General features: G+C 38.8%; 2 protein-coding genes across 2 annotated transcripts; one reads left to right on the top strand and one right to left on the bottom strand.

Annotated features, from left to right (window-relative positions):
* Positions 1 to 48,127: 48,127 nt before the first annotated feature.
* LOC148039052 (uncharacterized) lies at positions 48,128 to 50,384 on the bottom strand. The gene is made up of 2 exons (XM_087674932.1): positions 49,768 to 50,384; positions 48,128 to 49,656 (listed from the first exon to the last, which is right to left on the bottom strand). Exons 1-2 carry the CDS (start codon positions 50,242 to 50,244, stop codon positions 48,244 to 48,246), a joined length of 1,890 nt encoding a protein of 629 aa, XP_087531058.1. The 5' UTR covers positions 50,245 to 50,384; the 3' UTR covers positions 48,128 to 48,243.
* On the top strand, positions 50,337 to 54,708 carry LOC148039051 (uncharacterized). The gene is made up of 2 exons (XM_087674933.1): positions 50,337 to 51,093; positions 53,961 to 54,708. The coding sequence occupies exons 1-2, from the start codon at positions 51,035 to 51,037 to the stop codon at positions 54,343 to 54,345; spliced, it is 444 nt and encodes a 147-aa protein (XP_087531059.1). The 5' UTR covers positions 50,337 to 51,034; the 3' UTR covers positions 54,346 to 54,708.
* The last annotated feature ends 17,381 nt before the right edge of the window (positions 54,709 to 72,089 follow it).

Below are 72,089 nucleotides of genomic sequence, written 5' to 3'. Positions count from 1 at the left end.
GGAAAGACATTGGATGATAAGCGGTGGATATTGTTATATTGACACAAGCCGTCTTGCCTTCCTTCAAACCAATTTGAAGAGGATCAAATGGATGAAAAACCTTAAAGTCGAGAAGGCTTATTTATTCCATAAAGCTAGAGTGAATTCAACTTTATTCACCAAAGGCTCGGAGGTTAAACTAAATTGATATATTTATGAGAAAGCGACAAAGGTCATCCCAGCATACCAAATTATAGTTGTTGGTCACTCTAATTGCCACAACTACGTCAAATTATAGTTGTTGGTCGCTCTAATTGCCACAACTACATCAAAGATGGACTTCCTGATCTTCCTTTGAAGTACCAATTTTTAGATCCATTCTTCAAAGCTCAATTATTACCCAATGGATGTATCCAAATGTCATGCTTAGATTGTATTAGGGAAATATTCTCTCCCAAATAACAAACCATCCCAAAATAAACCATGTATTTTTTCCCTACAACAAAAGAAATTATTTTTTCTATCCATTGAATATGAAATTAGTTTCCATTCTAGCAATTAAGAATTACGAGTCACTAGATATATCTGAAATCCATGGTTAAATTCCTTAAGTTAATTCGAAAAACTCTATCATGATGTAACCTTCTTTGAAAATTTAATGTAAAGTATTTCTATCCTTTTGAAATGATTTCTCTTTTTGAAAAGATACAAGCAAATTGTATGATAACATTCGTAAAGCTAACTAGAGAAAATCTTATGATCCCACAAGAAGTTGTTCCTACTCTTAATGATGTTGAGATCCAAGAAAAGAAGTTCCTGCCTAAGCAAATCAAACCACCTGAGTTTGATGGCCAAGGCCAAAATGTCAAGGTTGAAGCAGAAATATTCTTAGTTATTTCATTGCTATTGGAATTACCCCAGCTAATCAAGCAATGATCGGCAAGTTAAAGCTAATAGGAGAAGCCCGAATTTGGTGGAAACAATGGTGTAAAGACGAAGGAATCTCCGAAGCATCTGTTAGTTGGGATGTATTAAAGGATGCAGTGTGAGGCTGATATCTCCTGCCAGCATACCAAGAACGCAAAAGATGAATGAATTCTTTGGTCTAAAGCAACTTGGAATGACACTAGAAGCCTATTAGTCAAAGTTTGTAACACTTCTCAAGTATGCACCATCTATAAATATTGCACAACAAGTATCCAAGTTTTGCCACAGATTGGATGATACCCTGAACACATGGCTTGAAGCAATGCATCCATCCAACCTCCAAGACGCGTTGATAAGAGTAAGACCGATTGTATAGGAACTTTAGAGCAAACCAAGAAATAATAAGCCCTGGAATAATAAGTTCCAAAATAGAAATATAACTAGGGGCTATGCAAAAAGAGCCCAAGGTCAATTCCAATCTGCTAATAGCAAGAAGGCTAAGACATCGATAATGGAGAACTTTACTGGTGGTAATAAGGATACTTTCAGGTGCTATTATTGTAACAAACTTGGCCACATCCAAAGAGGCAATGCCCCAAAACTCAGAAAAAATGAACATCAAATCAAGTTCCGTAATGACCAGAGCCGGCAAACAGCCACAGCTAGAGGAAACCAAGTAGAAGATGATGAAGGTCCCACCTTGAAAACCAACATGGAGAAAGTGAGAATTCATGCCTTTCAACAAGAAGGGACCAAATCGATGGTTCTCAATGATTCAAACACCATCAACCTATAATGGTAAATCCTTTAAAATTTTGATTGATTGTGGAAGCACACATTCATTCATATCACCAAGGTGTGCTAGAAACTAGGCATAGACACAATGCATGCACCTGGGTTGATAGTTGAGTTAGCTCATGGAAAAGAAGTTTCCTCAACACAATAGACAAGTAAGGTGGAGTTTAATTTGAATGGCAATCAGACCAACATGCAATGAACTTGGGAACCTATGAGTGCATGTTAGGAATGGACTGGTTAATTCCCAATGATGCTCATATTCATTATGAAGACGAAAAAGTCACATTCTTGAATCTTGTAGGACAACAAGTGACCACACAAGGAGAAGCAAGAAAACCAAATATTCAATTATCGAAAGATTCTCAAATCGCTAAAGGTTTAAGAAAAGGATCACCTGTATATCTAATCAAATTAAATAAGATTGAAGAGGATAAAGAAGCCGAAGATGGACCATCGTGGCTTAGGAAATACGTTGAGTATTTCTTGAAGAATTAACTAAACTTCCACCACACAGAGAGAAGTCGACCACGAAATCAAGCTAGTACTAGGAGTTGCACCAGTTGCAAAGCGACCATATCGAATGTCCATTCTGAAAGCCATATACCTAAAGGAAAAACTCAAAGAGCTCTTAGATTAGACCTAGTAACTCACCCTAGGGAGCTTCGGTGTTATTTCAGAAAAAGAAAGATGGGACTCTCCATCTCTACATTGATTATCGAGGGCTAAATCACATGTAACGAGATCAAGAATAAGTATCTGATTCCAAGGATCGACGAACTACTTGATCGACTACAAGGAGCGAAGATTTTCTCCAAGATTGATCTCAAATTAGGGTATTACCATATCAGAACCAAGCAAGAAGATATCCCAAAAATCACTTTTAGCACAAGGTACTATCATTACAAGTTTATCGTAATGTCATTTGGATTAACAAATGCCCCTGCTACCTTCAACAGATTAATGCAAGATATATTCAGACCTTATCTTGACGATTTTGTCCTTGTATTCCATGATGACATCTTAACATATTCCAAGGATGAAGGAAGTCACAAGTCACAACTATGGATAGTTCTTGAGACAATGCGGACTCACATGCTATATGCTAAGAAGAAGTGCGCATTCTTCAAGAAGCAAATCGAGTATTTAGGGTTTATATTTTTAGCAGTGGGAATTTTATTAGATCTCGTCCAAGGTCAAGGATGTACAAGGTTGGTCGCCTCCAACCACCGTAAGCGAACTTCATAGATTTTTGGACTTAACAGGATGGTATCGGGTCTTTATCAAGAATTATGCCTTGATTGCGGCACCCCTCACTGACCTACTCAAGAAGCAGGTTGCCATTAAATGGACCCAAGTTGAACAATCTAGCTTTCATAGGCTCAAGCTAAGCTTAGTCACGACTCTGTTCCTCAAACTACCCAATCTTAGCAAAGAATTCGAAGTGGTGACCGATGTGAGCTCTCTTACTTTGGGATGTGTACTCATGTAAGAAGGACATCCAGTAGCATATTCCTCTAGAAAATTGAAGACTCACAAGAGAAATTATGCTACTCATGACCTGGAATTATTGCAATTATCCACTCTCTTAAGTTATGGAGACATTATCTACTCGAGAAGAAATTCTCACTAGTAACCGACCATAAATGTCTTAAATGAATCTTCACTCAACCAGATCTAAATATGAGTCAACGTTGATGGATCAAAGTCTTGCAAGTGTATGATTTTGAGATCAAATATAGACTGGGCAAAGAGAATGTAATTGCAGATTCTTTAAGCCACAAATCATTTCTCAATGCACTTATCTCAGAAGAAGAACCTCTTAGAGCTCAAACACTAGCTACATGATGGACCTAAAAACGGGCCGGCACTGGCTCATGCACTAGCCGGACCTCGTCACTATGCGCAAGACAACCCCCTCGGCCTCGCGGCCAGGAGCGTCTATTAAAATCTCTGCCTTCCTAAACATTGCGTTTGTAATACGTTGTAGTCCAACTGATCCTAACCCAATATTGCTCCTCAGAGGGAGTCCCTTTCACATAGCCAAAAGGCTCGAATCACATACACATGGGGTTCCTCCTACGGCTGAATGCCGTCAACCCTCTGCGACTCTCCTACACCTTGGGGATTGGCCCCTCGATGCGCCGCTCAACATTTAAACATTTCGCACAAACGTCGCTCAAGGTACCAAATAAACGTATCCAGGAATGTACCATTTCCTCACTTGCTGTCCCCTATAACCCTCGTCTATCCTACAGCATAGGAACCTCACGCTCTCAACGGTGGGTCACAGGCCTACTGAAAACAATTGCTATGCATATCCAGGAGCTGACTCTGATACTTTTAATTTCCTCTAAATGATCATGCAAAGAGGTGGATGTCTAGTGCTCAAACATTTTAAAAACCACCAGCGTGCAAGTGCAAAACATCTCTTTCATGCTTTTCTTTCTAACCGCTTTGTGCTTCGCTGCAACACCTAGCACCGAAGTGATCTTCGTGCTACTAGGTTTTAATTTTTATCATTATTATTCCGTCCTAGTTGCAATGCATATAAAATCAGCAAATTATTCCTCATGCTCAACGGCATTTAACCATTTTTCCACAACTCTACCCTTCCCCGTTGATAGTGCATCATTGCATTCATTTCTTTTAGGGTTTCCTTGTCATTTTATGTGGAGAAAGGAAGGAAACACGCACTAAAACATATAAACAAGGCTGAACTGAAGCATAACTTCATGCCCCAGCCTTGCTATACATCAACAAACATAAATCCTATTTTTCTGTATTTTTCGTAGCCCCAAATGTATTTTTCCCCTATTTTCCATGGTGTTTTTATCATTTTCCCGCCATTTTTCCATTTTCTTGTAATTTTTAAATTGCTGAAAATTGAAACCAGTTTGTGGGCTGTGGCCCTTAGTTCATTTGCAACAAAATTGAAAGATTAGTTGATGTGTATCGACGGTTTTCCCCATTTATATGCCCAAAACCCTTGTTTTTCCCCATTTTTCATGCATTTTCGGGTTTCTTGACATTATTTCGGGCCATGAAATGCATGTTTTTCATAATTTCTGGTTATAAACAGTAAGAACTCAGAAGAATCAGCAGCATAATCAAATCTTAGTCCATATGAACGGCATTCCATCAATCAAAAGCATAAAACACTAAATTTTCTTTGTAATTTTTTGGTTTACCGCTTAAACGCGTGTTTCGGGTTTTGTGTCCATGGCTGTAGATTTGGAAAACAGCAACCCTTCATGTCCAGCAACATCACAAATCACCATTCTCAGCCCGTGTAGCAATCCGGTCCATGCCGGACAAGTCTCCATCATTCTTTCTTCTTCCTTCTTCTCCCCACATGAACTGCCTCTTAGAAGAGAGAGAGGGAGGAGAGAGAAAGACTAGAATCAGAAATTTCAAACCAGGCCATCATTCCACGGGCGAAGGGCGGCGATAGAGTCCACAGACAGAGGGGAATGAAGCCCCATAATCCATTGGGGGGGTTGTTTGCAGCAGCCATGATGCCTCTCATCCATTCATGGCGCATTTTTCGGGCGCCATCTTCTTTCACGTTTTTTCATGCCTCTTCATTCTCTCTCCACGTTTTTTGCTTCATAAGGTGCATAAATTTTTTGGGGGGGGTCCAAACTCAAAAGGCATGCTCAAATTTGGCCTCCCAAGTGTCCACCTTTTCATATCTTGACCGTTTCCTTGGCCATTTTCCTGTCCGGACTCCGAATTGAGCTCTGAAAAATCCTGGGCGTCCGGCTTAGCATCCCGCATTGGCCAGTAGCTTGTGTCAACCCGCACAACTGTCTGAAAAATTATGAAAAATCAACAAGTGTCGCTCGGGCACCTTTAAAGCACTTTGGCGCTTAAAATCGTCCTAGATCGAGCCGCCGCCTTTGACAGTGAATATTTTTCCCTTGATATTCATAATTTTTAGCTATTTTTAAGCACTTGCCGTCTCCTAAATTCCGCTCTCATTGGCGACCACGGGATAGGGCGACTCAGCCCGTCGAATCCACGAACATATCTGCACATAAACAACCAAAGAAGCATCAAACTGATACAAAACAATTATCATCATAAAACTCAGCACAATGCTCCCCCTACCCCTGGACAGAACCAAGGCATGACATCCACAAGGAATAGGCCTAGCATCATCTAATAGAAGATCCGAAGTGAGTCACTAACCAGCTGCTCCAACACAGCCAAACAAAAAAGAACTGCCAAAGAGGTTGCCCTAAGTGGTAGTCTGAACTACTGACCAACTAAAGACAACGCAACTAGGAGCTCCTACAAGGCGAGGACTCCTATAGCCTGAGCAAAGGATATTTTCTTTCAGTATATCTCTTCTTTGAGGGTTTTGATTGGATGAACATACTTGGGCATGTAAAAAGGAGGGAGCTGAGCGTAGTGACCCAAGGAGAACAGGGCATCGGTCTCAGGACTTGTCTCGGCACCCAAGAACCTACCAAGCCCTCGCAAGGCGACACTTAATCCTTTTCTAACGCTCACTTTTATTTTCGCTCCAACCTTCCTTGTTTTGATATTATTTTTCCAGCAAGAAGCCACCCCGAGGAAGACAAGGTATCGGCCCCGGGTCTGACTCGTCCCCAGGAACCTACCAGGCCTTCGCAAGGCGATGATCAACTGCTTATATATTTTCATTTCTTTTCTTTTCATTGATAGGGGTTAGAACCCCTTTTTACACACCTTCGCATTTATATTCATCTTTTAGGATATTCAGGATTTCTTGGCATCATTATTATTATCTTCTAGCAGGCTTCTCTAACTGCCTCACTACTAACAAGAACTCCTAGAACGGCTGCCTAGCAGGTTAGCAGAACAGAGCCACTAGGACTTCCTTCTAAAACAGATCTTTCAATGTCTAACAATGTCTTTACAGGAGGCAATGACTACTCCGACCTCCCTCAAACATACGTAGCCTAAACCTGGGACTTCATGCCTTGGTCGCCGGTCCCCAACAAAAAGTATCCCCTCAACAAGTACAAATACACATATAACAGGAAAGAAAGGTACTCGTAAAGGAGAAATATCACCTGGAGTGGCCACAAGAAGCTTCCATCGCAGCAAAGGCTCCTCCAGGCTCCACCAAATTCCACGCACCACGAAACCTGTCCAGCACAACACTAAACAAAAACCCAATTAAACGCACCCGCACTAGACAGGGAAATGGCCCTCTTGGCCTAATGAAATCAGACATGACTTTGCCACAAAACTGAATCGGCCCTCTTGGCCTAATGAAATCAAACAATACTATGCAGAACATCCACCTGGAAACAACCATGATAGACATCAAAGCATACTATTCCCAGGGGAACAGAGGCTCGTAGCCCTAAACTAGGTGCATTAAATTATGACCTATCCCTCCTGCGTACATCGCAAGAGGTGTGCGCATCACATGTCGTCGAATCAGTCTGTGGGTCTGAGATAATAAAGGTAGATGAGTCTCGCTTACCCTCTGCATCACCCAAATCAACCATCGTCTGCCAAAGAGGGCATGTTCAGAAAGCATACCCCACAAACGACCAGGTCCTGTCTCACCATCAATAGATATATCGGGACAAGGGCCACAATTAAAGAAGAGGTCCTCTTCATACGCAAGATTAGCCAATGAATCGGCAAACTGATTCCAATTCCGTGGAATCAGCTGAAAAGACACTCTATCGAATTCGTCTAGCAGGGCTATGGCAGTATGATGGTACATACAAAGGATCGGGTTCCGCACCACGTACGTCCCATTGAGTTGATTTAAAACCAACTGAGAGTCCCCTTTCACCAACAACTGGCAGATACCACCCTTCTTTGCAATATTCAAACCCATAATCAGGGCTTTGTATTCTGCCATATTATTGGTAAAATTCACCCCAAGATAAGCAGCTAACTTCATGACAATGCGTCGTCGGGGGTCTCGGATGACAACTCCTACACTTCCTTTTTTGCATGCACCCCTGGACGCCCCATCAAAGTACAAGGTGTACGTCCATAAAGGGTTTACATACCCTGCCATCCTGAACTCTACTCGTAATTATGGTAATCGAAATTCAGCATATTCAACGGGTGGACTGTAGGCTCCATCCCTCCATCATCATTGAATTCAACAGGGATGCTCGTCAAAATTTGTAGGCAGTGATGGCAGAAGACCTTGATTTCCCAAATAAATGTCCCGCCTTCTTGCTCAATCACCTTGTATCCTTTGCTCCACCAAATGAGCTTCCCCTGATGATACCTCTATTCTAAATATGGGTGTTCTAAATAAGGGATCAGACGACCCATCAACCTCTATCACGATTTCCTTGCAGATGTTTGATCAATCTTGCCTAGACCTGCAAGGCAGTCATAGCATTAGTACAATCAGAAGTAATAAGGTTTAATCTTATTAAGATTAACCTTATTTTTAAATTCTATCCCCTCAAGGTCAGCTAACAATACTGTAGATTTATTCTTTCCTATCCTAACGATCCTATAAGGCCCATCCCATTTGGGCTCTAGCTTGCATGGGAATAATTCTCGTCGTGCGTCATAATACAGAACAAGCTGTCCTTTCTTGAAGGTGTATTTCTTGGCTTTGAGGTCGTGTAGCTTCTTCATTCGGCGCTTCGCCACTTCTTGGTGCAATAAGCTCTGCAACTTAAGCTCATCTAAATGTGCCAGTGTCGTCAAGCGCTCAAAAAGAGCGTCTTCATCGCTCAAAGAATGATTGATGGCAAACCGAATAGTCGGCAGCTCAATTTCTAGAGGCAAGACACACTCCTCCCCATATACTAACTTGAACGGGGTATGGCCAGTGGCTCGTTTGAAAGTCGTATTATAAGCCCACACTGCCACGTATAACTTTTTATCCCAATCCCGTTTCTTTTCCGACACAATTTTGGACAGGATGCCCACAAGCTGCTTGTTGGTGCTCTCAACTTGCCCATTGGCTTGCGGATTATATGGGGTTGTCTTGTTATGCTTGATGTTCCACAACTCTGTCAAACCTTTGATCACCTTATTCAGGAAATGAGTTCCGCGGTCCGACACTAATTCTTTCGGTGGACCAAACCGGCATATTATCTGCTCTAAAAGGAAACTAGCAGTTTCTTTAGCATCATCTTTCCTTGTTGCACGTGCTTCTGACCACTTTGTGAAGTAGTCAGTTGCGACAATGATGTACCTCTTTTGCGTAGTCGATGACGGAGTAATAGGACCCACAAAGTCTATTCCCCACTTCTCAAATGGAAGTATCGCCATAATAGGGGTGAGTGGTCGTTTCCTATTCTCTCGACTATCATGTCGTTGGCAAATATCGCATCGCTTAACATACGCAAACGCATCCTGGAAGATGGCAGGCCACCAATAACCTGCTCTTAAAGCCTTTTGTGCTGTAAGCCGTCCAGCAAAATGGCCACCGCAAGCAGAATCATGGCACTCTTCCAAAATGAATGGCACCTCGTCAGGCGTCACACATCGGCGATAGATATCATCAACCCCTTGCCGATATAATGTACCTGCGATCAAGGCAAACTTTAACGCTTGCTGCTTAATTTTCCTTTTCTCAGCCTTAGATAATTCGGATCCCGCCTCTCCTGTTGATAAATAATGCGTTATTGCAGCATACCAGGAGGGAATAGATGCCGTATCTATTTTAAATATCATCTCCATGTCACTACCTTCAGCCACAGATTCTTTCGGCTCCCCAAAGTCCACTAGACATTCCACGATGCCTTGCAACCTTGGTGGCTTACTCTTGATTTCATAATCAAATTCCTGCAAAGTGATCAACCACTTCGCTAAACGATCAGGCGGCTGTAACTTATTCATCAATAGTCGAAGTCCCTCCGCCTTCGTATAAAGTACGACTTTCTCATAGAGAATGTAATGCCTGAATTTCTTGGTCCCAAAGACCATCGCTAGACACAGCTTCTCCATGTAGGTGTAATTGATTTCGGATACCCCCAGCTTCCGACTAGCAAAAGCAATCGGGTGGTACCACTTCTCTTCCCAAATTTGGGCTAAACAGCAGCTGATACTATACATGGTGGCTGCTGAGAATATATAGAACACCTCACCTCTTTTAGGTGCTTTTAAAACGGGCGCTCTTGCTAGCTCTTGTTTCACATCCTCGAATGCTACCTTACAAGGGTCACCCCATACAAACGAACAGCTAAAGGACAATAAATTTGTAAGTGGCAACGTTCTTTCTGCTAAGGTGTTAATGAATCTACGGTAGTAACCAACCGAAGACAGAAAGCTATGAACCTCTTTCGGAGTGCGTGGTGGACCCATGGCAACTATAACTTTCACCTTCTCGGGGTCTGTCGCAATTCCTACCGAACTGACCACATGGCCTAGCAATAGCCCATAAGGTACTCCAAAAGCACACTTCCGTGGGTTTAGGGCGATGCAAAATTGTCTACAGCGCTCAAAGCATTTTCTCAAAATGATCAACTGCCTTTCTCTCACGGTGGCGGCCCCTAAGTCATCAATAAACACCCTCAACTCTTCAGGGGATATGTCACCGAATGTCTTATCGGCTGTTCGTTGCCACGAACCAGGCACATTGCATAAACCAAAAGCCATCACGTGGTAAGCAAAAGTGCCAAATACAGTGATAAAAGTTGTTTTCAACTTGTCCTCTTCTGCAATTGCCATTTGGTTGTATCCTGCAAAGCAATCCATAAACGAATATATCTCCCTACCCGCTAATTGATCCAAAATCTGGTCAATAAATGGTAATGGGTAGTAGTCCTTAACTGTCTGCTTATTCAGCTCCCTAAAGTCTACACATAAACGGATCTGATTATTCTTCTTCTTTCTAATCACAACTGGCGAACACCATTCTGTGTGTTGCACAGGAAAAATCAAACCCGCTTTTCGAAGCTTCTGTAACTCTTCAAACAGCCCGTCCCTCAATTCGAAAGGCATACGCCTTACTTTCTGCCGTACAGGACGACTGCCCTCTTTCAACGGAATTGTATGAACAGCAAGACTGGGAGGGATGCCTCTCAACTCATCATAACTCCAGGCAAAGATATCACGGAATTCCTGGATCAAGGCCACATAGTCCTCCCTTTCTGCTGTGCTGAGCATGGACCCTAATTTGATTGGCCGCGAATCATCAAGCATACCAAGGTCTAGCTCGATAACATCTGCATCTCTTATACGATCTTGGGCCTCTATCGGCTCGTTCAAAGTGATCTGATAGATGTCCTCCGTGGTGGATCCCTCTTTGGACTCATCACTCGATGATGCCTCACTAACAGATGAATCTTCTAATGTCTCCAATTCTGTAGAAGATAGAGGAGCCCTCTCACTCTGCGGGGACTCACGATAAGCATCAACCACCACACGCTGGGCACCTCTGCCGAATATTAATCGACCGGCAGGTATATCCACTTGGCAATCCGCTTGCAAGATCCAAGGTCGTCCAAGTAATACTTGGTAACTTGGCCGCCCTGCAAAACGAATCACCCTAAAGTCCAACAGGCATTCTACATTTGCAACAGTGACATGGACCTTAGTAATGCAGCCTTCCGGCTGTCTCAAACTGTCATCTGCCATTCTGAGAATTGTGGAGGTATCTTTTTGGATCGCAAGGCCCAACCTTTCCATCAGTTCAGAACTCATAATGTTAACAGATGATCCTGTGTCGACAATGGCATAATCTACTAATATCCCATCGACATAGGCTGCAACCCTTGGGCAATGCTTCTCAGCATGCTCGAACCAGTCATCACCAACTCGCGCAATACCCAAAGGTTCTACGATATACCCGGTACGTAGGATCTTTCTAAATTCCTTGCGTACTCCTGGGGAAAGCTTAATAAGCTGTAAGAGGTTCACATCCGGCTTGACTTCGCAAAGAGAGCTTGCCAAATCGAATTCATGATAGTTCGATAGAGCTCGCTTTTCACGCCAAACCATCCGCTCTTTAGGTCGCTGAACTGGCTTTATTGCCTCTTTCTTAACTTTCACCTTCTTCTTTGGTGGTTCCTTATCGGCTTTACTCTCTATGGGCTTCAAAGGTCCCCCTTCTAGGGCAGGATCCAAAACTTGCGTTCCTTTGTCGCCTTGTTTAGGGTTTCCGTCGACAGGCTTATCCTTGTCGGCTTCTCTACCCTTTTGACCTCTTGTAAGAACAGCTCGTAAATTAGAGGTTTCAGCATCATTAACGCGTACAGCCTCAATCAAACTAACCCCACTACCACTTGGTAGCTCCTCTACTGTAGTCTTTGGCCGTTGAAGTATTTGTTTAGGCCCGTTTTCTGGCTGGGAGTCATTTCCTTGGGCACGATGATTGACAGGCCCTGGTTGCCGACTACCACGCTGGAGAGAACTGATCTTACTCCAGCAAGTAGCCGCTAGATGGCCGGATTTTCCACAAATATCGCACTTAACATTTGGGCAATTTCTTGGATAGTGCTGCCCGCCACACCATTTGCAACTAAACCTCGACGGCGCACCCTCTTCTGGGTATCTACTTCCTATCAAATTTTGTTGTTTTTTAAGGAAGTTGACATCAACGGCTATTTGTCGATACTGCTCCGTAATCATGTCGGTATAATGCTTCATCATGTCCTTAACCTCGCCAAGAACATTGGAAGAACTCGACTCATAGCCTTGGTCATTTCCATGTCGTTCAATCGGCCTAACAATTCGATTAGGCACAGGCTGTTGAGCTGCAGGCATGGTGTTAGAATTGACCGCCTGGCCTCCACTACTTGGAGCCATTTGACTGCCCGTAGGCATCGACATGCTAGGGGGAGCTGGTAATAAAGGGACATTCTGTATCATGTTCCCTCTCCCATTAGGGTTAGCCATCGCTATCCCTTGGCCACTACTGCCATTGGCTATTGCCATATTGTTTCCCAATACTAAACCCATGTTCGAATTGCCTCTAGAAGCATAGGCTGCTTGTAGTCGGGATTCCACCTCTTGTGCTCGTGTAATGGCAGTATCTATATCCCCCAAGGGGACACTACTCAACTGCAATTGGATATTAAAGTCCAAACCATGTAGGAAATATTGCAATTGGGCAGCTGCGGGGATAGGGATAGAGGTGTCCAACTTACGGAAGACCTCTTTTATCTTCTTCGCATAAGCACGAATATCCTCGTGTGGATCTTGGCGGGTCACGTTGAGTACACGCAACCAATATTGCCCACCCCTTTCAGGGGCAAACTCCCTTCGAAAAGCTCCATAAAATGCATCAATGTTCAATATGGTTCCGGCTTCTAAACCATGATACCATATAGCGGCTCTTCCTTTGAGAGTCATGTTGAAGAACATCATTAAATGTCCTTCTTCTTGAATGCGACAGTTAAACATCAACTTTTGAAACTCCCTAATGTGGAGTTCCGCATCTTCCTCAACTAGCCCATTAAAAATGGGTAGCGGGTAACCTAGAGCCGGCAAATCCGTCGTTCCTGCTGGAATTGCAATAGGCTGCGCCATGACGGGGATTGGATTTGCACTAGGAATAGGGAACGGTGGGGTTACACCTCCCGCAATTGACGTGGATTGGCTTATGGCAGGAAGGGGAGCACTAGAGCTTCCACCTTCTCCTAACTTATTGCTTGGGGTCCTAAGACCACTAGATCCACTCCCTCGTAAGGGTTCAGCACCGCTACGCTTAGGGGAATATCTCCTAAAGATTTCAGCACGTCGCCTAGCTCTCTCGTCTCTTTCCTGCTTTTGGATTTCTGCTAGACGATGCTTATCAATAAATAACGGATCGATCTCAGTATCCTTTGGCATAAACTGCTAGTTGGTCCCTAGAAAACCAGGATTTGAGAACCGCCACTTTTAAGCAGCTCCCGGCAGACGCACCACTGATGGACCTAAAAACGGGCCGGCACTGGCTCATGCACTAGCCGGACCTCGTCACTATGCGCAAGACAACCCCCTCGGCCTCGCGGCCAGGAGCGTCTATTAAAATCTCTGCCTTCCTAAACATTGCGTTTGTAATACGTTGTAGTCCAACTGATCCTAACCCAATATTGCTCCTCAGAGGGAGTCCCTTTCACATAGCCAAAAGGCTCGAATCACATACACATGGGGTTCCTCCTACGGCTGAATGCCGTCAACCCTCTGCGACTCTCCTACACCTTGGGGATTGGCCCCTCGATGCGCCGCTCAACATTTAAACATTTCGCACAAACGTCGCTCAAGGTACCAAATAAACGTATCCAGGAATGTACCATTTCCTCACTTGCTGTCCCCTATAACCCTCGTCTATCCTACAGCATAGGAACCTCACGCTCTCAACGGTGGGTCACAGGCCTACTGAAAACAATTGCTATGCATATCCAGGAGCTGACTCTGATACTTTTAATTTCCTCTAAATGATCATGCAAAGAGGTGGATGTCTAGTGCTCAAACATTTTAAAAACCACCAGCGTGCAAGTGCAAAACATCTCTTTCATGCTTTTCTTTCTAACCGCTTTGTGCTTCGCTGCAACACCTAGCACCGAAGTGATCTTCGTGCTACTAGGTTTTAATTTTTATCATTATTATTCCGTCCTAGTTGCAATGCATATAAAATCAGCAAATTATTCCTCATGCTCAACGGCATTTAACCATTTTTCCACAACTCTACCCTTCCCCGTTGATAGTGCATCATTGCATTCATTTCTTTTAGGGTTTCCTTGTCATTTTATGTGGAGAAAGGAAGGAAACACGCACTAAAACATATAAACAAGGCTGAACTGAAGCATAACTTCATGCCCCAGCCTTGCTATACATCAACAAACATAAATCCTATTTTTCTGTATTTTTCGTAGCCCCAAATGTATTTTTCCCCTATTTTCCATGGTGTTTTTATCATTTTCCCGCCATTTTTCCATTTTCTTGTAATTTTTAAATTGCTGAAAATTGAAACCAGTTTGTGGGCTGTGGCCCTTAGTTCATTTGCAACAAAATTGAAAGATTAGTTGATGTGTATCGACGGTTTTCCCCATTTATATGCCCAAAACCCTTGTTTTTCCCCATTTTTCATGCATTTTCGGGTTTCTTGACATTATTTCGGGCCATGAAATGCATGTTTTTCATAATTTCTGGTTATAAACAGTAAGAACTCAGAAGAATCAGCAGCATAATCAAATCTTAGTCCATATGAACGGCATTCCATCAATCAAAAGCATAAAACACTAAATTTTCTTTGTAATTTTTTGGTTTACCGCTTAAACGCGTGTTTCGGGTTTTGTGTCCATGGCTGTAGATTTGGAAAACAGCAACCCTTCATGTCCAGCAACATCACAAATCACCATTCTCAGCCCGTGTAGCAATCCGGTCCATGCCGGACAAGTCTCCATCATTCTTTCTTCTTCCTTCTTCTCCCCACATGAACTGCCTCTTAGAAGAGAGAGAGGGAGGAGAGAGAAAGACTAGAATCAGAAATTTCAAACCAGGCCATCATTCCACGGGCGAAGGGCGGCGATAGAGTCCACAGACAGAGGGGAATGAAGCCCCATAATCCATTGGGGGGGTTGTTTGCAGCAGCCATGATGCCTCTCATCCATTCATGGCGCATTTTTCGGGCGCCATCTTCTTTCACGTTTTTTCATGCCTCTTCATTCTCTCTCCACGTTTTTTGCTTCATAAGGTGCATAAATTTTTTGGGGGGGGTCCAAACTCAAAAGGCATGCTCAAATTTGGCCTCCCAAGTGTCCACCTTTTCATATCTTGACCGTTTCCTTGGCCATTTTCCTGTCCGGACTCCGAATTGAGCTCTGAAAAATCCTGGGCGTCCGGCTTAGCATCCCGCATTGGCCAGTAGCTTGTGTCAACCCGCACAACTGTCTGAAAAATTATGAAAAATCAACAAGTGTCGCTCGGGCGCCTTTAAAGCACTTTGGCGCTTAAAATCGTCCTAGATCGAGCCGCCGCCTTTGACAGTGAATATTTTTCCCTTGATATTCATAATTTTTAGCTATTTTTAAGCACTTGCCGTCTCCTAAATTCCGCTCTCACTACAATAATATCAATGCCCAGAAATCCCATCATCGAGCTAGCCAAGGAGAAGGCAAATAATGATCCCAAATATCAACAAATGCTAAAGGAAATTCAGAATAAAGAATGAAATTCTAAGCTTAAGAAAAAGTATCTTAACTTCTCTATTGACGAAGGACTTGTCTACTTCAACACGAGATTACGTATTTCTTCAAGTCAAGAACTTAAGGAGAAGGACATCCTGACTATGCCAAAACTCTCAATACAATTAGGAAAAGTTATCATTGGGAAAAGCTCAAAAGTGACATACTTAAATATGTAACTGAATGCTTGAGCTACCAATGAATAAAAGCTAAACGAGTTAATCTGCCAGGAAAGCTACAACCACTTGATATTCCTTAGATGAAATGGGAATTCATTAGTACGAATTTTGTAGTTGGATTACCCTCAGTTCAAGGAGGATACAACTCGATCATGGTAATTATGGACATGTTGACTAAGGTTACCCACTTTATTCTAGTCAAAACCAACTACAAAGCCTCAGATATTTCTAGGTTATTTGCCAAAGAAATCTTTAGACTTCATGGACTTCCAAAGAGAATTATCAGTGATTCTCTATTCACTTCACATTTTTGAAAGGGATTATTTGAAGCTCTCAGTACTACACAGCTTTGTTTTAGTACAGCTTATCACCCTCAAACTAATGGATAGATAGGGCATGTAAATTAGGTCATTGAAGACATACTTAGGGCATATTTTTGCAAAGAACCTAGACAGTGGATACAATATCTACCTTTGGTGGAATTTCCTTACAAAGAGTTCTATCATCAAAGCATTCAAATGAACCCATTTCAAGCTCTATATGGAAAATAATGCCTAACTCCTCTAAACTTCTTCTACCCTACCTTGAAGGTTGAAGCTTCTAAGAAGATACTTGAAGAGATGGACGAACAAGTCAAAACTATCAAATAAGAAATACAAGCTGCCAAGGATCGGTAGAAAGCCTATGCTGACCTAGGGAGAAAAGAGTGAATCTTCCAAGAAGGGGACAAGGTTTTTATCCATGTATGCCCAAAGAAGAGTTCTTTATCATTGGGAAAATTCAAGAAACTAAGCCCAAGTTATTGTGGACCTTACAAAGTCATAAAGGCTCTTGGAGACCTATTGCTTATAAGCTACAACTTCCTAAAACCCTAAAAGTTCATGATGTATTCCATGTAAGTCTCTTAAAGCCCTATGTATCTAATCCTAATCATATTCTTGATGATCAACAAGTTGTAATGCCGAGCCAAGGTTTACTTGAATTGCAATCTGTAGAATCTTGGATGCAAAAGAAAGAATCCTTAAGAATAGGATCCTTAGAGAATATCTCATTGAGTGGAAGGATTATCCTGAAGAGGATGCCACTTGGGTCGATGAGGTAACCCTTATGAAAGAATACCCTCAGTTTCTCTCGAGATGAGGACATCTCGATTTCTCTAAGGAGGAAAGAATGTAATGTCCCCATTACTTAGTTTATTTTAATGTGAAAAATTGACTCTCATTATGAAGATAATTGCTATTATTAATGAGATATTATATGCCAGTTCATGGAAGAAAGACTTGGGAGACCCTCCCAAGGCTAGCTTATTAAAACTATCTTTGTAAAATAGAACAACAAAAAGAACTAGCCTAGTGGATAGTCACTTGCCAATTAAGTGCCCTTGGGTGATGACACTACTGGGATGGGTGACCTCCTGGGAAGATTTTCCTACACGCTAGTGGGAGCTTCTCGCACATTGCCAATGAAGTCTTCGTAGCCCGTTTCCAAGTATGCCAAGGCCAACATGCCAAGGTCTATGTCTTGGTCATTGCCTTAGTCGTAAGCCTTGGAGTGACGACCGCTCGATGACGCGCCATGCAGTGCTCGCCCATATATTTGTAAATTTTTATCTTTGTGCTACAAAAATGGGCCTCCCTCTTTAATGTCATCAAAAGCGCTAAAAGAAAGCGTTCTCTCTTTGTCATCAATGATGCCATCAAAAAATTCTTAAAAACAAGTATCCTCTCTTTTATCCCCCTGCAAAACCACAAATTGAGGGCTTGGGGATGACCAGAGAGGAGGGACAAAGAGCAATCTTGACAAGGACAAGATGTCGATTGAGAAGGAGGAGACTCTATTTTGCAAGATGAGGAGACATCATTCCATTCAATCCAAGGAGGGGATACACTAAAGGTCTCTCATCCTCCTCTACTCTAATCTGAGGAGAGGAGACATTGAAGAACTTTATCCTATTCTATCAATTCGGTTAGAATTCATACATCTACTCTCGTCCCTATTCCATCTACTAGAGAGAGAGAAGTATTGCTCTCCACGAGGCAAGAAGAACCATCTGTGAGGCCTACATCATTGAATCCCACAATAACCATCATCGTCATGAGTCTTACACCTTTGCTAGCCGGTATTACTATCTTGTTCTTCTTATTCTATGAATCATATTTTTGTCATGGCCCTGAAGAAAAAGAATTCAAAAGTAGAAATGGCGAATGACCCTACTAACGTGGCATTAGGGGAAATTTGAGGTCTCAAAAATGCCCTATAAGCGATCCTAGAGAGAGAAAATATTTTAGGAAATAAAATTATTTTTTATTTTTTAAAATTTTTATATTTTGATAAGTAAATATATCAAAAATTGTTAATAAGTCATTGTCGCAATATTCTCGTGGTCACATCAAACCTAGAACTCTAGGTCGCCATAAAGGTAATAGATTGTCATAATGAATATCTTAGTCATCCTCATTAAAATGAAAACTAATATTCAATTTGAATTTTTTCAACATTTGATTACTTCCCTCCATTCTCACTTTCTTCTTTCTTTCCCATCCTTACTAGTTTCTTCTTCGTTTTCCTTCTTATTTCTAATTCACATATTTTTTCAATCCAATCTTCTAATCACATCCTTAGCTATGGATCAATCATCCAATAATCTCTGTAGCTCTAGTAAAAGGCTCTCTATCATCTTCATATTAAGTTGGATAGTGAGTATAACCCAATAAGAAAGAGAACAAAACCCATTACCGTTACAGAGTCTACAAAACATATACTCAGGTTTGAAGGAAAGAAGAATCTTGATATTTGATTAGATTGCAAGCTATATCCCAAAGATCCTAGCAAAAATAGCACTCCGTCTTTCTATAATAGCTCTTCATTGTTGAGGTTCATTGGTGATTGTTATAATGGGTTTCTAGGCTATACACTTAACTTGGTTGCAGAAAAGGATGTCCTCAAATTGGAGAGCCCATCCTCAAAACATAACAACGAGTTACTGCAAAAGCTAGAAGGCTATCAACAGAGGATTCATTTGTTGGAGAAATGCATCAAATCTTATCAACGAAATCAAACTATTTAAGGACTTCAAAATCAACAAAAGGCTCTTAGAAATATTGAGAGTCTTAGACAAGGAGGTGGTGGTTGTAGTAAAACAATCCAAGCAGCAAGATACATTTTTTTCCACTTCAAAAATATGAAATATGACTTTGTTTATAATTAATTGTATTTATTTGTGATGTTGATTTTGTTTAGGTCTCTTCTTCAACCAAATACAAGTGAAATAGATTCTTTGAAAGCATCTCAGTTTTATTATCGTCTTCTTCCTTCAGTAGTTTCAAAAGTTATTTTGGAGAATAAGAAATTTAAAAAGGCAAAGAAACAATGCTTTGAGTCATTTATAAATGATCTCTCATTGGATACTAAGTTAGTGCAGAAGACACTAGATAATATTGGTATCAGTTGAGATGCTTATATATAACTTTTTCAGCTTTTACAATCAAATATGAAGCAAGGACAAGTACATAATTGCATACTTCCAAGGCCATTTGTGTGATTAGAACTATTAGACAAAGAGTGAATAACAAGGTAATGGAGATTCTGGGTGAGCCTTTCCATATCAAGGCTAGCTTCAAGGGCAAGAAAAATGAAGTTGTATTCAATGAATTTAACAATATTTTCCTTGACTTGCCCACCCTACAATGCTTAATGATTAGATTCTATGACTTGTCACTAGAAGAGGCACAAGGAGTGGCTAGATTTGTGGTTAAACTTGATGAAAGTGAGATTCTAAAATGTATAAAACTAGAGAGAGTCTCTATTACCTTGATGAATAGAGCACTTTCATCAGATCATTACAATCACTCAATGCCATTCAATGTTCAATTGGAACACAATATCTAGTGGCTAGGAGCATTTGAAGTAGATACATAGGATTTTGATATATTGTATTGGATTTTTCATTAAACACCAATATCTGATATTATTAAGAGACAACAAGCAGGATAAGAGCTACTTGCTGAAGGATTTGGAAACTATAAGATTGAGTGGCACATAGCTGGTGACTTAAAGACACTTAAATGTGTGTACAATGTATCAAAGGGAGCCAACTCTAGATCTCATTGCCTATATTGCATGTCCCCAGCCAGAGAGTTGAGCTCAAGCAATTGGAATAGAGCTCCCTCTAGGCATGACAAGGATCCAGACTTTAAGCTAGCAATCCTTGATATTCCTTTAGTGAATGCCCTTATCTATACACTTCATGAGCTTTGTAGGATAATTGAAAAGCTTGTTCATCTTTATATAGGATTTGCATGGAATCTGAAGCCATTATCAGCTAGAACTGATGCTATAACAAAGATTGAAAAAGTCTTATCTGCAAAATTGGTTTGCATGGTGGTAATGTTGTTATTGAACTAGATCTTCAAAAGTCTAAGTATGGCAAATGTGTCCCCAAGAAGTCATCTATTGGTGGAGTGAAGGCTAGAAGGTTCCTAGACTTTCATGGGAGATTTGGTAAGATAAACACTAGAAATGGTGGCTCAACTATTAGATACAATCAATGGAAGTGCCTACATAATGCAGTTAAGGATCATGCTGATAATGGACAAGCTCCGAATAGAAAAGCCAATGTTTGGGAAATACTAGACAAATTGTTCTTTTATTGTGATTAAAAAAAGTGGAATGATGATGATCTCAAAGACTTCAAAAACCAATTGAACCTTTTTAAAAAGACAATGATAGAAGCTTGGGGTAATCAACACTTCACTCACTATATGGTAAGAAGTTTACATATGTATGTCTCTTTATTGTCTGACTCATATAGGATTTTCTAATTGAATTTCTTTATTTGTTAACTATGCAGTATATTTTATGCAACCATGCTCCATATTTTCTTAAGAAATATGGATCTCTATCTATTTGGTCAATCCAAGGTATGGAAAAATCACATTATCAAGCAAGAACAAAATAATTTAGACACACAAGACATGGAGGTGGAACATACAAAGCAAACATTTATTAGAGGTCTTTCAATGGTTTTATAGACAAATCTAGCACAAATTCAAGCTCAAAGACACAATTGCATCATGTAATACATCATCTTTGGCAAGGACTATATCCACTATTACCCAAAGAAGAAAAGATGGATATTTAAACTCTTGTGCAAAGCAAAGATATTCTGAATGCTTACAAACTAGACAAAGAGATGGAAAAAGATGGGTTTCAAGAAACCCTTAACATCTTTTAGTCTGACTCTGTTGCGGAAGAGTCTTTAGTTTCAAGAATCACTAGGTTCTCTAAGGGAATCTTTTGTTTCATCCCACTCGATGAGACCTCTACATTTCAGGAACTCTTGTTTCTAGGCATGAAGCCAAAAACTCTTATAGCTTCTTCCTTCTCCACCAAAATTATCTTATATGAACCTCTATTGAAAGCTTGGGATCCAATCACCTTGGAGATAACTTTCAAAGCCATTATTGGTAAGCTGGAAGAGCTTGACAACCTACTATGATAAATTGCAACTATTTGATTATTTGAGCTTTCAATATAATGACCAAGGCCTTGACTTTTGCCAAGCTTTAATGGCCTTAAGCCCTTGGCTCTTCCAAGAAAATTGTCTACATCTTCAATTTCTATATGTGCAATAAACCACAATAGTATAAGATGTCAGTAGATAAATATCCAAAAATATTTGTGTATAATGCATAACATACTCTAATATAAATAAAAAATGGATATCTTAGAATTATCTTTCATACGTTAGGATTTTTATCTTCTTCAAGAAGACTATCATCATATAGATTTATTGAACTTTTTGGTTTCTCCTCCAATGGAGACCTCAGTTTCTCTTCATAACCCATGTTATCAATACCAAGTCTCTGTTGAATTTGTAAGTACTTTTCCTCTGTAGGTATCCCCTCCTTTTCATATTCCACGATCTTATTAATACAAGAATGCAAGGCTACAGAACTGTCTTGAAAACTCTCTCCCTCAACATCAAGAGTTGCTAGCAATTCCTCTTCATAACCTATAAAATTCTTATCATTTTGACCCCATGTAGCAAGGATTGCCAAATAGTAATCTTCTCTAAGATTGAAAAGGTATTGAATATCATTTAGTAATATATCTCTTTTTGTTGATGAGATAACTAGGAAATATTGGGACACATTCAAGAGGACCTATTTTAATATTTACACTCAACTCTATCTCCTTTTCTTCCACTTTTGTAATGTTCTCACTTTTAAACAAAGCAACATCAAATCCCTACATTAACTGGCTCTCAATATCCTCGTGAAACATTTCACCCTTCTCTTCAACTTCTTTGTCTTTGCATACAATATCCTCCATCTTCTTCTCTTGTATTGTATCTAAAGAACAACTATCCATATATTGAAGATATATAAGAAATCTAACATCCTTCTGCACAAGAAGATATTGTTGCTAATTCTGATGAAAAGGGCAATCTACTTTTCACTTCTTGAATTCATCATCAATAAGGCTAAAACTTGTTTGCAAAGTTGTTCTAGTAGCATTAGAGGCTTTCATTACATTGCTATAATGGACAAATCCCTCAATCTCTAGGCATTCCACATGTCTATCATAAAACACCTTAAAATCCTTCAGTTTATCTTCAAGATCCTTCAAAAGCTCTTGCAAATCAAAGGGAACATTAAGCATATCTCTGATATAAATAAATCTAGATGAATTTCCAATTGCATGAAGAAAATCAAACAACTTTTCATCACAAGTGACCTCCAGATCCTCCTCCTCCATTCCCTCTAAAGACAACTTCCTTTTAGTCATCCTGATTACTCACAAAGGAAATCAAGAAAACAAAAATAAAAATAAGGAGCATGATATACAAATCCACATTTTCTCATATGGAGTAGACTGAATAAAGATTGCTAAGTAAATTTAGGAAATTTAAGATGAATGAAATGAATTAAAACATTATGTAGCAAAGAAAGCATGAAATTCCAAGTCTCATCAATTAAACTTTGTTCAACATTTTCGACTCATGAAACGCGATAACAATGATTCAAATTGCCTCACAGTTCACAAAACCACATTTCACATATCACTATAAAAAAATTTAACCAATTCGGGTTTTATAAATCTGAAAATTTTGAACAAAATAATGCGTCAAGAATATCGAAACCCCATCATTTAACATGTGTACTAGACCAATATTAATAGAAAAACAAAGTAAAACCATTACAAAATTTCTAAGTCCCTGTTGTATCTTTTTCCTCTTAAACAAACTAATACCTTCAATATCTCCAAATTCAGGATTGCAGAGAAAAATATTAAGAAAAGTATGATACCTGATATTTGCAGGCCTTGCTCCTAATAATAATTCAAGATTATATAGAAAAATAAGAAAAGTGTGATACGTGATATTTGCAGGCCTTGCTCCTGAGAATAAATGGTTTCTTGTAAGAATATGCTTGGTTTGGCTTGTGATGCTTACAAGATAAATAGTTGGTCAAAGACAAGACAAGATACATTGCACTAATTCAGAGGACGTGCGCTTAAAATGAAAAAGAAAATAAAAAAACTTTAAAATCAAAGCCATCAAAGCGCTATCATGCCGAAAAAGTAAGTGATACGTGGCACAACTTCCTAGGCAAAACGGTCTTCAATCACACGTGTGAAATTAACGATGCATTATAGCAACCACACGTGTAAACCAACATCGTTATAAACCCAACTTTTGAACCCCAAAAGAGTCTTTTCAAAGACAAAACCCTCTCTATGTTCAACCACACCAACACAACGCTAATTTGATCGTAGTACAAAATTACTCTTCTACACAAGGCTACTAAAGAAGGTTTCATTAACAGCATACACACCCAATACTCAAGAATGTAAGTTTTTTGCTAAAATATAAGTTAGTTCTGAATCACTTGAACAATCCTACCAAATCATCCCCAAAAATGCCAAACATATGAAATGCGATGGTGGGTGTTAGGTTTCTCTTGTCCATGTGAGGTCTCCCCACGTTTCATATGACTAAGGCCTGCACTGTTTCTATTGTGGCATGGGTGTAGGCTTTCTCTTGTCCATTTAAGCCATCCTCGCATTTCATCCGTTTGACTTCATGCAGGTTATAGAACTTTGAATATGCTCTATGACCTTTAACTTCAAGCTTCAAGGAAATAAATAACTGAGTCGAACAATTAAACTTCAAATATAAATTCCTTGAAATATAAATTTTGCTTCCTGATAGTGAGATGGAAAATGTAGAAGGTACTAGGTGAAGTTACCTCATAGAATAGATGTGTTGAATGTTTGTATTAACATCAAATCCAGAAATTGGATACAAAATATTGTTTTTTGAATGTTATAGTAAGAATATGCACGTATGAAACGCGATGGATGTAAGGTTTCTCTTGTCCATGTGAGGCCTCCTTGCATTTCATATGTCTAAGCCCTGCCATGTTTCTAATGTGACATATGAAACACGATGGGTGTTACGTTGTTTTTTTCGAGTTAGGCCTCCTCGCATTTCATACGACTTGAGCCTACATTGTTTTATCTTTTGTCATATGAAACGCGATATGGTGTTAAGTTCCCTGGTCTTAAAGGCCTCTTCGCATTTCATACATCTTGTGCATTGTTTTATTGAAATTAGATTTAGACTATGTGATTAGTGTTTGCTTGCTGCTTCGTGATTGTAGATAAATTGATATGAAAGATTAGAATATATTTCCTAATTTGTTTGTATTATTTGTTTTTTTGAATGTTTCAGATGGCTAGAACTAAGGCCGCTGCAAGGAAGCATAAAGTTGATCCTAGAGATCTTACTTCATAGATCCATTAGTCCTCTAAGCCTTCCAAACTTTCAAGGAAATCAAAGCCAAGAAGAAGGTTCTCACAGCATGTGAGATGCCTTAAGGAGATTAGAAGTGCAATGACGGCTCTGAATAATGCAATTCCAAAGCTATCTTTTCAAAGGCTTGTAAGAGAGATCTGTGACAAGCATAGTCTACATAGTTTTAGATGGTGGACTAGAGCAGGTCTCAATTGTATTCAGAAGGCTACAGTGAATTTTTTTATTGAGTTTTTCCAAGATTCTTATATATGCGTTGGTTATGCACATAGGCTTATGCTTATGGATAAAGATATGATAATTCTCATGAGATTGAGATACATGTTTTCAAAGGTCCTTGAGCCAATCCCCCTTTTTGATGTGAAGGCTTTCAATATTTTAAATGTGCCTCCATATAGAAAGAAGAAAAATGATACTGGTCTGAAGGTTGAAGTTGTTACGCTTGAAAAGGACACAAGATAGCATGAGAAAGAGGGAAAGGCCATAGTAGAGCAGGGAGATAAATGGAGGGAGTATAAAAGAAGGAAGGAAAAAGAAAAGGAAGGCGAACAACTCCCATCTTTTGAAGAGAAGTTATCTATCCTTCTTGAAAGGGCTGACCCTAAGGGCTTCAATGTTTCTTGCTTTTTACTTTGTGATATTAACAAGAGATCTGATATGGTATTTTTGGACTCTGATTGTGTTCAAATTCTCTAAAATAAAATGAGAGAAGTAAATGACTCGATTCTTCTTGCTGAGATGAGGTATAGTTTACCAAAATTTATTTTTACTCACCATATTTTTCTAGCAATAGACTTTCATGTTGATGGTTACTATCTCCATTCCTTTGCTAGGTGTGTAATGCATGAGCTCCCCTTCGATATATAATAAAATATTGAGGTTCTTAATCTATCCATCTCATACTATATGAGGAGTGAGCTTGATGCAAGTGCTTTTGACCATTGGTTCAATTCAATTGGCATTGAATCTTTGGAGCTTCTTCTAATTTCATACAATGAAAAGTAAGTAATTTGATTTTTTAAAGATTTTATGAGATCTTGTTTTGTTAGATTATTGAAATATTTATGTTTTTAGTTCTCATTAGAGCCTGATTGGAATAGACTGTGTGGAGAGGCAATGTTTCCTCATCAATTCTATAAAAGGAAACCATGGAAATGCCAAGTTGTAAGTTGTATAATCTAGGGTCTCCTTGATATTTTGATCTTTTTGTTGTAGGTAATCTAAATCTTTTGATCTTTCTTTTGTAATAACTCTAAAATTTATTGCCTTTTTGGTACAGAGTTTGCAAAATATTAATTGAAGTGCTAGAGAAAATGCCTCCCATGCCTTTTGATTTACTTGCAGCAATGCAATATAGACAAGTTGCAGTACGTTCTTGATTAATATGGTTGGAACATACTAAGAAAATTTATTCTAAAAACTACCATAAACAAGTTTCATAGTTTTACTTTATATTATTGATTGCAGTGTCCTCATCAGGATGATATTTACTCTTGTGGCTAGAGAGTAATTGTAAATGCCAGAAGATTGGTTCAGTTTATTTATTTCAATGATGATAAACTTATAAAGGTAATGTGAAACATACTAAACTTTAAGATAGAGTTTTATTGCAAAATAGTCCATTGTAAAAAATAACAATGAACTACAAATATTTTCTTACAAATGTATGACAGTTTACAAGGAATGGCTATACAAGTGAGCACATTTGGTATATAAGAGCAAAGCTCTTAAAGTACATAATGGCCAATTGTATGCAACCGACAAGAATGGACAATAGTGGGAGCTTGGACATTGAAGGAGAGGAGGTGCATGTAACTACAGTAGGTGAAGCTATGCCTTCAACAACCAAAGCATCAAAGATAGGCAAAAGGACTCCTAGAAAGGATGTCCCTTCTCCTAAGAAAAGTTCTAAAAAAAAGTAGCCTTGTCTCAGATTGTAAGCCCTTGTGTATAAGGCATGGAGATGGCTGACAAAAATTTGTACATGTATTTTATATTGATATTAAAGAGATCTTTTCTTTAATATCCTTGCATTGTATATTTTTCTCTCTCCTGGTTGATATCTATATTAATCAAGAAGTGAAATCAGATATATACCTAAATTGATATAATATGAAATAAAAACTTACTCGTTTGTTATTAAGTTGAAACACAAATGAGTATGGTAGTTCAATATCTTCATTCTATAAATCCATCCTCACTTGGTGTAGCATACATGATGATCTAACCTTTAGGATTGCAATAATGTCCTCATTGTACCAAACATCAAGATCCACCATAGGATCTTTGCTAAAATTATCAAGATTTTGGTCTAAAGCAACTAGACTGCCGCCAACATGATGCCATCTACTATAATAAAATCTAAGGATGAAATTTTGAGTAGCAATCATATATTTACAAGCTATAGAGTCTTGATCTATCTTACATATAATTTTCTCTTCTGTCCTAGTGTCTCATCCCTCATCAAAAAATTGTATAACATGATCATATATTAGTCTCTTCACTGAAAGCGTAGCCTTTGATTTTCTTATCTCAGCATTAGAAAAGAAGTCAACAAATATATTAATAGGCATGAACAAAGTAGCTTTGCTTAGCTTATTTGAGATACTAGGTTTTAAGGCTCTCCGTATCTCAAAAAATATTTTACATTTATAGCCCTCACTAATAGCTAGACTTGGTAAAGGCCACTCAAAGCTTGAAAAATCTGGCAAAGGAAAGGGGGATATTGATCCCCATTGGCTATGCGGCATGGGGACAATATAAGAATGGTCATAGAAGAATATTCCATTCTGTGCAAGCTCTATCTTCTTTCTACCTTAGTACATCTCTTCTCCAATCAATCCATACATCACATCAATCACATCAACAATAGACTCGACCGATTGCCAATCCTCAAGATTAGAGGGATAGACATCTACAAGGCAAATGAACAAATGTTATAATGAAAAACCTTAAACCAAGTTCAAGAAAAGAAAAACTTTAAGAATCAAATCCTTACAATTTGGTTTATGCATTGGAAGATTTGAACTTCCAGGTTTCAAATATAGCTTTCTATGCATAAACACATGTTGCACTAGAACCTCTTTTATGCTATTCTTATTTACTCCAAGCTCGAAATCTTGGATGCTACCCTTCCAAGCAAAGATGAACGAGCTCTCATATCTTCACCTTTTCTTCCATCTTTATGGAATGAGTTAAACACTAATATGGATGTGATTTGGGAGCTTGGACACCTTGTTGAAGGTCGAATTTTTGTATCCATAGCATACACATACACACACACACACACAGAAGACTAGACTACCACAAAGGAGGGAAAAACACGAGAGGGACAAAAGAAAGGAGAGATAAAAATATGTGCCAAGCTTTTTAATAATTTTAATTGAGAGTAAATCTATCATTATCATTAATTCACACATATCATTAAATAAAAGAGGTCGGGACTGTATATAATTAATGCAAAGAATGTCATAATCACGAATATAAGAGGCTAAAAATAGATATTGATAATACAAATTTGTAATATTATACATTTTTTTCATAAAATAATTTTTTGCATTTGTTAAAATAGAAGTCCCATTACGGAGGCTTTGCTCCTATTGGTCTAGAGCACTCTCTTTCTATCTCCTAAAATGCATTTTTGAGACCTCAAAACTCCCCTAATGAAGCAACAGTTGGAGTTGCGAGCACGAGAGTCACTAATGGAGTCACAGTCACACATAACAACCCTTTACCGATTTCGATACCACTGGTTTTTCTAAAAATTTCTATCCGAACTCAATAGAAATAAGATAAATCTCTTAATAAATACTGTGATCTTAGACTATTCACTTGGTAATTTATTAGAACATCTTATAGGCTAGAAACTGTTAGGAAAACTACGAAATTCTAGAACTCAAGAGATATCATGAGAAATTTTTCAAGACGGATTTATTAAGAATGATCCCCGAAGAAATTAGTCAAGGATATAGTTTAATCTGGAAGCTTTGATAGAAGATTTTAAGATCGGAAATGTCTCTAAGTTGAAGAAACTGACTTAAGCCCAAGAAACTTGGTTACAAGAATGTCATTATAAACCTTAAACTGAGAGGTTAGAGACCCCAAAATCTAGATACCCTAGGGGAAGAGCTCACTGCATAAATTTCAAAGGTCGATTGCTATAAGATTAATCATCACTTGAAAGTTGCATGATTGATTGAAGTCATGACTGCTTGAAGACATCAATCTTGTTTGTGATTTTCTATATTAGATCATGATTGAATTAAGAATTGGAATAGATAAAAATTGAGGAGCCCTATACCTCCCCCAAGGATAGATGCTAAATTCCCATACCAAGAGGGGATGTTTTTATCGCCGCGGAAGGCTCCGATGGCGAGAGGTCTCCCAGCAGGGATCGTATTAAGTAGGAGGTGGATAGAGTGCCAGGGGGCTCTGGCTAGTAAATCCTTTACGTACCTAGGAACTAATTGGTTCCCTGTATCATCTAAGTTTTACTTAGGACACCTAAAAACCCTAGATATATGTGGATTTGATCTTGGTGATGTGCAGATGCACTTGATGAGGTAACACATGAAATTGTAATTTTTCTCCTGTATAGGTAGGAGAACACACATTATGGAACATAATTAATGAATTTGTTTTATTCTGATTGTATGTTCGTAAGTAAATTACACAAACGAACAAATGTGCATAAAAGGATTTTTTAATTAATAAAGCTATTTTTATATGTTTCACGTAATGTGGTAGGTAATTAGATAACTAAGAACTTCCATAGAGGGAAGCGTGGATGGATTCTTGATGAATCCAATTCTATGGTAGGGTGGTCTCAGTTAGCCAAGAGGTTCCCCTAGAAACAAACACTAGGAAGAAACTCTAGGAAGGGCCAATTCGCTGACTTACCTAGGGTTTGGTCTTAGAACTCGAATTGTAAATTATCTTAGGGGAAATGTATGGCAGCTATGCCAGAGCACTGCTAGGGATTTCATAAATTCTTAGTCTGTTATTGGAAAAAAGTATTGTGCTCTATGAACCAAGGGTAATGATAGTCGCTCCTTCCGGACAAGAAGCCTCTCGAAGGACACCTCTGAATGTGAGCTAGTTGTTGATAGGTGACTGTTAGGTCAATTAGGAACCTTCAGGTTGGTTCTCTGTGGGTAATGGTAGGATGCTTCGCCTCCTACGGTGTCAAAGAGTTTATTGTTCATAATATAAATCATGGGATTCTTATGAACACATAAGAACTTTACTAGTATTTATATGAGGAATTTCCATACATAATTCAGTCCATTGTTGCCCAACAACCAACTTAGTTACATAAGTTCTTTTGTATTTAGCATATAATTTTCAGTTGTACCATGTATATTGATAAAAAAATAAGTCTATGGGAGCCTACAACTTGGTCAACTGGAGGTAATTGACAATCTGCAGGATAAATCACATTGATTCAAGTGGAAAATATGGTTAGAAATCATGAAAAATGCCAAAAGTCCACTAGGTTCATGAGGGACCTAAAGTAATGAACCAAAGTGACCTGTAAGTGACCTAAGTAGGTCAAAAAGTAAAGTGGAGGTGAGCAGGATGCAACCCGCATTTTTCAGCGCAAAATGTGGGCATGCACAACCTGTAGCATCTAGAGAAAATTGGGAGCTATGGTGCATGCTTTGGAGCATGCAAACTGAAGATAAACTAGAGCGGAAGATGAAGATACAAACAAGGAAGGTGAGAGCTCCTCTTACCCATCTATTTGGTCTGATGAAAATGCATGGTATGACAGTCTATAAAAGGGGAAAATCTGAGAGAAAAGGATTCAGCTTGCTCTTATGTTCGTCTTCTCTCATTTTATTTACCTCATTCATGGTCCAATGAAGCCCAACTTGTACCCAAGTACTTGAGTGACTTTGGGGCAAGCAAAGGAGGAGGATTTTGAAGGTGTATGGGCTTATATGGGCTGAAAAAACCAGTCATAAATAGGGCAGCCCACTGTTCTTGTCCATTTTGAAGAACAAACAAGTGATTCATGTGATTGAAATAGAAGAAATTGACCTCTTAACATCAGGGCTTTACCCTTTAATGATTAGAGGAGCTTATTCATGAGTTTATGTACACTTTTTGAGCTTGATTATGGACTGGAATTTTCTGTTTTAAAACAGGGCTGAAGTTAAAATTATGCTCCATCAATGCATTTCATGTACTATTGGTCCATGTCTTGAATGTACTTGAGTCTACCATCAATAGTACATGAAATGCATAATTTTCAGTTGTACCATGTATATTGACAAAAAAATAAGTCTGTGGGAACCTACAACTTGGTCAACTGGAAGTAATTGACAGTCTGCAGGATTAATCACATTGATTCAAGTGGAAAATATGGTTAGAAATCATGAAAAATGCCAAAAGTCCACTAGGTTCATGGGGGACCTGAAGTAATGAACCAAAGTGACCTGTAAGTGACCTAAGCAGGTCAAAAAGTAAAGTGGAGCTAAGTAGGATGCAGCCCGCATTTTTCGGCGCAAAATGCGAGCCTGCATAACCTGCAGCATCTGGAGAAAACTGGGAGCTATGGTGCATGCTTTGGAGCATGCAAACTGAAGATAAACTAGAGTTGAAGATGAAGATACAAACAAGGGGAGAGATCCTCTTACCCGTCTATTTGGTTTGACGAAAATGCATGGTATGACAGTCTATAAAAGGGAAAAATCTGGGAGAAAAGGATTAAGCCTGCTCTTATGTTTGTCTTCTCTCATTTTATTTACCTCATTCATGGTCCAATGAAGCCCGACTTGTACCCAAGTACTTGAGTGACTTTGGGGCAAGCAAAGGAGGAGAATTTTGAAGGTGGATGGGCTTATATGAGCTGAAAAAACCAGTCATAAACAGGGCAGCCCACTGTTCTTATCCATTTTGAAGAACAAACAAGTGATTCATGTGATTGAAATAGAAGAAATTGACCTCTTAACATCAGGGCTTTACCCTTTAATGATTAGAGGAGCTTATTCATGAGTTTATGTACACTTTTTGAGCTTGATTATGGGCTAGAATTTTCTATTTTAAAACAGGGCTGAAGTTAAAATTATGCTCCATCAATGCATTTCATGTACTATTGGTCCATGTCTTGAATGTACTTGAGTCTACCATCAAAATACTAGTTTCTTGGAGTTGTAATCCGTCTATGTACATGAGTTAAAAGCCATTTGAGCTTGCATTTGGTATATGCATTTGGATTAAAAATCTAAGAATATCCTTTTATGTAATGGCTTATTTTTCCAAATGCATTTGATGTAATCAAGATAGTGACATTCATTCCATTCATGTATGCTAAATACACAGAAAAAGCTTGATATCTTCTTCTTCAACTAAGTCATTTCTAAAACCCAAATCTTGTCAAACTCCATTCTTTTTCCCTTCTCCAAACCTTGAATCCCATACTCTTCTTCTGCTCTAAGCCCTGGTGGTAGACCTTCAACCCCTAACACGACAACAGTGGTGAACCCGACGTGAAAGGTCCGCTATGGAAAAGGAAGTACAATGGGAGAATCATCAAGTTTGGGAGGAGATGCCTTGCAATAGTTGGTTCATCTGATGCAAGAAAGCCAACAACAACAATTGCAATTTCAGCAATAGTTGCAATTGCAACAACAACGGAGACAAGAAGAAGAGCGAAATGATGCCGCCGCCATTAAAGCTTTGAAAACAGTTGGGCAAGAGCTCAAGCAATTTAATGGGCAAAATGTGTCCTCTTTTATCCACCTCTATACTGAAAAGATGATCTTCTTCGGAATTCATGGTCTTTTCCAAAAAGATGCGGGATGGTCCGCGTTCAAGAAGGCTCTTCAAGAAGAATTTTTTCTTGAAGATTTTGGCCTTATGACAAAGAAAGTTTTCACTGAACGTGTCGAAAGGCCCAATAAGGGTCTAACCGCCACTGCTCTTCATCGCAAATTTGAAAGCAAATTTACTCAACTAGATTCTGACAATCAACAAGGTATGGAAAGCCAGAAGATTGAATTATTTCTAAAGGCTGTAGATCCTTTCCTTCAAGAAAAACTAAGTGATCGACTTGAAGATCCTGACTTTGAGACAGGATTGAAGACTGCTTGGAGTGATGTCACTGAAGAAGTTAATATGATTGCTCGAAGAGAGCGGTTGCGCCTAAGATAGGGATCAACCCCTGCACCAACTGAATCCAAGTAGCCTGTTCCTGTTTCTCGACCTCCTGTCTCTATGGCCGAGCAACCAAGAAATTCTGCTGTTCCATCTCCAAAGAAGGATGTCATGGATGAGCTAATTAAAAGCATACGGGATCTCCATCTTAATCTAACGGAGATTAATTCCAAAGTGGAAAGGCTTGATGTGAAAGTGGAAGAAAGGAGACGATCAACTGCCCAAAGACCTGTACGAGAAGGCTTCAAAAGACGCTGTATTTGATGTGATAGCCTACAGCATGATAAGAGGGAGTGTAGTGCATTCCGTGAAGCTGAAGCATAAAAATTAGTCTTTTGGAAGGATGGTAAAATTCATGCAACCGAAACCGAGCTTTCTCTTGAGCCAAATTTCGGCAACGGTGGCATGAAGAAAAGATTGGAGGATTTGGCAACAAGAACAGCCTATGCAGCTGTTGATGCAGCAACCTATGGGCTGCAAATTGAGCCAACTAATGAAATTGTTAAAGCATGTAAAACTAATGCAAAATCTAAAGTGTGGATGTAGGCCTTAGATTGCATGGAGCAAGGCAAGGCAACCAAAGATGATTTAACTACTGCCAGTCAATGCATCCGAGGAAGAACCGGATGGACCGAGCCAGTTGATTCATTTTCAACTTTTGCTCGGTTAGCTGAAATTAATAATCATGAAGCCATGATAGAAGAAAAGAGAAGAAGAGATGAAGATGTTTCCGGTCCTTCTTCTTCAAGGCCAACTAAACGTGTGACAAGAAGTAAACCAGACCAGCAGAAGGCTGCTAAAAATCCATCACCGCCAGAGCTTGATATGGGAGATGCCCCTCAAGCAAAGAAGACATAAGGAAAAAGAAAAAGCAAACATCCCAATTACAAGTTGCAGTCTAACATAGAGACCGCAACGGATCTTAAGCGGATCCTAGAAGAAAGGATTCTTGGAAGTAGAATTGAATTTACATTAGGTGAAATTCTCGAAATTGCAAAACGAGGATTTCATGATGTAATAATTGATGTAATTAAACGAAAAAGACAATATGTTGGTGAGGAAACTGAAGAATCTGTGCATGCTTTTTTGCAAGCACTTCATGTGTATTTGCAAGATGAAGAGAAGTTGAAAACTCAAGGGATTCGATTGGAGGCAATCAAAGAATTGATCGCAACCATAGAAGCCAAAGATGAAGACATCTATGAAGCAGAAACTGAAGAAGCTATTATGGTGGGGACTTCTCAATCTAAAGTGCAGCCCATGCTTAAGAAAGAAGCTCATCTTCACAACATGCAAGAAGAAAGTGATGCTCACTTTATTCCTAGTAGTCACTACTCCCGTACCCATTGGGCAAGGGCGACCACTGAAACCGTTGTTAAGATTAGAGAAAAAGAGACTCCATGCATTGCCCTTATAGACCATGGCTCGGAGATTAATATCATGTCAAGAAGTCTCTACGAGAATGGCGGATGGCCCATTGATGTGGACCCAGGATGGCGCATGAAAGCAGCCAATAACTCCTCCGGTGATCTTTATGCAACATGCCCTTATGTACAAGTTACTATTGGTAATGTAAAAGATGAATTTCATTTCTTTGTTCAAGATTCCTGCAGCTATCCTATCATTCTTGGACACCCTTTTATTTCTGAGTCTCGTTTAGAGACAAAGGCCCTTGATGATGGTTCATCATATGCTCGAATAAGAAGTAAGGATAATGACAAAGCTGTCCAATTCTTGAATGTATGTGTAAATCATCATCGGAATAGAGATCGATTGAGAGATCATCCTGTTCCTCCTAATGCCCAAGAATTTAAGGGTTTTCGGGTAGCACTGCTATAAGTGGAGGCTATGGCAGTGCATCATGTTATAAAAAATTGCCTTCACATATAAAGGGGGCAAGGCCAAAAGCTGACTTGCAAGTTTTTAATGCCAATAGTGTGGGCTGTTATAAATAGTTTTTAGCCATGAATAGGGCTGAAAGAAAGCATCTATGTCATGTGGAACAAGAACTGAAGAAAATTGATGTTTTGCCTAAAGATGAAAAAATTTCAAGCTGATTTATAATGATACAATGGCTGAAATATATGCAGCTGTTCATGCTGAAAATCAAGCTGAAAATCAGTCCATACAAGTATGCACATTGGATATGTATGACATACTTCAAGAATTTGCAGATCATGAAGCTTTTGGACATCCGAACAAGGAAGAGCTAAGAGTAGAAACAAAGTATAAGACAGTTGATAAAAAGGTCAAGCCAGTGGCTACTCCTCTACCACCCAAAAGTGAAGGACTAGCAGAAAGGGTATCCAAACAGCCAAGCCTTCGTGATCCCAAAGATATTGGTCACCAATTTACAGTAGAAAGTTTACAAGAGCTGAAAATTGGTGAAGACTCTTTTCTCTTGCTAGCTAAAAAGCAAATCTTCATGCAGATGTTAAAGAATCATGGTAAAGCTTTTTCATTTCAGCCACATGAAATTGGTTGTGTAGATCCAAGCGTTGTGGCACCAATGGTGATTTTTACGGTCCCACATGTTCCTTGGAATCTTAAACCAATTCCGATACCAAGGGCTCATTTGCCTAAGTTATTGGAGCTTCTAAATGAAAAGATAAAAATACGAATATTAGAGCCATCTTCAGCTCCATATTCCAACCAATGGTTTACCGTGCCTAAGAAGAATGGATCTTTGCAATTCATTCAAGATTTACAGCCTGTCAATAAAGTCACTATTAGAAATGTTGGTTCGCGGCCAATTGTTGATGAATTTGCTGAAGCTTTTGCAGATAGAGCAATTTATTTCATGGGAGATTTATATTTAGGCTATGACCAATTTCAGCTTGCTTTGGAAAGCCGAGACATTACCACAATGAAGACGCCTCTTGGCTTAGTCCGCATGTGTACTCTACCTCAAGGGGCTAGGAATTCAGTAGCTCACATGATGAATGCCATGCATAAAGTATTGAGAGATTATATTCCTCAATTAACCCTTCCTTTCCTTGATGATGTACCAATCAAAGGATGTGAAGTTCATGAGAAGAATGAAGAACTCAATGAACTTGGATACCACAAGTTTGTTTCCGATCATATTAATGATTGTGCTCAAATCTTGTCTAAATTAGAAGAAGTCCATCTTACTCTTTCAGGTGCTAAATCTGTTTTTGGAGTCGAAGAAGTTCTTGTGGTAGGGCATATGTGTGGTACATATGGCCGAAAGCCTTCTCCATCCAAGATTGATGCTATCAGCAAAATGCAGGAAATATGCACAAATGTTTCGGAGGTGAGAAGATTTCTTGGTGCATGTATCTTCTACCTTATTTAGATCCCACATTTTGCTCATGTTGCTGAAAATCTTTATCAACTGCTAAGGAAAGGCCAAAGGTTTATATGGGAAAAAGAACATACTCAAGCTATTCGAAAACTAAAGAAATTGTTGATTTCAGCCCCCACCTTAAAGAGGGCTAATTACTCTAATGGACAGTCTATTATACTCACAGTAGACACAAGTCCTATTGTAATAGGATGGACAGTCGGTCAAGACGACCTTGAAGGCAACAGATATGCAATTCGCTTTGGAGCAAAGGTTCTTAATAATGACAAAGAATGTATGCTCAAATTAAAAGAGAACTTTGGGGAGTAGTTATTGCATTGAAATGTGATCGGGAGAACTTCATGGGCGCACATGTAATAGTTGAAACAGATTGCCTTCCACTCTTGGGCATGATTGCCAGCTATTCCACTCTGGACATAGCTATGCTAAGGTGGATAGCCTATATTAAATCCTTAAATCCTGATTTGAAACATATTGCAGGAAGAGATAATCCAATTGCTGACATGCTTTCGTGTGCCATATATAAGGATGAAGAAGAAATGATGGATGAGGAAGAATCAAAGTCTATATTTGCTAAAAATGATACTGTAAATGCAAGTTCAAATCTGAAAACAGCAAGTACAGCTATACCTAATAATGGTTCAGCTGTCAAAAATGCAGGTACAACAATAATTACAGCAAGTACAATAGGTTCAGCTGCTAAAACAAATTTTACATCAGCAAGGAAGGAAGAAACAACCAAAGAAGGACAGTGGGCAGCTGATAGACAACATGCTCAATGTTTTGTTATGGTTTGTTCACACTTTAAAGAAGAATATTATGCAGATGATTGGCTAAAAATTGGCCAATTTTTTAGCACTATGGCAAAGAAGGAAGATTGGACTAATGAAGAGTTCAAGAGAATCAAGAGAAAAGCTTATGGCTTTTTTCTTAAAGATGGCTAACTTTGGAGGCATGTGAAAAAGAAAGGAAGGGCGCCTGTTCGTGTCTTAGGAGACAAAAAGACTCAAAGACAGGTCATGCAAGAATTTCATGAAAGCCTATTGGCTGGTCATAGAGGCATATGGGGCACTTTTGCCAAAATAAAAGAGAAATTTTGGTGGCAAAACATGTATAAAGACATTGAGCATTTTGTTGAATCTTGTCATGTTTGTCAAATGTACTCTATGGTTAAGCATAGAGATGGGCTTCAGCCTATCTTTCCTTTATCCATTCACTATAGATGGGTTATTGATTTAGTAACTATGCCTACAAGAATTTGGAACATGAGATATCTAGTACTTGCTAGGGAAGATCTCACAAATCAAGTGGAAGGAAAAGCCTTGACAACAAAGTTTACTCAAGCTGTTTGTAGATTTTTACTTGAAGAAGTATTTTGCAGGTATGGCTGTGTTGCCAAAGTAACTGCTGATAGAGGAGAATTGGATGCTGATGAGGCTCGCCATTTCTTTGCTCAATTGGGAATCAAGCTATCTCTTACATCAACCTACAACCCTGAAGGCAATTAAGAGCGAAAGAGATCATCAAACCAATTCTTAAAGTACTACCCATAGTGCAGTAACAGGTTATATGTTGGCTGGACTAATATATGGACAGCCACCTATTATGCCTATTGAAGAGTCCATTGTCACATGGAGTATCTTACCTTGGGATGAAGGCATGAATAGAGAAGAATTGCTGACTTTGCGCATAAGGCAACTTGAAAGAAGGCCAGAAGATGTCAAGATAGCCATTGAAGGCTGAAAACAACAAGATTAAAGAATAAGAAGAGGTTTGACAAGCATCATCGACTCCGTCCAAGAGCTATTCAAGAGAATGATTGGGTACTTGTCTATGATAGCAGCCTGGACAATCAATATAGTGCTCATAGAAAGTTAGCCAAGCGATGGTTTGGACCATATGTAGTAAAAGTAGTACATAATAATGCTACTTACTCTTTGGCTGAAATGGATGGAACCATGGTAAAAGTACCAAGAGCCGGGAAATGTATCAAGCTCTTCAAACGAAGAGAATCTTCAACTTATGAACTTGATGACTTGGATATGAGCCATCTACTTGAAGACAAGCAGGAAGAAAAAGACTTAGAGGATGAAGATGAAGATATATCAGAAGAAGACCCTCCTTAAACCTATAATCTTGTGAAATGGCACATGCCAGAGGATGTGCAGGTTAGGAGGGGGTGAATGTCAAAGAGTTTATTGTTCATAATATAAATCATGGGATTCTTATGAACACAAAGAACTTTACTAGGATTTATATGAGGAATTTGCATACATAATTCAGTCATTATTACCCAACAACCAACTTAGTTACATAAGTTCTTTTGTATTTAGCATACAATTTTCAGTTGTACAACTTGGTCAGCTGGAAGTAATTGACAGTCTGCAGGATTAATCACATTGATTCAAGTGGAAAATATGGTTAGAAATCATGAAAAATGCCAAAAGTCCACTAGGTTCATGGGGGACCTGAAGTAATGAACCAAAGTGACCTGTAAGTGACCTAAGCAGGTCAAAAAGTAAAGTGGAGCTGAGCAGGATGCAGCCCGCATTTTTCGGGGCAAAATGCGAGCCTACATAACCTGCAGCATCTGGAGAAAACTGGGAGCTATGGTGCATGCTTTGGAGCATGCAAACTGAAGATAAACTAGAGTTGAAGATGAAGATACAAACAAGGAAGGGGAGAGATCCTCTTACCCATCTATTTGGTTTGACGAAAATGCATGGTATGACAGTCTATAAAAGGGAAAAATCTGGGAGAAAAGGATTAAGCCTGCTCTTATGTTTGTCTTCTCTCATTTTATTTACCTCATTCATGGTCCAATGAAGCCCGACTTGTACCCAAGTACTTGAGTGACTTTGGGGCAAGCAAATGAGGAGGATTTTGAAGGTGGATGGGCTTATATGAGCTGAAAAAACCAGTCATAAACAGGGCAGCCCACTGTTCTTATCCATTTTGAAGAACAAACAAGTGATTCATGTGATTGAAATAGAAGAAATTGACCTCTTAACATCAGGGCTTTACCCTTTAATGATTAGAGGAGCTTATTCATGAGTTTATGTACACTTTTTGAGCTTGATTATGGGCTAGAATTTTCTATTTTAAAACAGGGCTGAATTTAAAATTATGCTCCATCAATGCATTTCATGTACTATTGGTCCATGTCTTGAATGTACTTGAGTCTACCATCAAAATACTAGTTTCTTGGAGTTGTAATCCGTGTACATGAGTTAAAAGCCATTTGAGCTTGCATTTGGTATATGCATTTGGATTAAAAATCTAAGAATATCCTTTTATGTAATGGCTTATTTTTCCAAATGCATTTGATGTAATCAAGATAGTGACATTCATTCCATTTATGTATGCTAAATACACAGAAAAAGCTTGATATCTTCTTCTTCAACTAAGTCATTTCTAAAACCCGAATCTTGTCAAACTCCATTCTTTTTCCCTTCTCCAAACCTTGAATCCCATACTCTTCTTCTGCTCTAAGCCCTGGTGGTGGTAGACCTTCAACCCCCCTGACACGACGACAGTGGGGTGACTAGCCGGACAAAATCGGATCATTTTGGTTAGAGTACGAATGGCGACGACTGGAAAATAAACTCTGAGAAACTACTAAAATGTTATTTGTCGCATAATCAAGGTGGGTACGTTACATCTACTCAAGCTTCACCCTTCAAGTTAGTAGGTGGGAGGTTTTTAGGGGTAAAGGCACCTCTGTCTCTGCTACCCTATATTTATTGCACACACACCATGATAATACACATGTATATTGAAGATGGAGGTTGCCCATCACTGTCACTTTATTCTTTATTCTTTCAGTAAGTATTAAATAAGGGAAGGTTGATCACACATTGTGATTTTTGAGGTTCCCATATTTTCTCTCTCTCTCTCTCTCTCTCTCTCTCTCTCTCTCTCTCTCTCTCTCTCTTGCTTTCTTGATCCATCCTCCATTGCTCACATCTCTCTTACTTGCACTTGATCATGCTTCTACTCAAACTTCACCCTTCAAGTTAGTGATCATGTGAGGATCATAATGGCCACTAATGTGCTACATGCAGATGTGCAGATCCATCTAACTAGGTGGTCCATCATCAATGTCTGCATATATTGCACTTGCCATCTTAACACTCCCCCTCAAGCTCAACTATATCTCTGCAACTCCAAATAAGCTTCGAAATTTTTGAAGCTTCTCTACATCCAATGCATTTGTGAAAACATCAACTATCTGATCCTATGTGTTGACATATACCAAGTTGAACTCTCCTTCAAAAGCTCATAGAGTACCTTCTTTAACCTAGACACATATATGAGATGCTCTAAATCCTCATAACCTGTTGGCTACTCCATAAATACCTCTTCTTGCAAATCACCATACAAGAAGACATTCTTCATATCCATTTTCTGTAAACCCCAATCTTTGGTTGCTACTAAAGCAATCACATATCTAACAATTGCCATCCTAGCAACTAGATTAAATGTCTCTTCACAATTTATGCCATATATCTATGTATAGCCTTTTGTAACCAGACTAGTCTTATACCTACTAATAGAACCATATGCATTATGCTTTATTTATAGAACTACTTACAACCAATAGCTTTTTTGCCTGTGGAAAATGGTTTTAGATTCCAATTCTTGTTGGCCTCTAATGTAGCCATCTCCTCATCCATTATTGTATCCCAATGAACATGACCAGCAATCTCCTTAAAACAAGTGGACTCAAAATCCTCAATTACCTAACATCTAACACTTTTTTTTTCCCTTTGTCATTACCTACAACACTTGTAGATGCACATGAAGATGTGGGACTACTCCTTAATCTCCCTGACCAAGGATTGCTAATTGTAGATCTACTACTACATGATGTCTCTAGTCCACTAAGAATTTATGGTTCTTACTTTTCTATCTACTATATGACTATCATGATCATCAAGATCATCTAATGCATCACCACTAGATGCATATCAACTGTTCATCTCATAAAAAATAACATCCCTTCTCACTAGAAACTCACCACTAGGATTATAATAATGATGCCCTTTCTAATTCACTAGAGCATCCAATGGAAATATATTTTTCAGCCTTTGGGTCTAATTTCTTCCTAACTCATCAAGCACATAAACATATGCAATACAACCAAACACTTTCAAGTGTGATATATTGGGTCTCTTGCCTGTAAAACATTCTTCATTAGGAGTCATACCATGAATTGTAGCTATGGGAGACATGTTCATAATGCAAACAGTAATATGAATAGCCTCATACCAAAATTGCTTAGGTATATTTTTTCGACCACATCAATGTCCTTGAAACTTCAACAGTATGTCTATTCTTCCCTTTTGCAATCCCATTTTGTTATGGGATATACCTACATGTAAACTATCACTTTATCCCATGAGACCTCAAAACATCACTACACTCATTAGAGAGATATTCTCCCCCTTCTTCTAACCTCAAGCATTCAAGCCTATTTCTGTTTCAACATTGTTGAAATTTTGAAAGTGCTCAAACACTTCACTCTTTTCCTTCATGAAGTATACCCAGAGTTTTCAAGAGCAATCATCAATAAACGATGTAACAAAATACTTACTACCACCAAGAGATATATTCTAGGTAGGCCCCCAAACATCTATATGCATAATATCAAGTATATTCTTACTTACATCTCTGTCATGTAAAAGTGGTTGCTTTGCCTGCTTCCCAAACTAACATGCTTTACAAATTTTATGTAATTATGCAACTCTAAAACTTGTAACCAACCCTTTGGACTACATTAATTTTATCATTTGCAAATTTGTGTGTCTAATATATTTGTGCTATATTTCAATATCTACAGCCACACCTTTGCCTCTAGTATATATATAGTACCATGTATAATAAGAATTCTAATATCCAAGGTAAAAAGATGCGGCCAAATCTACTTCCTTTTGCAATCAACATGTACTATAATTAAAATATTTAACAAAACGACCCTTTTCATTAAATCTAACCTACAATCCTTGCTCTATCATTTGACCAACATATACCAAATTCTTTGTGATGGATGGCATATGTAAATCATCTGAGAAACACTTTGTCTAACTATCATGTAAGGAAAAACAAGCTTTTTTAATAAGTAAAATCTGTTGACATAAATCATTATCTATCTCTACATTACCTCAAATCTGTAAAACTTGCATCTCTCCAAACCATTCAACATGGCTAGTCATATGATAGATGCACTTGAATCAATATACCATATATCATCACATATTCTCTTTTCTATAATAGCATTTGTCATATGTTACATACACTCATTTTTGTTATAATTTTGTCTTAAATATGATAATTTCCTTGCTACAACTTGCTACTATGAATGCCATCCTTCTTATCAAAATAATGGTTTACAATATGATATGTTCTTCTAGAGTAAGGGCAAACAATACCAGGATTGCTAGAACCTATTCTGCCATCTACCTCTTCCTCTAGAGCTCCCCTTGCCTCTAAAATTACCATGATCTCCCAAAATCTATATGTCATCAAATTATTGCTTTAACCTATTTTGATGGTTACTACAATCACTATCCATACCACAATCTTTTTAAGAGGATCTGCCATGTTCCCTTCCTAAACTTGAGTAAAATGCTTTAACATATTCACCACTTCTTTCATATGATTCACCCTGCATGTTGATCTCTTCTGTGATCATGAGAGAGATGAACTCATCAAAATATAAAAATGGCTTCTGTATATACACAAAAGTACTAAAGGATTTTCTCACCTTCTCATTATTAAGACCACTCAATGTAAACGAAACCAAATCATCATTATCATATATTTTATCAATACTATTTGCAATGCTTCTCACCTTCAAAACATACATATTTACAGGCATCTTCCCTTTCTTCAAGGTATTCAACTCTTGCTTGAGTAGAATCTTCTGTGTCTTTGTATTTACTGAAAACATATTCTTGAAGGTTGTCTAAGCTACATGTGAAATCTCTGCATTTTCGATATACCCTAGCATAGTGTTATCAACAATGACAGTTGACAACCAATACATTACTGTTAGAAGAGAGAGACCGAGAGAGAAGTACAAGGATTGGAGCAACTGAGAGGAGTCGTATACTCACTACACATTTTTCTCTTATTCCATAATCCACATATCTAAAAGTGAATACAACACTCTAAGGTCTGTAAGCCCATTCACACATAGCCTTAATCCACCGACTTATTTAATGTCCCACACTTGCTGATACAGCTAGACATAGCTAAGACTCTGTCAGTCACACACACGAGCTTGAAGTCTCAACACTCCCCCTCAAGCTCAAGATAGCCTTTGCACACGAAGTAGCTGTCAAAAAACACTGAACTTATCTTTACCCAAATACTTGGTAAAGATATTTGCAACCTGCTCATTAGTCTTCACATGCATAAGATTTACTTTCCCTGTAAGAACCATCTCTCTGATAACGTGGTAGTGTAGCTCAATGTGTTTAGTCCTAGCATGATACACTGGATTTGTTGCTAGTAGTACACTACTAAGATTGTTGCATAACAAGGTCACTAGAGCATCCACCTGTATGTCCAAATTAGCCATAAGCTTGAGCAACCATGCAATCTCACATGCTACCAATGAAACACCCATGTACTCTGCCTCAGTGCTAGACAATGCAACCATTGGCTACTTCTTGCTGTTCCAGCTGATCATTCCACTTTCAAATCAAAGGAATAACCACTTGTAGATCTACAATCATATGAGCATCCTGCCCATTCCACATATGTGTAACCAATGATTTTTAGGACATTATCATTCTCATAGAACAACCCATGATCTACAGTGGACTTTACATACCGCATAATCCGTCTAACACTATCCAGGTGTGGCTTCCTGGGCTTGTGCATGAACTAACTTATGAGCCCAACTGCATAACTCAAATTAGGCCTTGTGATGGTTAAGTAGATCAAGCTTCCAATCATCTACTTGTACATAGTCACATCATCAATTTCAGCTCCAATGCTAATGTCCAACTTGATATTCTGATCAAGAGGTGTATCCAATGGTTTACATTTAGCCATGCTATATTTCTTCAGCATTTCCATGGCATAGTGTTTTTGCGTTAGCCATAAACAATTTTAAGCCTTGATCACCTCAATACCCAAGAAATACTTTAGGTCACCTAAGTCTTTTATGTCAAATTCAAATTTCAACATTTGCATAGCATGTTGCATTCCAAAGTCATCCTCACCAGTGATTAGCAAATCATCAACATAGATAATCAACACTACTGTCTTTTTCGTAAATGTGACTATGATCAACCCTGCCAACAATAAATCCCAAACTCTGCAAGTAACTACTGATCTTTGCATGCCAAGCTCTCGAATCCTGCTTCAACCCATATTGCTTTTTTTAGCTTGCATACATAATGCTGAAAATTAGGGTGTATATACCCTTCATGCTAATCCATATAAACATCCAAGCCACCATTGAGGAAAGCATTTTTCATGTCCATCTACTAAAATTTCCAGCCTTTAGCAACAACCAATGCAATCATTGTTCATATGGTTGCCATCTTGGCAACAGGACTGAATGTTTCTTGATAGTCTAACCCATACTGTTGAGCATATCCTTTAGCAACTAGCCTGGCTTTATACCTCTCTACACTACCATTTGACTTGTATTTAATTTTGTAGACCCATTTGCAACCAATGGTCTTCTTTCCTTCTAGTGGCACAAGATCCCAAGTACTATTTTCAGCTAAGGCATCTATCTCCTCATCCATAGTTGTGCACCAATTTTTATCCATCGCTACTTCAGCAAATGTAGGAGGCTCTTTTATGACAAATCAAAGTTGAAGCCCGAGAGTGTGCACAAGAGGGAGAGAGAGAGCTCAAGTACAAGAAGATATTGCTCAATAAGTTTCTCAAAGGTACAACTAGTACACTCTCCTCAACTGTGAGTGTGTAGTTTAGGCTGTTTATATAGCCTTTAGAGAAGTTAGGGTTAGGGTTTCCCCTTGCTCCCTTGTCCTCCAGTCCATTTACACCTAGCTACCCTTATCCTCTCCAATATAAGGAGAGTTCCCATGCTTACTTCTCAACACTCCCCTCAATGCCAAGTGGCATTGGATAAAGCATGATAGGATGGGAGGTAAAGTTGGCCTCCAATTCCTTAGGTACTTCGGGAACACTGAGACACTTACTAGTGATATGCCAAGTCTTTTTGCATTTATTACACTTCATTTTGTCAGGATATTTCTTCCAGCAATTGCTTACAACATGCCCTTTTTATGATAGAAGGAGCACTTTGTAGAAGTCATATGGACTAACACTTGCTCACGGGAAGTAAATGCTAAAGTCCCTTCATTATGGTTCCTCTTCTCTTCATCCAGGCATGACTGGATGGTACTTGCCAAGGTTGGGTTTGGGATATTAGTAAGGGTAGTAACAAGAGTTGGAAAGACCTTCTTCATAGACTTCAGAAGTATGGCAATGGCATCTTCATCATGAATGGGTGCTTTGAATAGAGGCCAACTGTGCCATGAGCCCCTTAATATATGAAGTAAACTTGCTTAGATCTTCTCCCTGTTTATACTCCAAGCTAAAAACTCAATCTTTAGAAATATCTTGGAGTTTTTCCCTCTAGCACCATAGAGCCTTTCAAGCTCATCCCACTTCTCCTTGGCAATGGAGAGTTGGTCAATGTGATGAATTAAAGATTCATCCAAATGAAGCATGATGATGGCCTGAGCTCTTTCATCATCTTCTACATCAAGGGGATTGGATGGGTCAATAACTTTGGTCCCTTTTATGAAGGGCCAGTAACCTCATTCTGTCATTTTATATTTTACATGGACCTACCAGGGATGGAAATCTTTTCCATTAAACTTGCGAATTTGAGGCCTAGCATCTTCATAGGCCATGGCCATTATAGGAAGGTCTTACCTCTTGCTTTAAGCAATGGCAGTGTCTAGTCCTTTACAGGTGGCCAAGTATGAATCAAATAGCAAAATTGATAGCCTTACAATTGATAACCAACTTTAAAATTGTAAAGATGAAAAAGGTTGGAAATCATACATATGTAGTATCTCAAGATAAGATTTTGGTGGTCCTATTCTACAAACAACCCTTGATTTAAGTTTTACTATTTTCCTAGGTTTCAATGAGGTGAACTTTGACTGGACTTTAGGTTCCTCCCCTCCTTGCGGTTTAGTATACGAGCATTTGGTTAAGCAAGGTCAATTAATGACCTCGACACTTGGTGAAGAGTACGAGGAGATTTCAATCACATCAATATTCATAAGGCAATAGTAATGATGTCATTAAATGCCTTTTCAATGCTTAGAAGCACTCATCTCAAGATTGAGATGTTTAGGTATTACATTGAGACACTTGACTTATTACTGGTATTGAAGTTGCGCTTCTCAGTGAACTTATGATGTCCCCTGAGTATTGGAGCTACTCACAGACCAGGAACACACTTCGAAGCATATGCTTTAGTGATTAGAATCACTGTTAATGATTACAAATTGAAAATTTTGGCTATGGCTGCTAGAAATCCATAGTTAGAGTTTTGCTCATAGCAACCAACACAAGAGGAATTTCTCCGAACCTCTTAGAGGGAGATGGCCCATTAGGGGGGCTAACCAAGCCCCATGATAGCTGCCTCAATCATGCCCTCTACTGGTCATGGTCTAGCTCGAATCAGGCCGCCTACAAATCTGCACCGATTTTTGTGTTTTCTTCAATGCTGCTCTCCACGACGCCCAATGTCAGCATTTTTTGTACCACGCTACTGTGCCTTGTGTTGGGGAAGAAATCTTCAGTAGAAGTCAAGAGCTGAAATTCTCTCCTTTTCTCTCCCTAGGTCCTCCAGTAGAGGCAGGCCAAGCTGGCTATGGTGGAAATGAGAGTAAATGAGAAAACAAGATTTCTTCTTGTGCACTTAGGTGTGTAGAGAGGCTAAGGGAAGCTAAGCAATCGGAGATGGCTCTGATATCATGTGACAAATTAGAGTTGAAGCACCTCTACCTTCACGTGAATGACACACGTAAAACGACGAGAGAGAGAGAGAGAGAGAGAGAGAGAGAGAGAGAGAGAGATTCACCAATCTATTGTTTGCAACAAGAGCAGTCTGTTGTCCACAGTAGGAGCAAAGACTGTCAGTCCATAGCATGAGCAGAATGCATGATCAACATAATGAGTAGGAGCAAGAGTAGAATGCAGGCAGGAGCACAGAGCAGGATGGCATGATATGAGAGCAAGAATATGCATCAATTAATGCCACACACACTATCACCTTTCCATGCATGGGACGTTCTTTCCATGGTACGGCAAATTCAATTTTGCATCGGTAAAACAAAAGGCAAGCCTAAGAGCTTTGTAGTGTTCGACATGTCAGTTCAGGTATTAATAGTCAAATTGGTAAAGTAGTATAGTTTTTGCACCACTCAGAAGGTTGCTTGAAGATGGGCCATGGACAGCTGCCCTAGGAAGCTTAATTGAATTTAGCTAGAACATTGTCTTGTCCCATTGAACTTCTCTCTTTGATGGAAAGTCTTTGCATGTGCAAGACAACGTGAAACTATTTTTGGGTACTTTAGGAGAATCGGCTCATTCAAACTGAGGCCCACTACCGAATGATAATTGTTTCCTTTTTATAGTGAAATTAAAGAGAAACTTTTAGTTTTTTGTAATGCGGCTTATATTAAGAAGAGGCAAAAGAAGTCCCAACATGTATTACTTTCATAGTTCTCATTTTCTTATGTAATTAACATTTTTAGAATCATCAAAAGTTAAGATCATTAACATTTTTAGATCGAACTTTCTCACTCTTTTGACGTATTTCCATCAAAATTCTGCATCGATTGAAAATCTTTTATTACATGAAGATGACAATAGTTTTATACAAGTGAATCTGCCCTTGGTTGTCAACAACAATGTACATGGAGACTGCCATTGAAAATCGCTATGTCAATTATGTCTAGTGTTGCTGGCACGAGTTTTACTCTTGGGCTTTTTGTGCTTAGAAGGGCTATTGGCCTGCCTCTCGAGCCTGCCTATCCGACTGTTAAGGCTAGCAATAGTCTTGTCCTGCTTTTGACACTGAATGCAGAGCTTGGAAAGGAGAGATCTTAGATGTAGACAGTGCTGGTAGAGCTCCTCAAGAACAGCCCTGTCAGATAGCTCTTTGTTCTTGCTTCCAGATTGGGATCGCGCCTCTGACTCTGCTTGAACCTGGAGATGACTAGGTCTCGTGGTCTGTTCCGCAGTTTCCATTCCCTTAGAAGCTTGCATGCCAATAGGTAGATCTGCCTCTTTCTGCTCGACTTCTCCGACATCATCCATTTGCTCTTCCTGGAGGCTACAAATATCTGCATTCTGTTGCTCACACACCTTCCTCCTCTTGCACTCCGCAGCTAGTTCCTCATTGTTCACATCAGGTTTCATCTTCTTCCACGAGCCATCTGGCTGCGTCATATTTGTGACGTCAGGCCCTGCAGATTTACCATCTGCCAAGGCTGAATCCTCTGTTTGGCCCCCTGTGATGATTATATCATCTGTATCTGATTGGATTGCACAGACTGGTTCTCTGTCTTCTCGATTTTCATACTCGTTAGCTTCTGGTGATGTGTCCTCATGAGACTCCGCTTCATCACTGCTTGATTGAACCGGCTCCACTGTATCGTCATCTCTGACGATTGGTCTCAAATGTTCTTGAGATGAACTAAGACTGGCTTCTTGTTCATTCAATGTTCCCAAAATAGCATCGACATTTCCAATGTGCACTTTCGAATCACTAGGAACAGAGCTTCTTTCTTGCTGCACGTCAGCCTTTCCTTCTCCACAAAGATCCTCATTATTCATCACTGATTCAGGGTTCTCTGCAAGAAGATCGGCCTCAAGGACCTGTGGCATAGTACCATCTACCAGGTGCAAGTCACAAGCACTTTCGGACTCGTAGTAAGCTTCCGCATCCTTAGGTGCAGCGTCAGACCTTATGCACAATTTGATGTCGGGCAAGGGATCGATCGAGATTGCAATAGGACCTTGTTTCTCCATCTCTTCATTCACGTCCTGAGGAGGTACTTCTAAGCTTTGCTCCTTCTCTTGCGGTACTTCTATCTCTACATATTCCTCCCTAGCAGGTATCTCTGAAATTAGCTCCTTTTCTTGATGTATCTCCATCTCCTCGATCACCTCTGCAGGAGGTACTCCTGGAATTCGCTCCTTCTCTTGCTTTATGTCGATTTCTTCGTTTACCTCTGGCGGAGGAATTTCTTGAACTTGCTCCTTCTCTTGCAGCATTGCATCAATGGCATCCTGAAGTTGGACAGCCTTCCTAGTTGCCTCCTTCCTCCGACTGCGAACTTCTGGAATTGGGCCCTATAGTTCACAAAGACGGCCATCAGAAATGAACAATAGGTAAAGACGGTATACGTACGATATATCGGGATGGCCAGAATCTGATACTTAATTTCAAAGCACATATGCTACCTCAATGGAATCAAGTCGGAGGAGGAGGGCCATGATGCTCTCAGAGAGGCGTAGCCGCTCCTTGTCATCGTGCTTGACGCGTCGTGGCAAATCACGGTCGGATTGAAGCTGCGTCTGCAAATCCTGGAGTTGAAGGTTGATGCTGGCGATGGTGCGCAGATGGGGGAGGGGTTTGTGTCGGCGGACGGCAAAGCCACGGAAGGAGGCCTGAATTCTGGTGGCAGCAAGGGCGGGGTCGAGGCGGGACGAGGCCGGCGCAGGCCGAGCAGGAGAAGGACCAGCACTGTTTTGAGGGCGGGCGGGAGGAGGAGCGGAAGGGGGAGAGGAGGAGTCGCGGACGGGAATGGTTACGACGGAGGCGGGGCGGGAGGGATATTGATGGTATATAGGCCTGTTGTATGAGGAAGTGGCAGGAGGAGCAGTGCGTGGATGGTCGAAGAAGAACGGAGAGGGAGAGAAGAAGGGAGATCGTCGCATGGCTACTGCTCTCTGAAAGGCTCGATCGGCTATGGCGATGTCTGGCTCGTGATTTTATGGCTGATGACCGTACTTGCAGTCGGGCAAAGACGAAAATCTGTTGCTGGTTGTTGCTCTTCGAGTGCAGAAATGGGACACTGTTCGGACTTCTGCCGTTTCGCGTTGGTTTTATGCAGCGTCCCGTCACCTTTCCAGAACCTTCTCAAAGTGTCTCGTTCCCGTTACTTTCCAGAACCTTCTCAAAGTGTCTCGTTGGGCCGCGCTTCGCGATCTTCTGTTTGCAACATAAATTTGATCTTTAGGCTGGCTAGTTACTTAGGGGCATTCAGACAAACCAAAGGTTTCGTTTAATGTGAACTGCAAAATTTTACAAACAAATATTTAAAATTCAAAGTATGTTTATATTTACAATCTATTTTCCAAAATAGTACATTCGAGTTGAAAGAAATACCAGGCCTAACACAAACTTACGTAGTGATGATCTATACTATCTATCTATTTATACTTCTATGTTTATGTTTATTCTATCTTATAATTAAGGAATTTAAGGAATCTATATCTATTTATCATTTTGGTTGAAGGTTCGGTATCTTCCGAACCTCCATTTCTTTCCCCAAGCCTATTTTTTAATCTCAAGCCTATTTTTGAATTTTTGAATTGCATGCATGCAGGGTTGAGGGAGGTTAAGGTGGCTTTAATACCCCACAACCTCTTTCTCTCATGATTAGTGAGAGACATTGTATATCTCTTTTTGATCTCATTGTCGCTCGAGTTGCAACAGTGGAGTTGCATGGTGGAATTGCTTGGAGCAGAGGAGCACACTTGGAGCAAGGGAGCCAGCTCGCTCAGGTGCAACTCTCTCTCTCTCTCTCTCTCTCTCTCTCTCTCTCTCTCTCTCGTAGGCAGGCCAAGCGTGGACAAGCGTGGGGCCAGGCGTGGGTACTCTCTCTCTCCCTCTCGGGGGCGGGCCAGGCGTGGGCAGGCATGGGGCCAGGCGTGATAATAGTTAATAGTTATAGTTTATTAGTAATTATGACATGATTATGATGTTATTTTATTTAGATATTATTAGTTTATTAGTTTATTACGGTATTATTTTATTTAGATATTGTTAGTTGTATTATTTTATTATTATTATTATTTTTGTTATTATTATTATTTTTCATTTAGATATTATTAGTTTATTATTGTTTGGATATTATTAGTTTATATCAATCTAAATAATAATATCTAATTAGTTTATATAATAATGATGATTGTTGTTGTATTGTTTATTAGTTTATTGTGATATTATTTTATTTAGATTAAGATAAGATTTAGATATTTTTTTATATTATTATTGTTGTCGTATTGTTTATTATTATTATTATTATGTTATTACATTCTTATTGTATTATTTTATTATTATTATTGTTATATAGTTTTGTTAATGGTTGTTATTTTAACTTTGTTATTGTTAGTTATTATATTATATTATATTATATGTATTGTTAGTTTGTTATTTGTTATTATTATTATTTTTGTTATTATTATATAATATATAATAATAATGAAAAATTATGATGATGATTGCTATTGTATTTTTTATGTTATTATTATTATTTATTATATTTTTATAGTTAAATAGTTTATGATGTTATTTTACTTAGATATTATTAGTTTATTATTGTTATTTTTGTTAATATTAGTATTATATTTATTATTATTATTATATAATGATGATTGCTGTTGTTTTGTTTATTAGTTTATTGTTAGTTTATAGTTTATTATGGTATTATTTTATTTAGATTAAGATTAAGATTTAGATATTGTTTTATATTATTATTATTGTCGTATTGTTAAATATTATTATTATTGTTATTAAATTCTTATTGTATTATTTTATTATTATTATTGTTATATAGTTATATGGTTTTGTTAATGGTTGTTATTTTAACTTTGCTATTGTTAGTTATTATATTATATGTATTGTTATTTTGTTATTTGTTATTTATTATTATTATGATGATGTTATTTTATTTAGATATTATTAGTTTATCTTTTTATTGTTAGTTTATAGTTTATTTTATTGTGGTATTATTTTATTTAGATTTAGATATTATTTTAGTTATTATATTTTATTGTTATTACATTCTTATTGTATTGTTTTATTTGATTATTATTATATAGTTATATAGTTTTGTTATTGGTTGTTATTTTAGCTTTGTTATTGTTAGTTATGATTATGATTATTATATTATATTATTATTATTATTATATTACTATTATATTATACTATATATTATTAATCTATTGTTTATGTATAGTAGACTAATTATAAATACAGTTACAGATACAGATATTGATGGATATAGAGTAATAAATATATATAATAATAATATATTAATAATTAGTTATTATATTATTGTTGTTATATTATTATTATTACTATTATAGTGTATAGTTATAGTTATTATCATACAGATATTGATCATTGGTATTGAATTGAATATTGATATTGGTATTATATTATAGTTATTAATAAATATAGATCATAATAATAGTATAGTTAATAGTTAGTTATTATTATTACTAGTTATTATATTATTATTTTTATATAATTATATTATGAATGTTATATTACTTTATATTATTATTATTACATTCTTATTGTATTATTATATTTTATAGCTAAATATTTTAATTAGTTGTTAATAGGTAGTTGTAATTATAGTTATGTAGTTCTATTATTAGTTATTTAGTTTATTGTGGTATTATTTTATTTAGATATTGTTAGTTGTATGTGTTACTTTTTATTGGTTATATTATTATTATTTTACTTTTACTTTTCATTGGTTTAGTTGTTATTGTTATTTTTGTTAGTGTTATTATTATTGTTGTTGTTGTTGTTGTTAGTCTGGTTATTATTCCATTTATTATAATAGTATAGTTAATAATATAGATATAGATATAGATATAGATAATAATAATATATTAATAGTTAGTTATTATAATATTATTGTTATATTATTATTATTATTATATTGTATAGTTATAGTTATTATCACACAGATATTGATAATTGGAAAGTAGTAACTGCAATAGGCTCCACTGTGCATATGGGATAGGTAAGCCTACATGTCCTTAGCCTATAATAACCCTTCATGGCATTAAAAATCTGTTATTGACGTTTTTAAACTTAGGATATTGTTTAGTGTGTGAATTATAGTTTTATTGGTAGGGGTGGGGAATGTTGCATTGTCTTGGGGCATGATTTTCTAAGAAAGGATATTGTGTGGTGTGCACCATGCAACGTTAGGTATACCACTTAAAATACCAACTCACTAGTCATTGTGGTGTTGTCTTTGATCCTTGACTTTTCTCATTATGCAAGGGGGGTTTTGCATCATGAAATGGATACATCCATTGTGACAAAAAGCCTAATCTCTCAGCTAGGGAGCCATGAGAATTTGCTTGAAATAATCCAAATGCATCTTGAAGACCCACTTGAGTCCTATGTGTGGGATAAACAAATTGAAACCTCACTCTAGATGCTACTTACTATAGCAAATTCTATTGTAGTCAATCATGTGGTCTAATGCACGCATGTTTAGATTTAATGCATTGGAAGTTAATCTAATGCCATCTAGGATTTTCCACTGTTTTTAATTTTTAAGATAAGATAAGATAAGAATAGTTGATATGCACCTTGATGTTGACGCATGTGTTTTGCGCAGCATGGAGGACAAAAATGTGTCTGTAGCAAATGTTGTGCAGTGCGCTCCCAGTGTGCAAATGAATGTGTGCAAAGGGAAAGAGGTTATAAGGAAGAAGGCAGTTCGTCGTGCACTCAAGCATGTTGGAGGATGTGAAAGTCCTATTAGTTTTTTGAGAGTCATTCATCGCTTGGATGGGCTTGAGAAGCAAGTAAAGGCACTATTTCAACATCAAAGGGCTTCGGTTTCTCTTGATGAGAGCATTGATAGCCGTCTACAGAGGATTGAGAGAATTTTGGAGGAGAAATACGAAGGAAAACTTTGTGATGGTGTGAGGATACATGATGAGTTGGAAGAAATCAAGGGTTACATAGGGGAGATATATGACCATATCCGAAAGTATTAGCCACGTATTGGATCCTTGGATGATCATGATGAGAAGATGAAAGATCTTATTGACAGTGTTGGTCGTATAGAGGATGGCGTATGTGAGTTAATTGCTCACAAAAATGAAAATGTTTCCCTTGATGTGCAACTTATTTCTTTGAAAGTTTCTCTTAATAGGTTTTCGGTAATGTTAACCCAGATGAATCACCGTGTGGGGTCATTCCCTTTCACTCGAGAGCATTGCCCTTGATGTGCAATTTGCTTCTTTCAAAGTTTATCTAGATAGGTTTTTGGCAATGTTAACTTGGATGAGTCGCCGTTGCATAAGCACATCCTCGAAAATCTCCATTTTGAAAAACATTGTCTATCTCTTCCAAATTAAAAATCACCACATACTTGATACATATGATCTTTGCAAGACTTTTTAAATGAGTTGTGTTTTATTCAATTGATGGAAATCTCCATTTTAAAAAACATTGTCTATCTCTTCCAAATTATTAAGATTTTTTAATCTCATTTTAATAGTTTATATTTCCATATTTTCACCTTTGTATTCATTCATCTTTGAGCGTCGAGCATCTTTGGATCTTTAACACATTCGAGCCTTTGGCAAGACCTATGTATGGATCTAGACGAATGAACATCCATTAGTAGGGCTTGCACACACACACACACACACACACACACACACACACACACACACACACACACACACACACACACACACACACACAGAGTGTGTGTGTGTGTGTGCATGTGTCGAAGGAGAGGAGGTAAGGCATGGCTATATATGCATTTGGTTATGCATGTTGGGCTTAATACATGTGTATTCTTTCACTTTCGAGTCTAAGATATCATTGAGACTAACATGTCTTCAAGTTTGAGTGATGCTTGCTGGGCCTTCGGTGAGTGTCATGTGCACATATGGATGAATGGACATCCATTGGAGAGGGGAATCATTAATTGGCTTTTGGCGAGCATCGTGTATGTATGTGCTCATGCATGATTATTTACACATGTGTTCGTGCATGGCTATTCTTTTGTCTTTGAGTCCAAGATACTTTCGATTTAGGGTTTTCAGTTGGAAATGTGTTTGAGTCCAAGACACTTTCGATTTAGGGTTGTCTTCAATGGCTTTGAGATTTCTCTATTGGGACTCTTATACTCTATTGAAAGTTCCGTGTAGTCATCATGGAACAAAGCAAAGCTATGGACAATGTTCCAGACATAGTGCATTTGACTCCATTGAATGCAATTGATTTGGTTGAATCAAAGAAAACAGCCACAACATCATTTCTTTGACGCTTGCCTGCTTGGAGCTGTTCGCATGGGTATGGGAGATAGTTATTTTAATAATTGTATTTTCGCCAAGATATTGTGTTCTTTTTGGGGAGATAGTCATTTGTGTATTTTGTTGCAGCCAAAATGTGGAGTTTAATAGAGTGAATAAAGTTAATGTGCGAAAGATGAAAGAAGTGGCGAGGCAACAGGGAGGGCATGTTAGTAAATCCACAAGGACATCAACGATCCGAAGAAACACAAAGGCTGCTTCAAGTTCTTTAGAGTTTAAACGCCTCGAGACCAAGATGAATGAGTTGATGGAATTGCAGACGAGTTTATCCACACGTGTCGATCATGCACTTGCTATTTACTCTGTAGAGTTGCATGAACAAGCTAAAGGTTTGTATGGTGTTGTGTGCAAGACAAAGCACACCCAGAGTGTTCTTCAACAAGTCTCGAGTGGTTTGGGTGGTGAAGTGAGGGAACTTTCAACAATTGTCTCTGAGACAAGTAGATTGATGAATTTGTTGTTGAATGATATGCGGGCATCATTTTGGGGGCTTGGAGATGACCACGAGCCTGTGATTTGCCAGAGGGGTTGTCAACTACCATTTTTGCAGTTCCAAATGAATGTTAATAGGTTCAATGCCTTGCTACAACAATTGAGTCGTCAAATGAACGGTCCCAATTGAGGAGGATTTGCTTGGCTGAGGCTTATGATCTATTATCGTCTCGCTTATATCTTACTTGAAAGTGCTTGGACCAATGTTTTTTTTGTGATGATGTGTGCTTCCTTTTTGTGAAGCTTATAGTGGTTTTAATGTAACGATGTGATACCTCTTTCTTGAGGTTTGATCTGTATAAAGAATTATCATGTCCTGCAATGTGGATACAATTTTTTTTATTTTTGTAGTGTAGTGCATGTGAGAGTAATATTCTCTAATTGTATGGTCTAATTATAATTGTAATGTTTGAATATTCACCTCTCTCTCTCTCTCTCTCTCTCTCTCTCCAACATTTGGATGAAGGTTATGATCTATTGTTGTCTCGCTTATGAAGATATTGAAATGCTTGGGCCACTGCTTTTATTGTAATAATGTGTGCTTTCTTTTTTTGTAACGAGACTAAATTGAGTAAACTGTATTGGGTATCTACAGTGTGGTGTGATGTCTCTTTCTTGACGCTTGATATCATGTCAAACAATGTGGATATATAACTTTATTGATTCTTGTGGTGTAATGCATGTGAGTAATATTCTCTAATTGTATGGTCTAATTGTAATATTCTCTCTCTCTCCCTCCTTCTCTCTCTCTCTCTCCAGTGTTTGGTTCAATTTATTGGGGAGCTTCAATCTATGATGCATTCTTCTCTCTTTTAAAGAGTTTGTAAACATTGATCACATTTATAATTCTATGTATATGTCCATTGTCTCTTTGTTGAGGTTTGATCTATAGTTTATTTATAGATATAATTATTATGTCTTGCAATCTAGAGAGAAAACTTCATTGATTTTTGCAATGTAGTACGTATCAAAGAGTAATATTCTTTGTAAAATACTTGGATATGGACATCTCTCTCTCTCTCTCTCTCTCTCTCTCTCTCTCCAATATTAGTTTCAATGTTTAGGAACTTGCTATGGATTAGAATAAGATTGTGTATTCTTTCTCTTTTCAAGAGTTTGTAAATATTAAATACATTTTTATTTTTAAGTATATTGCCTCTTTCTTGAGGTTTGATCTATAGAGATACTTATTATGTCTTGGAATCTACAGAGAAGAGTTCTTTGATTTAAGAATCCTAACGTTTTATAGTTTATTGCGCATTCATGTTGAAGAGTGATGTTTGGGTTTGAGTTATAGGCTTTGGGGGGATCGCGCACCGGTTAGATATAGTTTTTTTTCGTTTGTCTTTGGGTTAGATATCTAATTGTATAGAATATATAAAAATATATGATGATTCTAATTTTGACTACTATTGTTCCTTGCACGCAGGAGGATTGTGCTGATTTAAATTGTCATAGTATTTTGGATTATGTGATTCTAGATTGATTCTACTTTTAAATCTTTTTGAAAATACTAATCCCAATCAAGTCTCTCCTTGAAAGAATGCATATTTTCTCTTGATGTGCAGGCTTTGTGAGAATCCAAACAATATGGGATTAAATAATCAGAGAACTAGCAGGGATTATGTGTTGTGTATTCATATGCATAGACTCAACTCTACACGATATAGACGACGACAGATTGCTAGGCTTAGGGCTCAAATGGCAAAACATGATCGGAGGGGATATAAAGAGATGTGTTCTACTATAGTTGAGTGTCGGAACGTTTTGCAAGGAGGGGCTCTAAATCATGATAGCTTGATTCGTGAGGGACTTCACAGTTTGATTGAGTAGCAATTTGCTAATGATTATAATTGTGATGTTGAAAATCACCAAAACCTAGGAAATGCTCTGATTAATGAGTCACGTGTCAATAATGCTCCAACTTTTAGTGCTCAAAATGGAGGTTTTTGCTCCATTTTACATGCTTTGCTTGCAATGGATATTCATCCTGCAACTATAATATTGCTATTTCAAGACCCGATTGTGCATTCCATGGGGAGTCTTTCTAAGATGTGTGAGCGATGTTCGGCTAAATTGTGGAGATGTGAGGCTCAAGTGCAGGGGTCAATTTTGTTTGGTAAACATTGTTTTCGAAATGGAAAAGTAATGTTGCCACAGTTGTAATATCCACCACAACTATTGCATGATTTGTTGCATGGTATGCATACTCAAAGCAGAGTATTTAAAAATAATATACGAGCATATAATAGTGCTCTTGCATTTGTGTCACTTGGTGCCAATGTTGATGAGCTTTTGTTTGTTGTGGGAAATTCTTATACCTTTAGAGTGCATTGCTCCATTTATCATCGTATAGGCCCTTTGATTCCTAATGTGCAATGACAGGAAAGGCCAAGATTTGCACAACTTTATGTTTATGATACTGAGCATGAGTTATCCAATCGGTTGGATGTTATGCCTAATTTATTGCCAAACTTTCTTGGGGAGCTTCAGTCTATGATGCATCAACACAATTCATATGCACAAGCTTTTAGATCCGTGGGTATGCAATTGCAAAACAATCCCTTGCATGATTTGAGAATGACTATTTTTGGGGTTCAACATGCTAATAGACAATACTCAACTCCAGTGGCAACTGAGGTTGCGGCTATCATGCCAAGACAAGGCGATGAGAATACTCTTAATCGTCGAGACATACATGTTTATAGTCGGGATGGACGATGTATTGCTATTTCAAACTTGCATAGGGCATATATGCCAATGCTATACGTTCTTCTTTTCCTATGGGTAATGATGGTTGGTATGTAAAGGTACCTTATAGTGGTGTTAATGTTCCAATTAATATACATGGATTGTCTAATAAGGACTATGTTACTCAGATGCAATTTTATGCTTTTTGACTACAAGTGCGTGAGGACACTGAGGTGTGCATGTTGTGGGGTGGTCGATTGTTGCAACAATTTATTGTTGATGCTTATTGTAGTATAAAGAAATGTAGGTTAGCTTGGTGTCATCAAAATCAATCAGTTTTACGCTCAGAAGTTTATAAGGGCTTAGCAGATATGGTGGGAGTGATGGATGATGGGCCGGTGGGGATTATTGGTGCCTCTATTGGTAAAAGGGTGGTTTTGCCGTCTTCTTTTACTGGTGGGCCAAGATGCATGTATCAGTTGTATCAGGATGCCATGGCTATAGTGCGAAATAAGGGAAAACTTGATCTGTTTATAACGATGACATGTAATCCAAAGTGGTTAGAGATAACTAATGCTTTGTTGCCTGGACAGACTGTTTATGATCGTCCTGATTTGACTGCTCGGGTCTTCCATAAAAAACATGCTGATATGATGCATACATTGTTGAAAAGGAATCTATTTGGGAATGTTGCAGACTATGTTAGTGTGATTGAGTTTCAAAAGCGGGGGCTACCGCATTCTCATACTTTGCTAAATTTGGAGCACCCTTTTAAACCCTCTGAAGCATGCCATTATGATAGATTTGTTTGTGTTCAGTTTCCTGATAGAGCAAAGTTTTTAGCTTTGTTTGAAACTATCTCAAAATGCAATGTCCATGGTCCTTGCGGTGTAATGAATCCCAAGAGCCCTTGCATGCGCAATGGTCGATGCACTAAACATTCCCTCGGAGGTTTGTGAATAAAACAATTGTTGATAGCTCTGGCTATCCTGTTTATAGAAGACAAGATGATGGAAAGACAGTCACAATAAAGGGTAATAATATTGATAATCAATGTATTGTTCCATACAATCCGTACTTGAGTAAAAAATAAAATGCACATATAAATGTTGAGGTATGCTCAACAGTGGCAGCTGTGAAGTATTTGTATAAGTATATATACAAGGGACATGATCGTACAAAGATTAAATTTTTTGTTGAAAACTCAGGGTTAAATGGTATGACCTTTCGTGAAGTGGATGAGATCGAGAGTTATTTAGATGCACGGTATGTTTCTGCTTCGGAAGCGTGTTGGTGAATATATGACTATGCATTGCACAATGAGAAGCTTGATATACAGCGGTTGGAGGTGCACTTGCCTGATGAGAATTATGTGGTGTTTCAAGATACAGACAATATATCAGATGTTATGCAGAATGAAGATATCAGGAAAACTACTCTTACGGAATGGTTTGTGTGCAATCGTATTCATCCAGAGGCTCGAGCTATTTGGTATCAAGATTTCCCGGTGTATTGGGTGTGGAATGCACAACGAAAGGTATGGACGAAGAGAAAGCATAGAAATACATGTGGTCGAATATACTTTGTGCCACCCACATCTGGTGAGTGTTATTACTTGTGAATGCTCTTGACAGTGTCTTGAGGATGTATGTCTTTTGATGATTTGCGTATTGTTGGCAACGTGGTGTACAACACTTTTAAGGAAGTCTGCATTGCAAAGGGCATGTTAGAGGGTGATGATAAGTGTGTTGTGTGCTTGGAAGAGGCTGCATTTGTACAAATTGGTGCCGAGTTGCATGCTTTGTTTGTTGCAATTTTGGTCTTTTGTGAGCCTGCGTAGCCTGGTTAGCTCTAGGATAGGTTTATGTCACCAATGGTGGAGCATATTTTATATAAGTTACAGCTAGAGCATGTGCATATATCTTCTGCAGTTCTACAACATGAGGCATCAACAAAGAGGGCTTTATTACATCTTCGGGATATTTTGCGACAACATGGGCGAAGATTGTCTAACTTTGATGGATTGCCAGAACCTCATCGAACAGATTCTCAGTTCTATGCTAACCCTCTTTTAGAAGATGAATATGCACATGATATACTAGAGCAACGTAGAGTTTGTGTTTGTATGGAGGCAATGTTGAATGATGGACAGAGGGTTGCATATAATGCAGTTATAGGTATCATTGGTGGAAAATTTGGGGATGTTTTTTTTTTTGGATGGTCCCGGTGGGTCTGGAAAGACATTTCTTTACAAGTGTTTGCTTGCTAGGTAGCGCAGTGATCGTCATATAGCATTAGCAATGAAATCATCTGGCATTGCTGCTTTGCTTCTGCAGGGCGGTCGTATTGCTCACTCGAGGTTTAAAATTCCATTGGATCTATGTAATCGATCCACCTATAATATTCATGTTCAAAGAAATCTTGCTCAACTATTCAGACTGTCAAGCCTTATTTTATGGGATGAGGCTCCCATGATGCACATGTTTGCATTTGAAGCTATTGATAGAACTTTAAGAGATATTATGAGCTGCGATAAACCATTTGGTGGAAAGGTTACTTTGCTTGGGGGTGATTTAGGCAAATCCTGCCCATCGTGATGAAGGGCTCCCATGAAGATATTGCTAATGCGACACTATGTTACTCTCATTTATGGCAGTATGTTAAGGTGCTAAGGTTGTCTGGGAATATGAGGATGTCAACCGCTGGTGGTGTAATGGATAATGGATTTGTTGGTTGGATTCAAGGGATAGGGGATGGAGTGGGTATTACTACGGAGAATTGTGATAAGTTACATATTCTATCTAGCATGGTATTGAAAGGGCGCTCTATTGAAACCTTGGTTAATAGTGTGTATGGTGAAGTGTCCATGGTGAGAGACTTTGGGGCATATTTAAGTGAGCGTGCTATACTTACAGCGCAGAATACAGAGGTCGCTTCTTTGAATCATTGTGCATTGCAATCGATGCCAGGAGAAGTTATACAGTACTATAGTGCGGATTCAATTGCAGAGATGGGTGATAGCTCATTTTTATACTCTGTAGAGTATTTAAATACACTGGATCTTGGAGGTGGATTTCCTCCCCATCTATTGCTGCTAAAGATGAATGCACCTATTATTCTGCTTAGGAACTTAAATCCAATAAAAGGTTTGTGTAATGGTACACGGTTGATGTGTAAGGCATTCAATAAAAAGGTGATAGATGCTGAGATAATAACAGGGACAAATGTAGGGGAACGAGTTTTTATTCGTAGGATCACTTTTATTCCTAGCACCTTGCAATTTCCGTTTGCTATGAGGCGGAGGCAATTTCCTATTCGACTGGCATTTGCTATGACGATCAATAAGTCGCAAGGCCAGATATTGTTTGTTGTTGGTCTTTACTTAAAGACACCAGTATTTACACATGGACAGTTGTATGTTGCATTTTTAAGGGTGAAATCCTCATGCGGTGTGAGGGTGTTATTGGACGAGGATGGAAGCACTGTGAATGTCATGACGAACATTGTATACAAGGAGGTACTTCAGAAGATGCAATGAGATGCATTGCTTTTTTGCAAAGATGCATACAGAGATGAATTTTTTGGAGGGTGGAAGATATGCTTGCATTTTTTCAGAGATGTATCTATTGAATTTTGATGGCTTTGTAGTCCTTGCTTGGTGTGTATGTGAAATAGCCTCGAAGCTGTATTTGGTTGGTATATACTCGATGGTAATTGAGTATATATTCCCTAAATTGTATATAAGTGTTTGCTTGACTTTTGCAGATGCCTACTCCAAGCTGGGATTATTATCCAACTTTTGAGTATTAGAAGGAACTGCAATGTATCTTGCGCGCAGTGACAACACATGATATTATAAGAAGAATGCTTGCAAGGGTCATTGAGCGTTTGTATGATGATGTCAACATAGAGATTTTACTTCCAGTTTTTATTGAGGTGGTGCATTGTGGGTATACTTAGTGCTTTCAAGTGCATATGGGTGAAGCTGAGCAGGATAAGAGATTTCGATGATCTCACACTGGTAGAATACCGAGGGGGTGGCTGGCGTATGAATTTAAGGACCTCAGTTGTTTTGTGACGCTACATCAAGTTGTGACAATGCCTGCCAAGTGGTTTGCAAGTGTTAAGCCAGGTATTGTTATTCCAATGTTAAGTGATCTTTGTCAATTGTTGGATGTGTTCATGTTTACGTTGTGGGCTTTTAAAATTTTAGGCGCAAAAAAGAGAGGAAAGACTATCATGTTTCTTGTACCATCACCGGGACGAAGAGTGGCAATGGTACTTGCTTCACCTGAGCATGCTGTGTTGGAGAATGGAATTTTTCCCAGTGATTCCTCGAAGAAAATAAAGCTCCATTTTGGTTAGGCCCCATGGAAAGTTTCAACATTTTTGTAGCGTTTAGATGTAGATGTATAGGTGTAATCAAGAAGTGGTACTTTGTGGTTTGTTGATACTTGGATTTATGGTACAAAGTTTTCAGCTCTGGAGCAAGATTTGGTTTTGGGCTTTGCTTCACCTATCTATATTTGATGCTTGGATATACTTACACTTTGTGGTTCATTTCAACATAGCAATGTTATTTCTGATTGTAACATCAAATGATCATGTAGAGCTACTTCTAGCTATTGCACATAGCAAGTATGGATGCAACTGCAATATTGGTACATGGTCATTACATGTATATATATAAGTCTATGTACTCCTAGATGCATGTTTGGCCTTTTGCACACGCGTGTAAGAGAGAGAGAGAGAGAGAGAGAGAGGGGGGGGGGGAGGGAGGGAGGGAGAGCGTGAGTGAATGAGTGTGAATAGAGGAGGGGAGAGGTGTAAAAGGGTGAGAAAGAGAGTAGAGGAGAGGGGTAAAAGAGGGGAGGGAGTGAGAGGTGACAAGGGGGGAGGGAGGAAGAGATAGAGGTTGTGGAGGGAGAATAAAGATAACAAGGGAGGAGGGAGGGAATGAGGATTATAGATGTGAGAAAGAGAGGTGGGTAACAAATGGAGGGGGCGTGAAGATAGGTAGGGAGGGGGATAGAGAGAATATGGTAAGGAAGCATATAGTTTCTTGCACTCAAGGATACAAAATATGCATTTTGTATGTCTTTTGTTTATGGTTTGGTGCAATGTTATTTCCAATTGCAACATCCAAGGATCGTATAGAGCTACTTCTAGGTATCATGCAAAGTACGTATGGGTAAAGTTTACGAGTTTGGTGCGTAAAAGGCGTTGTATACATATGTGAGTCTCTATACACCTAGATACAAATGCATATCTATCCTTTTATGCATGTGTACATGAGAGAGAGAGAGAGAGAGAGAGAGAGAGAGAGAGAGAGAGAGAGAGAGAGAGAGAGAGAGAGAGAGAGAGAGAGAGAGAGAGAGAGAGAGAGAGAGAGAGAGAGAGAGAGTATGTGTGTGTGTGAAAATATAGGGAGAGATGTAAAAATTATGTGGAAGAGGGGTCGCAAACAAAGGAGAGGTATAGACTAGGGGAGGGAGGAGTACATTATGAATATACTTAGCGTTTTCAAGTGCATATGGATAAAGATGAACATGATAAGAGGTTTTGACGATCTCACATTGATAGAGTACCAAGAGAGTGGGCGATGTATGAATCTAAGGACCTTGATTGTTTTGTAACCCTGCATCAAGCTATGATAAAGCCTATCAAGTGGTTTGCGGATGTTAGGCCAGGTATTGTTGTTTTAATGTTAAGTAGTCTTTGTTGGTTGTTAGATATGCTTACATTAACGTTGTGGGCTTCTAAAATTTTAGGTGCAAGAAAGATAGGAAATACTATTATATCCCTTGTACCACAACAAGACGAAGAGTGGCGATCGGACTTGCTTCGTCTAGCCATGCTATATTGGAGAGTGAAAAATTTTCCAATTATTTCTCAAAGAACAGAAAGCTTCATTTTGGTTAGACCCTATGGGAACTGTAATTTTTTTTGTAACATTTGGATGTAGACATATAGGCACAATCAAGGAGTGACACTTTGTGGTTTGTTGATACTTGAAATTGTGGTGCAAGGTTATTGGTGCAGTCTCTAGAAGAAACTTTGGTTTCGGGCTTTGCTTCACCTATGTGGGTTATTAATACTGAGAGTTTGCATGCAATGCTTGGACAAACTTGAATTTGTGGTGTGGTTCATACATCTTTTATTTGTGGTTCGTTTCACCGTAGGAATGTTATTTCTGATTGTAGCATCCAAGCATACAAGTTGTTTCTAATTGTTGTGCAGAGCAAGTATAGATACAAGTTTATAAGTTTGGTGCATGGTAATTGCACGTATATATGAGTCCATGTACTTCTTGATGCAAATGCATATTTGGCCTTTTATACATGTGTGTAAGAGAGAGAGAGGTTGAGAGTGATTGAGTAAGTGAGTGTGGATACAGAGGGGGGAGGTGTAATGGGGTGAGAGATAGAGGGGTTGTGAGTAGAGGAGAGTAAAGCATATGATGTTTTTATGATAGCATTACCCACTGTGCGATAGGGAAGTGAAGGTGTCCTGCTATCGCTGTCGTGCGATAGCAGGACACCTTCACTTCCCTTGCACCCCGCTTCGCGACGGGATAGCGTTCCTTGCGCGCAAAGGAATGCTAGTCTATACTAACCTACACCAAACCTGTCCCAGACCTACATGGCACATGTATAGTGCCTCCTGAACTTGTTTACTTTTCGAGGCAGCCAAACCTGTTTGCTTTTTGAGGTAGCAACGTCTGGGCATGTGATCATCAGCCATTCATTAATAAACCCCCGCCTGCGCCCCCCTCAACACTAACTCCCACGGGGTCATAATGACCTCGGGGAGTTGGGATCAACGGCTCACGTTGACCCCCCTCCTCACGACCATGCGCCATCGTTGATCCCACGAGGATTAAACCCATCCTCAATTGGTCGTCCCGCCCGAGATCATAAACCAGACCTCCCCAGAAAAGTGCGCCGTTGATTGGCAGTCTCCTATGTGTCCGGCATGCGAACTGGAGCGCCTTAACTCCTCATTATTGGAGGGCCCCGCAGAATGTGCCGCCGCCGTTGATCAGGGTGTTATCAACCCCTGGGAACATGCGAAGTGCCAGATCACCTCCCGCCCTGCGGTTATCCCACCCTGCGGCTCATACCCTGCGGCTCCCTGTGGCTCTCTCTCTCTCGTGCCCTGCGGCTCTCCCTCCCGCCCTGCGGTTATCTCGTACCCTGCGGCTCTCCCGCTCTCTCGTACCCTGCGGCTCCCTGCGGCTCTCCCTCCCGCCCTGCGGCTCCCTGCGGCTTTGCCTCCCGCCCTGCGGTTCACTCCCAGCACCCTGCGGCCCTCGCCCAGCGAGCTCCCGCCCAGCGAGCTCCCACCACCCTGCGGCTCAACCACCACGGGGTTCATCCCTCCCGCCCAGCAAGCTCCCAGCACCCTGCGGCTCCCGCCCAGCGAGCTCCCGCCCAGCGAGCTCCCACCACCCTGCGCACATCCATCAGCACACGAATGGCCTCGTGAGCTCCCAGCCGACGACTTCATCCCTCGGCTCTCTGCGGCTGGTTGCCTCCCAGCTCGGTGGCTTCATACCAACTCGGCGGTTGGTTCGGGTGTTTCGAGACCCACCCACGGACCCATTCGGATGCGAGCTGGTCTTCATCCACGTCAGCAACTCCCAAGTCCACGATTGTGTCTCCCAGAGTGCGCATCCCATGCCCATTCGGATGCGTGCTGGTCTTTATCCACCGTCTTGTATGCGCCTCCGTCTTGTATGCACCTCCGCCTTCATTCCTCCCACAGTCGGTGAGACCATGACTCAGGAGGCTACAGTGTGACCGTGACTCAAGAGGTTGCAACATCTCGGGAGGCCCAATCGTCTTCATCAGCGTGACGCGTGTGTGGGAGGCACTATCTCCCGTCTCAGGCTCAATCCTTTTGTAATATTTCACAACAATCTCTAAATAATGCTCTTTGGATGCATAACTCCTGTTGGAAGAGTTTGTTGATTATTATCTAGGTTGCTAACGTCGCAATCATTTTGCAATAACCATATGTGCTCTGTCGCAATCATTTTGCAATAACCATATGTGCTCTGTCTGATACGTGTCCGCGCCTAAGTGTGATAATCATGCATGCATTTCCTTTAAGCTTGTATATTCGATTGATGTATAATGTATACTGTGGCTAACATAAATATGAACCCAATAAATGAATGTGAGAATAACAAAGGGAGTTACAACTCTATTTATGTCACTAAGCTTACAATCACTGACTTAGCATTCAACCTCTTTTGAACCAAGCCACTTTGTGGAGAATGGGTTGCACTAAGAATTTAAGATAACCAAAAAGGAAAGCTAAATCAAATTCAAGTTTCTAAGATAAACTATGATGCATGTGCAAATTGTGAAAGTGGTTTTGGGCTCAAGCTTTGAAGAGGTCACAACTACATGTTTTCATAATTTAATTATTCAAGCACTGCTTTCCTTTTTGTTTTTCTAAGAAAATTAATGGTCTTAGATTTAAGTAGCTATTGGTACACCACAATAAATTAGCTCTACTTCTCTAAAGTTTGGGCAAGAGATAATACCCTTGCCAATTACATGTGGTTGTAGAACCTCAATCTTGGTTCCAGCTACATTAATGAGACTATCCTTGATGTAGTTGCAAGCCCACCGATCATCACTTTTAGCTTTTTCCATGCCCCAAAATCTACTAAATGGTCAAATTTGGCAATTATACATGTGCAAAGCACTCTATATAGGTCAAATTTGGCGAGTATTGGTGCGCAGATCGGACGCAGGTAGCTCACGTAGTGAATTCCCAAAGGTCCCCAAGAACAAAGTACTCTACTTTTTAGCACAAAAACCAATGTAAAAACAAGCACGACATGAGACAAGAGACAAATTGGGTTGAATCTCTCCCATGCCTTGTGTGAGCGCTTCACAAAGCATGTATTTAATATATATTTCCAATCTTTTTGCTCAAAAATAGCCCAATTACAAAAATATGACAAGCTTTTAGCTTTTGAGTTTGCTTTCTACCAAAAATAGGAAAATAAAGCTAATGGACGGTGCCCAAAGAGTCTGGCACGCCCAATCTCAATGTCCAAATAAAAATAACATTTCCAGGCGCATAAGCGCATACAAAATAATAATAAATAGTCGATGTCTCTATAGACATAATCAAAATATAGGCGTGGCGCCTATCAAAATATATCCAAAGGTCGGAAACCCGCTAGACTCCAATGCTTTCCTCCGCCACTGCTGCTATCTCTACACATCAACTGAAGCATTCACAATCGTTAGTAAAATAACACAATTAAACCGACAAAAGTGAATACCTAGCAGTCTTCAGCTACATAAATAAATCAACTGGTTAGAAATAAATCCTAACCTTAATTTATTACGAGTGCGCACTCTAAACTCATAAACGTTTATTAATTTAATATGCATTTTGCGGAATCACCCGCTATGGAATCACCCATGTACACACTAAATTAATGAAACACCCGAAAAGGACAGGCGTCCCCATCAACTTCTCGCACAAAGAATCCTCTTTGCGTATGAGCCCCGGTCATCTAAGTTTACGGAATCCACCGTAAAACCTCACGGAATCCACCGTGGAATATGCCTCCTGGCATCATACCCCCGGGGTGGGATAGCAATTGACCTCAATTGCTATTAGCTCAATGTGGAGCTAACAGAGTGGGGAAAGCATTTAGGTCTCTAGCGTGCATCCATTGTGCTTCTTCTACAGGATGGTTCTTAAATTTCACTAGATATCTAGAATACCTTCGGCCAGTTCTAGTGGTCATGTAGTCAGTGTCTATGATGGCTTCTGGTTCAAGTATTTCAGTCTCTTCCTCTAGTAAAGGTGGGTTTTCATAGACAGGGTGGATAGGTAATTGTCCTCTAAATGGTCTCAATAAACTAATATGGAAGGTATTATGAATTTTCCAATGAGATGGCAGTTCTAACTTGAATGCATTGTCATTAATTTTATGAATGATTCTAAATGGTCCGTAGAATCTAGGGGCTAATTTGACAACTGGATGTCTATCTATACTTTGCAGTCTACGCTTTTCTATTCTAAGCCAAACATAATCATCAATTTTGAAATTCATGGCTTGTCTTTTCTTGTTGGCTTGTTTGGTATATGATTGTTGGGCTTTAGCAATCATATCCTTGACCTCATCAAAAATAGTGTTATGCATAACAGCAATATCATCGGCACCTTGTATTCTATTAGACAAAGAGGCAACAGGTGTAGATAATCTATGTCCATAAATAACTTCAAAAGGTGCTTTCTTTGTAGATGTGTGCGGTGTATTATTGTAAGCAAACTGTAATAAATGCAAATGAGTATCCCATGTTTGAGGTTTAGAGATAGTGTATGCACGTAAAAGATCTAAAATAGTGCTATTTGTGGCTTCTGTTTGTCCATTTGTTTCTGGATGAAATGCAGATGAAAAATCAATCTTTGTGCCTAGATTTGCAAACAGTGTAATCCAGAAATTATTACAAAATCTAGAATCTCTATCTGAAATAATCACTTTCGGCAATCCATGGTTAGTAAAAATAGTTTTCAAAAATAACTGTGCTGCTTGTGATGCTGTTAAAGTTTTCTTACATGCAATGAAATATGCTTGCTTACTAAATCTATCTACAATTGTCCAAATCATGTCATGGTTAGATTTAGTATTTGGTAAGCCAGTAATGAAATCCATAGATATATGTTCCCAAGGTTTAGATGGAATAGATAAAGGCATTAATAACCCATACTGTTTACCATGATGTCTCTTTATTCTTTGACAAATCAAACATTCAGAAACAAAATTAGATACATCTGCATCCATATGCGGCCAATAAAAATCTTCAGTTAACATGCGTAATGTAGAAATGATACCTCTATGACCTTGATATGGGGGACAATGAATTTCATTCAAAACAAAAGATCGGAATGGAATAGTAACACACAGTCTCTTTTCAAAGAACATGAATCCATCATTATATGACAATGAATCAACAGGAATGAAATTATTTTGAACTAATTTTTGCCAATCAGAATGAAAAGTAATATCCTGGTGATATGTGTCTTTCATAGCAATCAAAGAATCAAAAGATATGATAGAAATGTTATGAATTGCAGGTCTTCTACTTAATGCATCGGCAACTACATTTTCTTTTCCAGGTTGGTATTGAATGATAGGATGGAAACTTTGAATGAATGAAGCCCATTTGATATGGCGGTCAGAAATTTGGGGTTGGCTAAGTAGATGTCTAATGCTTTGCTGGTCGGTCTTTATCATGAATTCTGAACCCATTAAATAATGCTTCCATTGTTTTAATGCTTGTACAACTGCTAAGAGTTCCTTGTCATAGGTGGAATATTTGAGCTCAGAGGGTTTCAGTTTAGAACTAGAATATGCTATTGGATGGTTGTCTTGCATTAGCACGGCTCCTATTCCTGATCCGCTAGCATCGGTCACAACTAGAAAGAATGGTCTATTAAAGTCAGGCAATTGTAGAACAGGGGCATTGGTCAATGCACGTTTAAGTAAATCAAAGGATTTCTGCTGGTTTTCAGTCCATTGATAAACAATGCCTTTCTTAAGAAGTTTGGTCAATGTTAAAGCAAGTAATGAGAAATTACGTACAAACTTCCTATAGAAACTAGCAAGACCAAGGAATGAGCGTAATTCATGTACATTTTTAGGAATAGGCCAATGCAATATTGCGTCAATTTTCTTAGGATCAACTTTTATTCCTTCTTTGGATACAATATGACCTAGATATTCTATTTCTGTCTTAAAGAATTCACTCTTGTCAGGATTTGCAAACAATTGATTTTCTTTCAGTAATTGAAAAACTAATGATAAATGCTCATAATGCTCTTTTTCACTTTGACTGAATACTAAAATATCATCAAAGAAAACAATCACACAATGTTGATATTTTAGAAAAATACGGTTCATCATTCTACTGAAAGTAGCAGGTGCATTAGTTAATCCGAATGGCATAACTAAGAATTCGTAATGGCCAAACTGTGTCCTGAATGCAGTCTTAAATATGTCGGATCTATCTAACCTCACCTGATGATATCCAGATTTAAGATCAATTTTACTAAATATAGAAGATCCTTGCAGTTTGTCCATAAGGTCGTCAACTCTAGGTATAGGATACCTATTCTTTACAGTGATCTTGTTTAATGCTCGGTAGTCAATACACATCCGATAAGTATTATTCTTTTTCTTGACTAAGAGCACAGGTGCACCGAATGGAGAACTGCTAGGTCGAATTAAACCTCTATTGAGTAATTCTTCTACTTGACTCTGGATTTCTTTTTGCTCTATTTGATTGTGCCTATATGGGGCTTTGCAAGGTGGTTGTGTGCCAGGTATTAGGTCAATCTTATGGTCTTCTGGACGTGATGGAGGTAAACCTGGTGGTAGGTCTTCTGCAAAACAGTCTTTAAAATATGCGAGAAATTCCTTATGTCTAGGGTGCATATGAGTTTCTTTTGCGTGCAATTCATTCACCCAAATGAGATATGATTTAGTATTCTTACGTAGTGCACGTTTTGCTTGAGTATGCGAAAGCAGTGGAAACATATGAGATGCATGCATACCAAATAATGTAATAGATTTTTCTTGAAAATTAATATTCATTGTGTGTGTGGAATAATCTATATTGGGATTATGCTGGTGTCTCCATGGCATTCCTAGAATAATGTCGCTAGATTGTAATGGGATAACTAAGAAATTTCTTCTTTCAATATATGGACCAATTTGAATTTCTAAATCTTGAACTTCTTGTGTGCCATTGTACCTAGTGCCTAAAAATGCAGCTTTTATGCGATAGTGCGTAGGTACTGTATGCAATTTCAATTCCTTTACCAATTTTGCTGAAATAAAATCATGCGTACTACCGTCATCATGCAATACAGTTCTTTCTTTTCCATGCACCATACATTTCATAGTCAACAATGAATGTAAAGTAGGCATACCTGGTAAAGTGTCGGAAGTAGTAGTAGGATCATCTTCTTCTTCAGTGAAGTCCGGCATATCCTCATGCTCGTCCTCGTCCATAGCTCCAAGGTAGTTGATATGTGCTGATGGCTTCTTTGAATGACAATTTGCTGCGAGATGGCCTGGCTGGTGACACTTGTAGCATACGATAGGCTTGGCTTTGGTCACATTATTTGCAATGGCTGGGAGTCTGGGTATATTTGGATTTGCTTGTTGGATAGGCTTAGGATTTGGA

Source organism: Lygodium microphyllum, chromosome 3, assembly GCF_053477565.2.
Source record: "Lygodium microphyllum isolate KBCC chromosome 3, Lygodium_microphyllum_v1.1.10, whole genome shotgun sequence".
Lineage (NCBI taxonomy): Eukaryota > Viridiplantae > Streptophyta > Polypodiopsida > Schizaeales > Lygodiaceae > Lygodium > Lygodium microphyllum.
Note: the sequence above shows the minus strand (reverse complement) of the source record. Positions and strands in the feature narration are given on the sequence as shown.

What these genes read in the sequence shown, in the direction of transcription:
- LOC148039052 (XM_087674932.1), bottom strand. Translation starts at nt 50,244, where the DNA reads ATGCGACGATCTCCCTTCTTCTCTCCCTCTCCGTTCTTCTTCGACCAT. An exon ending in TCCGACTTGATTCCATTGAG is followed by an intron (nt 49,657 to 49,767) that starts GTAGCATATGTG and finishes TGTGAACTATAG; the next exon opens with GGCCCAATTCCAGAAGTTCG.
- LOC148039051 (XM_087674933.1), top strand. Translation starts at nt 51,035, where the DNA reads ATGGTGGAATTGCTTGGAGCAGAGGAGCACACTTGGAGCAAGGGAGCC. An exon ending in AAGGGAGCCAGCTCGCTCAG is followed by an intron (nt 51,094 to 53,960) that starts GTGCAACTCTCT and finishes TGTTTTGCGCAG; the next exon opens with CATGGAGGACAAAAATGTGT.